This window comes from Arachis ipaensis, chromosome B4, assembly GCF_059453495.1.
Source record: "Arachis ipaensis isolate K30076 ecotype BB chromosome B4, ASM5945349v1, whole genome shotgun sequence".
Classification (NCBI taxonomy): domain Eukaryota; kingdom Viridiplantae; phylum Streptophyta; class Magnoliopsida; order Fabales; family Fabaceae; genus Arachis; species Arachis ipaensis.
In genome coordinates, this window is record NC_142439.1 from 140,029,712 (window position 1) to 140,098,468 (window position 68,757).

The following is a 68,757-nucleotide window of genomic DNA, read 5'->3' on the forward strand; positions in this document are numbered from 1 at the left end:
AATTCTACCAATCTCACCTGAATGCTATCTGTAATCAATAAAATACAACAACAAATCAAAGTAGCATCTAATAGGGAGTAAATCACCTAAATCTCTTAAGAAATCAACAAATTACCATATAAATCATATATAAAAGATATGAATGATGCTCACGCATCATAAATATGACAGTACTCAACATTTTTCTTGTAGTGATTTTTTTTGGGTCTTGGTACGTTTGTGGCTTTTTATCAAGGTTTTGAATCCTAGTTAATGAAAAGGTAGAGAAATTGATTGTCTGATTCAGAGAGATTTAATGGTTATTGCACACAGATGTTGAAGTAGGTGAAAAGATAAAGGAAGAATGAAGAATGGATTGAAAGTATCTGGCTTCAAAAACTGTATTGTATGCCTAGAAAAATGACGTCATTTTTTCCCCTCAGCACAGGAACTTATTTGTCTTCCTTGCGATACGTGGACACTTAACGGACCACATGTGCTAGTTAATGCTCCATGTCAGCATTTACCATTAGTGACTAACGGAATAACTTGGTCGGGGACTGATTTGACTGACAGAATTAAGTTTTAGGAATATTTTTTTGTGTATTTTAAAATCTAAATGACTAAAGTGTTCGATTTTAAAAACTTCAGAGACCGATTTGGATAATTACTATAAATATATTAATAGCATTGAACTCGAGAAGTATTGCTGCTGCGACAAATGAGATTGCCTCTTAAACAGGCTGCTCCAAGTTTAAATCCCAACTAAGACTGGAAAGAGGTTTAAAAAAAATCCTCAAAGTGTGGGTGTGTGGATGTGTGAGTAGTGTAATGATAAAATAAATAAATAAATAAAAGAAGTGATTTTCAGGAGAAGCTGAAAAAGCACTGGTGTCAAAAGCATAAACAAGTGGCTGGAAAAGCAGTAAGATGTTAGTTTTCAGCACATAATAAGAAAAGGCAACACATGTGCAGACTAATTGGCTAAAGAAAGCTTAAAGATGAAACTAGGATATAACTTTGTTGATCTCCTTCCCCCTAGCTTTGAAAATTTACTTAGACAATGATGTCAGAAAGATTATCTTATCTCGTATAGTTAACATCTTGTAATTGTATCTGTTTTCTTGGGATTTAGCCCCTTTATATTAAAAAAAAAACATTGTTTTTCTGAGTTTGGTTGCAAAATTTTCAATTCTAATCCACAATTCCAGACAATCCAAATAAAAATAAAGAAGAAAAAGTTTGAGTCTACATTCCACACAATATGAAATGATCAAGTCTCGGACCAAACAATAAATTTGTTGGCTTACTTGCAGCCGCATTCGAGTTCAAAATATGGGTTTAACCTCACTACAAGAAAAATGTTTTAGCGACGAATTTTTAGTGACAATAACATAATAGCCACTAATTCTTTAATTTATGTTATGTTTTTACGGTAATTATATATTTGCTATTATTGTATTACTGTATGTTATAGTAGCCATAGTTACTATTATCAGAAAATTATTATCTTTTTTTTTTACTTTCAATTTTAATTTTTTAAAATTATTATAGTGGTCATTGCCGCTAAACTTTTGTTATCACTTTTTTTTATCTTTAACTCCTAAATCAAATTGAAAAACGGAAAGAGAGAGAAAACTGAAAAAGAAAATAATATCGTCACTAGGTTAATTCGCGTAATCCCTCTATCGCCGATCACCACTGCCGTAATCGTTGCCATCGCCGACGGCCGCCGTCCATCATCCTACTCTTTGGACCTCGTTTCCATCTGATCCGCCTCAAATCCGCATCGTTGTCATCGTTTGTTCGTCTCAGATCTATGTCACCAAGGTCTTCCAGCTACCGTTGCTGCTCTTGTCGCAACACCACACCTCTGCTGCTTGCACCGCCGCCATTCTTTCCCGTAGACGCACAAGATTGTCACCGTGGGTAGGTCTTCTCCCTTTATTTTTTTGATTATGATTTGAATATTTAAAAGCCTGTGATTCTCTCTCTGTGTTATTACTTTTGCTCTGTTTGCTTGCTTGATCCTAATGAATCTGGCAGATCAAACTGAAATCGAAGTATTTTCTTAGTAATAAATCTTATTTGGATTTTGGTTTAAGATTATGTGGTTTTTAGAATATCATCACTGCTAGTTTCATTGTCTTTAAATTACTCAACTATCTTGGAAGAAAATATGTTCATGGATTCAGATTATGAACTGCATTTTTAATTAGTAGAAGATTATGAATTGTATTTTCAATTTTCATGGTTAAATTTGAGGCTAAAACCTGTTTAATCAAACATAAGTGAATATAACAAAAAAAACAATGTCATGATTTCATGTCGTGTTATACATTTTTCTCGCTCTCTCTGTTTTATTTCAATAATGGAGTTGGGAAGCATACTCTATACTTCCTTGAGGATTAGACCATTCTCATCGCTGGAGCCACTGGCTTCCTTGCCAAAAGTACATATATTATTCTCTCTTTCAATATATAATTCATTCATATTATTAAATGTATTTTTGTATTTGGTTTTGTAACATAAAAACAGTTCTGGTGGAGAAAATATTGAGGGTTCAACCAAATGTTAAGAAGCTATTTCCTCTTTTAAGAGCTGACGATGCTAAGTTTGTTACTTATTGCTTGCAAAATGAGGTACTATTAATACTTAGTCTCTCACACTTGCTTGCTTTTCTAACTAATACTATTAATGTTGCAAATCATAGGCAATGACTTGTTTAGACTGTTAAAGGAAAACTTAGGTCCAAACTTCAATTTTTTCAGGTTGCGTTTGTTTTTAAGAATAGGATAAAATAATATACTAAGAACAAGACATAAAGGACAGAAACATAAAACTGAAAATAAGACATAATTTCTATGTTCCTATCTCAATGTCTCGTTCCTAAAACCGAACGCATCCTAGCACAAAAGTTGACACTCATTCAAGAAGATATTTCTTGCTAAGATTTGGGTTTGGACTCTCATTCGATTCTCAAGCAACAAATTTACGACCAAACACATGTTATTATTAATTTAGTTTCAACTACCAACTTTGATGAAAGGTACATAGTACATACATATATATTCTGATGATCTTTTTTATTTTCTTTTAATATAAAATTAATAAATTAATATTATATTACAGATATGATATATCGTTGGGCCTAAATACCTTTGGAGTTAAGCACGTCATAAACTTGTCCAAAAAATGCACTAAACTCAAAGGTGCTTGTACATATATCAACAGGTTTGTATACATCTATATATCAAGTTACTTGATGATTAGCTACTAAGCTGGTTATTAAAATGAGACAAAAAGTGATGTCATGCTCCAAGATTTGTATCAAGTATTTTATTTTATTTTTTGCTTGAAAAGAAAAATTGACTATTGTGGATATCCAAGGAACCAAGAGTGATGCCATGCTCCAAGATTTGTTTATTGCTAGTAGTAATATTTTAGTAGGTTGTAAATCTTTGTCATGCCATAAGCTGCAGTAGTATAGTACTTCTAGGAGATTTCACTACAACAATATAGATTATTTTTTAGGGTTATAATGTGTAAAAGAAAATTAAAATTTGTCAAAAAAATAAATTTTGACACTATTTTAACTATGAAAATATGTTAATAAAAGTTTTGTCAAAAATAGTATTTTTAACGTATAAGTGATTGTGAAAAAAATTTAAATTTTATTTTGATAAATATTGACTGTCAAAAATAATTTGTTAGAAAATTTTGAGAACATATTTTTTGTGATACTTATTAATTGTCAAAAATACTATTTATTTTGACACTTATTGACTATAAAATATTCTCAACAAAAAATTTTAACAAAGAATGAGATGAGATCTTGAAACTAAAGAATAACTTGAGATTTTGAAGATAAAAAATGAGTAGTATAATCCTAAACTGAGAGCAGTGTGATGTCAAAATTAACAGAGCCAAAGAAGAAGAAAAATACTGGAGTAAATTAAAAACAAATGAGTGTCAAAATTGATGAGTAATTTTCTACGGTCAAATTATTCATCAAGAAAACATAGAAAATTTGACATTTATGATATTTGTCAAAAATATATATTAATTTTGACATTTAATTATGGTGTTAAAAAATAAAATGTTAAAATAACTCTATTTTCTTGTAGTATTTATTTTGGGTCAAAGTAACAAAATATTTAAGCATTATTTGAAAATTTAATTAAAATTTTTGAACTTATTCCTACAAGCTTGATTATGATATCTTCTAGTGTTCTTCATAGAGGGGCCACCACTGCCTTCTTTTTTCGCACCGTCATGCGCCATATCAAACGTGCCAAAAAATTGGTACTCTTCTGTTTCTCTTGAGATTTAATTCTAATTCTATATGCAATTAGTGTTTGTATTGTACTGTTTATGTTCTATTATCTTAAAATTATAAAGAGAACTACATTGATATGTTACTATCCAAACTTGTATATATTGATTATAATTTAATATGTACAAAACACTAAAATAAATGCTAGATTTTTATCATAGGCACATCATTATCTTTGTAGTATTCAAAAAAAAATTTTGGAAACAGTTTTAGGTCTTTGAAAATGTTTAATTGACTGAAACTTGTGACTAATCTAGTGGAGTTAGAAGTGTTAACTGTTTGGTGATGCATCAATTGAGCAAAGTTATATATGTGAGATGGAAGAAGTGATGTAATGTTAATAATGTCTATATATTAAAAAAAGTATTAAAGTTTTAGTAGTAATAATAATGACAACTAAAAGTGAATAACAGAAATTTAGAGTTATTTTTAATGGCCATATATATTGTTTATAAAACAGCAATAGTAATGGCAACTAAAAATGAATAATTTTATCATTTTAAAATTATTTTTAGTGGCCATAAAAATTGTCAAGAAAATAGCCACTAAAAGTTATAATTTTTAGCGGTCATTAAAAGATCTTTATTGATAATTGCCGTTAAAACTTTTTAGCGACAAAACATAAGATGGCTAATGTCTAATTGCCGATAAATATATTGACTACCAAAAATAATTTTTCTAATAGTGCCATACAGTGGAATATAAGAATCCATAGTGGGTGTGTGAATAAGTGTGTGATTTTGTGATGTAATACCTAAAATTAACGACGGTCAAATTCATCTGAAGAAAAAATTGATTAAATCTATGGTAAAGAAAAAAAATGATAAAAAGATAAAGATTCACTTTCATAAATAATTAGATATTTATCTAAAAGAATGTGTCATTTTAATTTTATTAATTTTTTAAAACAAATTTATACACTTTTCTTAGTTCTTTTAACACAAAAGCCTCTTCATCATAGAATTATTCTAAAAAATTTTAGGAGTTGATTGTTGTCGAAATTCCACAATGAATAATTCCTAAGATTCCACTTTGGATTAAAAATAGATAGTGTATTTGAAAAAGTCTAATTTTTTTTTTTAAGAATTGAATTTTTTTCTTTGTTTTGGAATATAAACAATACATAGATTTAAACTCTCTTCAGAATTCTAACTCTCATTTTCAAGTAAAAAATTCAAGTCTGATTTACAAATCCATTCTCATGAGATTTGTATTTAAAGGTAAAATATTTAAATTAATCATTCTATAATTTGATATTTCAAGTATACTATTTTTCTTTCACCTTTTCCCTTCCTTCTTTCCTCTTTCCTTTTCTTTGAGCCATCTTCATTCTTCATCCTTTACTTTTTCTTTTCACATCTTCTCTCCACCATCATCTATTATTATATCACATATTCTCTCTTCTCTTTTCCTGTCTTTTTCTATTAAAAGTTTCTATAAGTAGTTTTTTTGTTAAAGGTAAAATAATAATGTTAAATATATTTTTTTTTCTTCCAAATCTAAGAACTAGCGTGAGAATTGAATTAAAAATCTATTCTCTAAAAAATTTAATTCAATTCTATCTTATTAAAGTTTTTAAATACATAGAGAGACTTCAATCATACATGATAAATAAGAATACGTTTGGTTCTAAAAATAGAATAAAAAATAACACTGAGAATAAAATATAAATGATAGAGACATAAAAATTAATATTTGTGTATTTTGTTAATGATAAACTAAATATAAAAAAAAAAATTTAAAGTCTAATTTATTCTATTTTTTATATAAATTTTTTAAAAAATATATAATAATAAAAAATATAATTGTTGAACCATGCAATGCATGAGGCGTATGGCTTTGATTTTGCTATGTATTTTTTAACTATGGATTCTTTAAATTCATCAACTTCAAAAGCAAATTAAAATTTGAATGAAATAATATTATTTGTACACCAAAATCAGCTATTAAAGTTAGTTATTAGTATAAAATATATGTTAAAATATAAATATATATTAAAAATAAATTAAACCACATATGTATTTATACATAAATATATTGGTGGTTGATTTTAGTATACAAATAATATTTTTTATTTAAAGAGTAGTTGGAGCAAGAGATGAAGTGGATAGGTGGGTTGCAAGTGGTGAAGATTTTGGCTCTATAAATAGCTATTGAAGCTGCCATTGAAGAGCATCAAACACACAACACATCAGAAGTAATTAAAGCAAGCTAATATTTTGTGGAGTCTCATGTCAATGTGTCAGTGAGATATTTTGTAGTAAGGGTAATATTGTAGATTATATAATATAAAATTAGAGTGTTGTGAGAAATATATGCTGAATTTTAGGTAGATTATCCAAAACTTATTAGTTATTACAAATTATAATAGAAAATGTCTATTGTCATTACACTATATAATTATCATTAAATATTATGGATATTTTTAGGGCTCATTTTTTTGGATATAATAACTCTGTGTGTGTTGTGCGTCATTATAGAGAATAGGAGTGTTTGACATGAATGTGGGGTAGCTTTTTTTTTTTAAATAATGAGATGAAAAAATTGGACTATCTGATTTTTTTGTTAAAAAAATTATACACACAAATCGAACGCTCCGATTTGTGTCGGAGGAAAATTTTAAATTTTAGTGTATCTAATCGGACCATCTAATTTTAATATGAATTTAATTTTTTTATTTCGGGACAATCAAATCGGACCGTCCGATTTGATTATTATATATTTTATTTTAATGCATCAATACAAATCGGTCGGTCTGATTTGTTTGCAGATCTCCTTTCTTTTTTCTTCTTCTTCTTCTTTCAGTTCCTCCACCAAGATCTATCTCTATCATTTCGTATGAGTTAAAAAAAATTGACAATGAAATTCATATTCATGTGAGTGAGAAAAATGGATGATAGAGTCCTATTAAAAGTATATTATTTTGGTAAAATTTTTCTAAAGGAGTAAATTTTATTTATGAAAATTCGTTAGATATTGTTATTCCATTCACAATTTCATTTGAAGAACTAAAAAGTGTGATTTGTGAGAAGATAGATTCTGAAATGTCAAAGAAAAATATCATGTATTTTATATAGGTATCATATACCGGTATTTGGTGGATTCGTTCAATTTCAAACCAAATATATAACTGATGAAGCGAGTATGCAAGAGATATTTTCAATGTACATTGAAAGTCGCGCTCAGATGTCGTTCATTGAATTGTATATTGAATTCGAACCATCTGAAGCCGACCAAAATATTGAACGGGAAGATTACAATAGTGATAGTGAAGAAGAGTTTAAAAGTAATAACGAAGTTGTTGGTCCAGACGGAGACAAAGATCAAGGTGACGGAACTATGGAGGCAAATGTGACAGACGTGATAAATGCACTAGCAAACGGACATCCGTTTGAGGAGCCATCTTTCATGCGAGTTTTGGATTTGGAAGCTATGCATGCTCCGGAGTTTCCGGAACATATGAATACAGGTACGTAATTGCCTATATATTTATACGAAGGATTAGAATTTTTTAATAATTTATATTGATTGAGAGACCAAATAGTTACGTGACTTATGAAAATATACTTAATTATCATTTGTTTATGTGTTTATTTAGGTAAATTTAAGATAATAATTTTTTTAGTTAGTTAATGATTTAGTTAAAATATTAATTAGTATTTATTTATGTGTTTATGTTTTTATTTGGTTAAAATTGAGATAATAACTTGATGTAAAGTTTATTGGATATGTCTAAAATGAGCACAACAATTATGTGCTTATTGAATGTGCCACATTTATATAGACCGTTAGATTTTATTAGATGAAAATCAAAGACTAATATAAAAGAAGAATATTGATGAATTCTAATAAATACAGAATATTCTAGTATATAAATAAATACTTTAAATGACAATACTTTAATACACAATACTTTAAATAGTAACAAAATCTTTTATTCTTAATAATTAAATATAAAACATATAAATACAAAAAAATATGAATATTCTTTATTCATTAAGATTAATTATCATGTGAAATTTTTTATAATATTAAAAATTATATTAAAATAATATTTTAAACTGTAACATAAAAATATAAAATATTAAAATTTTATTTTATATTACTTGATAAATAATTAAATTATTATATTCAAAATTTATTAACTAACTATTTTTGTTAAAAATATTATAATATAATATAATTTTTCATCAAAATATTTTAAAAATATAATTTATTTAAAATATTATATATAATACATGAAAATATTAATTTTTCATTTTTATTTTTTAGAAAAATAAAATAAATAATATAATTCTAAATACATGTCTAGTACATTATATACTTACTTATGTTAGTAAGACCTAAACTAATCAAACTTACACAATTAAAAATATTAAAACTGTAAATAAAATCAGGCTATTGCAGAAATATAATCACATAAATACATTGTTTCCTTTTATACCTTTCTTAAAATAATATGTATACTATATATTATCTAAATTAAAATGTAGATCAGTTATCATATGTAATTACACCTATATATATATATATATATATATATGGATTTGTCTAAAAAAATTAGAAAAAATAAATTATATTATTTATTTAGTTTTTTCAAAAAATTTAAAAAAACTAAAAAAATATATATTTTCATGTATTATATATAATTTTTTATTATACCTTTCTTAAAATAATATGTATACTATATATTATCTAAATTAAAATGTAGATCAGTTATCATATGTAATTACACCTATATATATATATATGGATTTGTCTAAAAAAATTAGAAAAAATAAATTATATTATTTATTTAGTTTTTTCAAAAAATTTAAAAAAACTAAAACAATATATATTTTCATGTATTATATATAATTTTTTAAATAAATTTTATTTTTATAAATATTTTGATAAAAAATTATATTATATAATAATATATTTAACAAAGTAATTAGTCAATAAATTTTAGATATAAGAATCTAATTATTTGTCAAGTAATATAAAATATTATTTTAGTATAATTTATTAATATTATAATTTTTTTTGCATAATAATTAATCAAAATGTATATATTTTTTAATATATTTTTTTATATTTATCTATTTTATATTCTTTTTGGAACAAAAAATTTTTACCTTTATATAATGAAATATATAATAATCTTCTTAATATATATATATTATTTTTTTATATATTAAATAATTATAATAATATAATAAGATTAAAATAAGCTAACATATTAAAATTGTTACATTAAAACTAAAAAATTATATATTTTAATCTTGAATTTAACAAAATATATTTGTAATAAATTATATATGATAAAAAATATTTTGTAAAAGAAATTTGTACACCAATCAATATATATATATATATATATATATATAAAGTTGGGTCGACTTAGAGAATAAAAAATTTAACTAAAAAAATAATTTTTTTTTAAAATAATTAAATTAAAAAGGATTTTATTATAAATATATAATTATAAATATTATATATGAAACTATAAATGTTAAATTTAAAAAATAATTTTAAATTATTATCTACTTAATATTACTACAAAATTAATATTAATAAAAAAGATTAGAAAAACTATGAGGTGACATATATATTAGAGAGTTTAAAGAATAAAAGAATATATACCAATTTTATATCAGTCACTATTACGTACAAACATATATATATATATATATATATATATATATATTCAGTTTTTTAAATAATAATTTTTAAAAAAGAATATTTTTATGTATTGTATATAATATTTTAAATAAACTATATTTTGACAAATATTTGATAAAAAATTATATTATATAATAATATTTTTAACCAAAGTAGTTATTGAATATAATAATCTAATTATTTATCAAGTAATATAAAATAAAATTTAATTATTTTATATTTTTATGTTGTAGTTTAAAATATTATTTTAATTTAATTTTTTAATATTATAAAAAAAATTTTGCATAAAAATTAATTTTAATAAATAAAAAATATTTTTTGTATTTATATATTTATATTTTTAATTACGTAAATTTGATTAGTTTAGATCTTACTAATATAAGTAAATATATAATGTGATAGACATGTATTTAAAATTATATTATTTATTCTATTTGTCTTAAAAAAATAAAAAATAAAAAAGTTAATATTTTCATATATTATATATAATATTTTAAATAAATTATATTTTTAAAATATTTTGATGAAAAATTATATTATATAATAATATTTTTAACAAAAGTATTTAGTTACTAAATTTTGAATATAATAATTTAATTATTTATCAAATAATATAAGATAATATTTTAATTATTTTATATTTTTATGTTACAGTTTAAAATATTACTTTAATATAATATTTTAATATTATAAAAATATTTTGCATAATAATTAATCTTAATTAATAAAGAATATTCATATTTTTTGTATTTATATATTTTATATTTAATTATTAAGAATAAAAGATTTTATTGCCATTTAAAGTATTGTGTATTAAAGTATTATCATTTAAAATATTTATTTATATACTAGAATATTCTGTATTTATTAGAATCCATCAATGTTCTTCTTTTATATTAGTCTTTGATTTTCATTTAATAAAATCTAATGGTCTATATAAATGTGGCTCATCCAATAAGCACATAATTGTTGTGCTCATTTTAGACATACCCAAGTTTATTTATATTAATATTGATGTAGTGAGTATTGATTTTTTACATTGAAACACGTCGTGGGTTTTGGCTATTAATAATTTCTCGACCACCCTCACTCCTACTAGAGTCTCCAGATACTAACCCTCCAGAAGTATCTGAGGAAGTGCGGCATGGATGCCTCGCGTCCAAAGAATATCTACCTGTCATCATATCAGGCTGATGGCTAGATTGTGATTGGCCTGGATCTGCAGTCATGAATCCAAGTAACTGGCTAAATGAAATTCCGTCTCTTGTATCAAATTGTGGAGTACTCTAATACTGCTGATGTAATAGGTATGACGGAGTAAATTGTGTTTGAGGTACATATGGGATCAAAGACTGTGGTTGTTCTTGTGGAGGTGGAGGTAGCGGTGGTTATGGCTCCTGCTCTTGATTGTCATCATCCCTAACTGGATTACCCTCATCATTTTCTTGCACCACAAGATCCAACAAGTTCAAGTAGTTGTCATATTTTGAACGATACCAATACACGTAAATCTCTAAGGGATGCTGTGGAGACATGGGAAGCTCAGTAGGAACGTGATTATATCTGTTTGTCCGCTGCATCACCCAAAATGAATGAGTCGTGGCTGTGGTCCCATCAAGATTTTTAAGACCTGTTAGGACTTCCCCGTGTGCCTTGTCTAGACTCCGTTCTTGATGAGAAACTCCCCTGAATGAAACCAAACTGTCGACTAAACCTATCGGTTGCATGTCACTCAATGCATTTAAATGATACCAATGGTACCGTAACACTCCACACAACTGAGTGCATGTAGATGTTTGCAGGAATTATGTCTGGTTCAATGCGATCAACACCATAGGCCATTAGGCCTCCCATACAAACTGCACACAATAAAAGAAACAGATGATTACAAGCCAAATAATAATAATACTAAACCCGAAACAAATACTTCTTTGATGAAAACATACTTGACCTTCCTGAAGATCATCCAATGACTTCCTAAAGTGAGCAAGACTAAGATATCTATAGCGTCAGTCTCCACGCTCCCACTTACGCCACCTAATATGATTTATTTTATTAACACAATTGGATTCTAAATATGAAGATACGATGTAAGTCGATAATGTTACCTGTTTGCAAGCGGAAAACTGCGGGGTTCCCTAGGAACTGGCGCAATATATGATAGACGGATCTAAGCCCACGCTAGCAGAAGTGTTAGTGCACCATCGATTTTCTTGCAGTCAAAACAAGATGCCTTGCATAGCGCCCTGTACAGGTGTGTTAGGCATGTTGATCCCCAACTATACTGTCCGATACTGACAAAATCACGAAGCAAAGGCAGAAACTTCCAGTGCACAGCTGCTCCAAACTTGTCTCCAAACAAGATTGTACTAAATAACAACATAATGTGGCGCTTCATGTACCTCTAAATACTGTTTTCGTCAATCAACTCTAAACGTTCTTTTAAATTCCGAAGCCACGTCAATTTTATGAAGCTTCCTCTACGGTCTGACTTTCTCGGTGCAATACCAAATTGGTGCAAACACTCAGCCTCTAAAGCTTCGTGACTATTCATAGTCACTCCTGTCACTGAAAGACTGTTTGTTGGAAGACCAAGAATAACAGTTGCATCTTCTAGTGTCACATCACACTCACCAACCGAAAAGTGAAATGTGTGTGTGTCTGGGTGCTATCTCTCGACTAAAGCATTTACAAGTGCTTTCTGACATTGACGTATTCTAATTTAAAAAATATGATAAAAATCAATAAACTGTAAATGCTCCTCCACATTATGATTGTACCGATTCGAAAACAATAGATGGTTACATGTCAAATTTTGTAAACTCTATAAAAACATAACAAATTATTAGTCAAATCATTAATAATTACTCATTTACTATTAAAAATTAATAATTTTTTAATAATAATAACTAATTTATTAAACTAATACTAAATTTACTATTAATTAGCTAATTTAGTAACTAGCATGCATACATACAACTAACGTACCAATGATTTAGCTATCATTATTAAAAATTTTCCAAATTTAACTACATAAAATATATTAATTAAATATCTAACAATAATAATTAATTATTGAAAATACCAAAAAAAATTAATTTTACTAAATCTAATTTACTAAACTCCAAAATAATAATAATAATTTAACTTCTAAATTTTATTAATAATACTAGAAATTATTTCGAATAGTTTTTAATTTTTAAAAATTATGATATTATTATTCATATTAAATATTTTAGTCAACTATTTCCTAAATTTTTATTGAATTGTTTTTTACATAATTATTTTTTTATTTATTCATAAATAATTTACCGGATAATAATTTCTATTTCACTAATAATAAATACTAACTTATTACAATTAATAATAATTAATAAATAAATCTAATTTTTATTTAACTAATAATGTTCCACTTTATTAAAACCTCAACTACAATAATACAATTATGCCAATTAAATATCTAATAATAAATAAATAATTTTTACCGGAACAAAAATATATTATTTTACAAAACTTAATTATTAATCATAATTTCCAAAATTATTACAAAAAATTATACAATAACTCTAATAATAATAATTAATTATAATTCCTCAAAATTGTTACAAAAAATTCTAAACATATATTTTTTATTAATCAATCATATTAATCTAATTCAAATATTATCATTGATTAAAATGTTCACTAACTAAATTTAAATATATATATTTTTAACTATTATTTGAACATATATTTCTAAATTTCTAACAATAATAATAATTCTGTAACATATATTCTTAAATTTCTAACAATAATAATAATAATAATTCTGTAACATATATCATTTAAACATATATTCCTAAATTTCTAACAATAATAATAATAATTCTGAAATATAAAAAATTTTATAAAACAAACTTACATAATCAAAATGACAGAGATAATTGATAATATAAAATTCAGGATGATTAACATCTTTATATTTTTGTTTTTTTGGCATTGTAATTTTTTTAATTGAAGAAGAAGTTAAAACGATGATGAAGAAGAAGAGGAAAGAAAATGTTGGCCAGTTGGATTCAAGAAAGGGACTTCGAAGAAAGAGAGTGAGTTCAGAAAATGGGGCATGTTAGTATAAGGAACACCTCGCTGGAGCATAACGCATGCACGACACGTGGTTGAGAGGACGCAAATTAGACGGTTCGATTTATGCCTCTTAAATTAGACCGTCCGATTACCTATTTTTAAATCGATTCGGATGATTTCTTTAATTTTGATACTATATTTGCATAAAATATTTATGCACTTCATAACTGCGTCCTACACTATTTTTTCTTCATATCTAAATTAAAAAGTGTATTTTTAGAGTTTGGCGTGTGGTTTTTTTTTTTTTTTTTTCATTTCAGAGTTTTTCGCGTTAAATGGACGGTATTATATATATGTACTTATGTATTTTACTATTCACTATACGGTACAGTACTGTTGATATGTAGGATTGCTATTAGCCTATATAGTTACTGGTTATTTGTACGGTATTACAAGAGGCGCACAATTTTATTTTTTGTATTTACCGATTATACTCTGCATCAATTTTAGTGTGTTTCTGCTTATGCTCATAGTTTTAATATGCTAGAAGTGTGTCCGATTATCCCTAACAATAATTATGAACAATAGAAAAGAAATTAAAAAATAATTGTCTTTTATTATATTTTTGTGGTTTTTTTTGGTTAAATAAAATATAAAATATATTAATTCATGTATCTATGTCTATGTCTATTCTATCAAAAAAGACATAAAATATACAAATTTAATATCATAAAAATATGGGATAAGTATTATTTTGATCTCTAACGTTGAGGGTCAGAATCGAAACCGTCCCCAATGTAATTTTGAATTTAAAATCATCCTTAACGTGTTTTTTTTTTATTAAAATCGTCTTTTTTAATAAAATTTTTAATTTTAAAAAAAGAAAAGAACGCGTTTTGGGGGGGGAAGGAAACGCGTTTTGGGGGTGGGGGCGAAAGGAAACGCGACGGGGGGAGGGGAGGGAGAGGGGAAAGGGGAAAGGAAGAGGGGAAAGGGGAAGGGGGGAGGGGACGGCGCCGGCGAAGCTTGGAGCTGCCGTCGCCGTCGCCGTCGCCGTCGCCGGAAGAAAGAAGAAAGGAGAGGGGCTTCGACGGAGGAGAAGAGAAGAGGGGAAAGAGAGAGGGAGCGCCGGTGGATGGGAGGACCGTTCATGCATGCTTCTGCCGCCGTGGAGTGCGTCGCCGGGAAGAGGAGCCCGACGCGAGGAGGGCGGCGCGCGAAGGAGAGAGAGAGGGATCCGAGGCTGAGCTGGTCCGCGCACGCTCCGTCGCCGGTCCGCGGGTGATGGGTGGCCGAGGAGAGAGAGGGATCCGAGGGTGGAGTGCGTCGCCGGTCCTCGCACGCTCCATCGCCGCTGCTGGTGATGGGTGGCCAAGTGCCGGTGGTTTTGCATATGCTTCTTCTTCTGCTGCATCTGCATCTTCTTCTTCTGCATCTGCTTCTACTTGAGTTTCTGTTTCTGATTCTATGACTGCCTCTGCCTCTGCTTCTGTTTCTGTGACTGCCTCTGTTTTTTATTTTGATTTAGTTGTTGAATTTGGGTTGATTTGTTGAATTTCTGATTTCTAGATTTGTTGAATTTGGGTTGATTTGTTGAATTTCTGATTTCTGAATTTGTTGAATTTGTGTTGATTTTATTGATGTTTTTTTTTTGTGGTGGAGGTAAAGGTGCTGGTGGTGGTGGGAGTAAAGGTGCTGGTGGTGGTGGAGGTAAAGGTGCTGTCGGTAGTTGAGGGCATTTTTGTCCAAAAAAATTAAAAGAACGATTTTAATACGAAAAAATACATTAATGATGATTTTAAATCCAAAATTACGTTGGAGACAGTTTCGATTCTGACCCTCAACGTTAGGAACCAAAACAATACTTATCCCTAAAAATATCTATATCTATATTTTATAGACCAAATATAATTTTGTATTTTTCTATTTTAACGTCCTAAAAACAAAGGCTAAAAGAACACGTTCGTGGCCCAAAAATATCTGTGTTTATATCTCATTTTTATTTTGTTATCACGTCTTTCGTTATTTATTCCTTAGTGTAGACTTCTTCTGTTTGTTTTTTGTTTTTTTTTTCTTTTTCTTTTGGCATATATAGCACCATCCAATCACAACATTATTTTCACTAATCTTATATTTATTAAAAAATATAACTAATGTAAAAATAAGGCAAAAAAATTTATATATGGTTGATAAATTTTATTTTGGAGCATCCAATAATGAACTATATCGATAATATCTAAAATATGAGTGGGAATCTAGCTAGAACAATTTATCCCACTGAACTGTAAAATAAAAAAAAAATTGTGCAAATTCTATTTTTAATTTTTATTTTTGTAAAAAAGAATTTACAGCAATTATATTGCCATCAACTTTTTAATGTTGAGAATGATGAATCATATTCACTATCTTGAGCCAAGATAGCTTCTGGTTTTGTAAACCTCACACAGCGAATAGAGAAGAGGTAATAGAGTTTTTCAAGTAGAAAGAAATTAATAGTAATCGGTAAAGAATGAAGGATGGTATTTCCCACCAGAACGTGCGTGGAACAACTTCTCTTCTTCAACCGGAACTATAGTGTATGAGACCTTTTTTTTTCTTCTGTTGATTTGAAGCTCTCCCCTCCCCTCTCATCGCGCTAAAATTCACCAACACTTTCCCCTACAACCTTCCACCGCTGCGATTTCCTACTACTGCAGGATCCACAAAATTATTGTTTTTTTGACAGGTCGAAAATCTTATATTAATTTAAATCTACATGTTGGACATTCTTCTAACCAAATAGAGCTAGTTTGATTACATGCAAGTTTAATTTACTAACTTATGAGCTGCTTTATTACGTTTCTGGCTTGCATGTGTAGTATGTGAATTGGCAAGTACTTGTGGGTGTTATTGTTGATAATATTAAACATAAAAAAAAAAGTTCATTAATGAATGCTAAATAAGGCAAGTTATAGTTGTTTTTTGTTGATTTTCTTTGGTTACCAAACATTTTCGGCTAAAAAATTGTTAAAAATTTAATAGTGATGATTGTTAAAAAGAAAAGAGAAAGTATTGGAACCAATATTAATTGTGTACAATGTATACAATGAATTAAAAAAAAGGTAAAATTAAAAATAAAAATTAGATCATTAATTAATTATTTAATTTCAAATTTTAAAATTTGAATATTAAGATTAGTATTTAAATCCATTCACACTATATACGATTATTTCTAATCTTACCGTAACTTTCAATACACGTCCAAAACTCACCGTCATCTTCTCCGATTCTCACCTCGCGTCACTGAATTTCTCGTTGGCCATACCGAGCCTGCCACATCCTCCCACCGACACTATCCTCACCTCCACCGGTCAACCCGATGCGCCTCGCCCTCCGACGCTCAGCCTAACGTTGCTGCCGCTGTTTTCGTGCATCTCTTCCAAATTGGCTTCGCTTTCTCCCATTCCTTCAAGCGTCTTCTCACCGATGATACTACCATACTCTTCTTCTTCTTCGGATCCAAGCATGGTTAGCTTCTTTCATGATTTGAATCCTATACTTCACAACAGTGCCGCTTTTGTCATGACTAGTCCTTCAAAATTATGTTTCACCACAATAATAGTTTCTTCTGTTTATTCATCTTCTTCTATTTTAATGGTCAATTTAGGATGGTCATTTTAGTAGGTATGCGGATGGTTATTTTATTTTTATATAGATAATTATTTTGATTGAATTGAGTTTAGTTATATATAATTAAAATATGTTAGTTGTTCAATTCATTAGGTATGTGGATGATTATTTTTATCCTTAAGTGGATGGTTATTTTTATTAAGGGTGAGTGGCGTGGCAAGCTAAGTAGCGACGGTGAAATGGATGATTATTGATGAAGGTGAGGTGGCCGCCGGTTGAAAAAAAAAAGAGTATTGGAGGATTTCAGATGATTATTTTTTTGAAATAACTAACTGAATTTTTTTAAAATTTAAAATTTGAAATTGGAGAATTTGAAATTTAAAATTTGATGTGAAATAAAAGTTCTTAAATTTATTATTTCGTGGGTAATTTTTATTTTTAACTCATATTGTGTTAAATAAACAACCTATTGTACACATTGTATAAATACCCCATTGGCTGTCTAGCGGGACTCAAAACGAAAAGATCAAATATGCTCATTTTTCATTTGAGCACCGCTAGGGAGACAATGAAATATGTATACAATGTATACAATGGGCTGTTTATTAGGCCCAATTAATATTAATAGAGAGAATTATCCCATCAATAACCCTAATTCTATTATGGCTGTTTAGTTTAACACACCACTCAATTTTTCATATTTTCACTTTTTCCCCAAATCACCCAACCCTTTTGTTTTCCCGTCCCCCTCCCCCCAATACCCAAACCCTCCCAATCTTTGCACACACTCGTGACGGCGTAAAACCCTGAGCTCCGCAACTTGCAACCGAGGAAGGTCACCCCTGAACGCAATACTCCTCATCATTGGCATCAAGGACGGCGCCCTCTCTCTGCTGAACATCCCGCCGTCTTTGCAACCGAGCCGCTGGGTGCGACGCCGCCGACCAAGAACGCAACCAAGGAGCCCTCACCGATGAACCGAACAGCAGCAGAGTTCTCCTCGTGCGGGCGCTTTCCTCTCCATAGCAGCGGAGCAGCCGACCCGAGGAAAACAGCCGTCTGATGGTCAATAGTTTACCGGAAACACAATGAACATCATCTCTGAAAGAATCCTAACCATCCAATGTAAGTGGGTTTAGTTGTTAATTTTTCAATTGGTAATCGCTGTTGCATGTTTGAATGTAGATAGATTTTGTTGATTAAATCCGTGATTACCCATGGTGAAGAAGCTGTTGTTGCTATTTTATTATCGCAGAGCCTGTGGAGTATGTAGTTAGTTTAGGTTGTTGATATTCATGGTGATTTAACTTTGGCGTGGGAAAGGTCGAAAATGTTTGGGATCGAGTTTATATAGTGGTTAAATTTAAATTTTTTTGTCCCTTTCCCTATGGACCATGTGCATGCAACGTGACGTAAACTGGCTGACAAGATATATGCTTTTTTTTTCTTTACATCTTTTTCTGACGAGATAAACTCATTCATATGCACTGTTTGCTGCAGTGGTTATTTCCTTATTGTCGGGGGGGGGGGGGAGTCATTGGTGGGTATATGCATTTGAGGTGAATGCAAAGCGAATAGCTATACTCGACAGTTTGTATTCTGCACCAGTAGATGATGAACGAGATAAACTCGATGCATATGTGGTAAGATACTATACTTCTTTTATTTAGTATACAACTCTGTTATCTAATACGATAGCTTGTTATTCGAATTTGTTCGTTCCATGATTTTCAGGAGAGACTGTGTGAGGATATGGCAAGCATTGCTATTCCTGCCTTCGTTTGGAGTACGTACGGCCCAGCTCGTTCCTACGCCAAGGTTCCAATGCAACCGAACAAGTGAGATGAAATTATAACCCAATTTCGAGGATTTTTAAGTTTTCTTTCAATAATGTGGCGTAGCACGTTACAAGTTTTTGACATGCTAATTGCAATAGTATTTTATTTTCTTGTAGCTTTGACTGTGGCATGTGCGTTATTAAGTTAATGGAAAGTTGGACAGAAGATCGTGAACTCTACGAATGGGACGAGGTTTGTTTAGTAAACATCTGCCCGAATGTCATTATTCATGTTGTATGAATATCACTGTAACGGTTCTTAATATCAAATCGCCTGATAAATGTTCTCTCAGGATTCACTCAGATCATACAGAATGGAGTTGATGCTGGACATTATTTGTGGCCCACATAATACATTGGTCCACCAGCTTATTTCATTATTGAAGGACACGGTTAAACCTGTTCGGCGCAATGCACCTCGGAACAAGAAGAAGGACGTTAGTTCACCATACACTGCACCTAGCACGAGGTCATTGATTGAACGTGCGGAAGGATTGCTGAAGGGGGCAATGCACAAAGGGAGGAAGAAGTTGCTTACTTAGGTTTAGCTCCAGTGAATTGAACTACCATATTATAATTATTTTAGTTGTTGATGATATGCTTACGGATTTATTTATGTCACATTAGAATTACATGATTCCAGGAGGAATTTTTTTGGTTCGACATTAAAAGGATTCGTTGGTTATGTTACCGTATAAGGATCTTTGTTTTTTTTTTTTTTTTTTTTTTTTTGCAGCTTAGATTCCCGGAGTTATCAAAGCTGTATAGTAAAGTAGTCATAGTTGTGCATATTGGACTAGGGAAACAATAACCATCCAAAGATATATCTAAACTAAACATCCTATAACGCACTATAATGAACATCCAATGTAACTTGGTCAAAATTAAAACATAACAAATCGCGACATACACAAATACTCACGGATAAACATCCATGCGTAGAGTGAAAATGAACATCCAGGATATGCTGCTGATATGCCTAGGGATTTCTCATATTTTCACTTTTTCCCCATCAATATGTATACAGCTACCATACTATAATTATGTAACTTGCTGCTGATATGCTTAGCGATTTAGTTATGCCACATTAAAATGACATGCTGATATGCCTAGGGATTTATTTATGTCACTTTAGACTGACTTCAGGAGGAATTTTGTTGTTGTACAGTAGAAGAATTTATTGGTTATGTTACCATAAGATGGTCTATCTTTTTTTTTTTTTGCAACTTAGATTCAATGACCATCCACAAATTCAATTAAACTAAACATCTTATACTATACTGTAATGAACATCCAGTGTAACTTGGTCAAAATTAATCAAAACAACCAATCGCTGCACACAGAAATACCCACGGATACCCATCCATGCTTAGGGTGAATAACCTTACTCCGAAGTAAAAGAATAACCATCATGTATACTTATTATGCATTCAATTCATTGGAATAAAATAACGCAAAAGGGTTCACTTGGGTGACATTGAAATACTTCCTGTAAATTATCCAATCTTATTCTTTGATCAAATGCATAGAAACTTAAATCCTATATGTTTACCCCATGAAACCAGCCTCTTCCAGTAATCTTGAAAAAAAATGAATGCACTGTATAACAAATCTTAACTTTTGCTAAAGGAGCTTAACAATGACATGAAGCCACCAACTTGTTCGGGATCAGCCTGGCCTACAACACCACCGAATCTCACATCTTGAGTTGACTCCGGACAAACCACCTGGTGTACAAAACAAAAGGTCAACAGTTAACTTCTTCCATAGTACTAAACCAAATAAAGATGCTGGGTCGAGGTTGATACACACATGCACCGGGGGGTCATGCTTGTTTTTCCTCCGAGCAGATTTTTTAAATGACTTCTCCAGGGCAGCGCCTAGCCTCTTACTCTTTGGCCGGCCCTTTGTGTTGACCTTCGATGGGGCTTGGATGTCCATCACACCGACAAGTTCGAACTTTGTGAGCTAATATTGTTGTGGGAGTCCGCCACACTCTCAGACCTCTTCTTGGCACGGTGAGCAGTCAGCTTAGCTCTTGTTTCTTCCAGTGCAGCATGAAGCAAGGCTGTTTCTTCGTCGTCGTTTACAAAATCCTGAGCAATATTGTAGAAGTGTGAACATAGTCCCTTGAATGCAACATGACTCTCATCTGACCGACTGACGTCGTGACTACTCTTGACATAAGTATGCTTGCGCTTTATGTTCTTTCTCCAACGAGGGAGAACATATCGATTAGGTACTTTATACACCTTGTAAGAATGGAAGACTTCAAGATAATGACAGCATAACACGCCTGAACTCTCAAATAGATTGCACTCACAACGAACCTCCTGTGTGGATCGATCGAAGTGGACGTCGTACGGAACACAAAGAATAGTATCATTCACTAGTTTTTCCTCTTCAACCTTCATGCATACCACTGGACCCTCTTCCGCAACAACAGAGACCCTGCAATTAGCCTTTTTGACAAACTCAATTTGAACATTCCTAAACATGCAGGTAGTGTACTCCTGCTGAAATTATCTCTCCATAGGTGAGGTCGTTGCACAAGGGATGACCCCCCTCGAGTCTGCTGCATCATCCTCCAATTCCCTTTGCTCCTTAATTCCAAGCACATTGTCATATTCGTGAACAAATTAGACCAAGCTAGTCCGTCTGTGTAAGAAATTTCCGTAGAATGAGTGCATGCTCTCACTCCTTTGCGTGCTCCTCATGGCATCCCAAAATTCACCTATGAAGTATATTGGGACCCACATGCGTCGATCATCAAAGAGGTCTACATAAAGAAAAAGAAACTTCTTATTAAATCATATAAAGCCACCTACCAAAAGGATTTCAATTAATGAGCAAAAAGTAATTGTACACTAACAGACCTGACAGCCATGTGTTGTTATGTAAGTTATGATCGTCTATGAATTCAGACCAGTTATCCTCAAATGACTTTTCGGTCCGAGAGTTCCACACAATGTCATTGAAGTCATCATACAACTCTCTGTACCGGCGGTAACCTCCAAGCTTGTGCGGTAACTTCTTCGTAATGTGTCAGATGCACCACCGGTGGCGTGTATCGGGTAACACATTTTTTATTGCACGAAAAATCAATTTGCATTGATCGATAATGATCCGCTGTGGAGCAGTTCCCATGAACTTCACCCATTGGCTGAAAATCCACTCATAACTTGGGATTTTCTCATTTTCAAGAAGAGCACAACCAAGGATGGTCGACTTACCATGGTGGTTAACACCGACGAACGACGCAAACGGTAATCCATGCCTACACGCAAAAACAGCAACAAAAACCAAATATCAGTCACGACCAAACTACGAAAAAAAAAGAAAAATAACACCAACGCAACTACTCCATACTTGTTTGTGCTATATGTGCTATCAAGTGACACAACATCTCCATAATATTCGTACGACGCCCTACACCTTGCATCCACCCATACTGCACTTCGAAATTTACACTCAGCATCCAACTTCACCGCGTAGAAGAAGTTTGGATTGGTGTCCTTCATTCTCATGAAATAGTTCATCATCTCTCTAACATCCACATTGACGTTGCTAGTTTGGAGCCTGGCTGTAATATAGTTTCGTAAATCCTTTTCTGAGTATCCCAGGTTAGATGGGCCCCCAGACTCATTTGCCAAAGCTAGAAAAGTCTTGTTTGGTTGAATCCCAGCCTCATCATTATCCTCGATCACGCACTTCGCATGCATGGTAAGCTTTCTATACTCATGGTAGTGCACCGCCTTTCTCGCTGAACATGGGTGCGAGTGACTCAACTCCACCTTAAAGAAAACCCAGTCTTAAGTCTCCTTGTCAAACTTCACGTATATCCTTGCCTTGCACCCAGCGACTGAGATCCTGTTCTTCTGCGTTGACGCTTTGACAAGAGACCCGCGGTAACCATCCCTGTTACAGTGAATAGCTTGGTTAATGGGTTGATTTGTGATCTTATCACAGGTTGTCATCCGTATCTTAGTCGCAAACCCGACTTTCTTTGCGTATGTCACAAGAATTCATGAGCCATTTACAATTGCTCAAACCGCATACCAACACTTGGTATTTCGTCTTCCCAAAGGCCATCATGATCCAGTACCTAAGTATCATATTAAAAAAAAAACCAAAACCGTTAACGTTCAAATCAACCATGCAGTTCAGGACTACCAAAAATTAAACTTGGGTCCAAACTTGGTGACCAGGATCCATCTCTTCACTTCCAACCTGCGAAAGATCCAAAAGCGGCATGGCCTACAATCGCAAAATAAACGAACAAATGTAAAATTAGAAAGCATAATTGGAGAAATACTTAGAAAATATCATGGAAATAGACCCTCACTAAACACCACAGAAAAGCAAGACAAATATGAATTTTTATTCCTCGGGCTTCTTTCCTTTTTGTTATTATTGTTCAGCAATGAAACACATTATCTTAAACCTATTAAAAATTCTATAATGTACAATACATTTATACATGGTCATGGAGTGACGTGACCTGTTCACCACACTTCAGTACATTATAAACAACTTTTTTTTTATCCTTAGATCATAAATCAATTAAAACTAGTTGCTTTAGTTTTAGAAATATGGATTATTTTGACTTTTTGAAGAATTAAATGTGCACGGGAGGATGGTTACTATCCCAAGCATTAGAATACAGGATGAAACTAGAATCCAAACCTCGTAACCAAGATCCATTTCTTCACTTCCAACCTCAGTAACATCCAATAGTGGCAAGGCCTATAATCACGAAATAAACACCGAAATCAAATTCATGAACACTATTTAGATAATCAACTAGTAAATGAGATGCACAAAAATCCTCTCCAAACTCCATAAATAAGGATACAAAAATATAACTGGACCACATCATCCTACCCATATTAATTTGAAAAAAAAATGCATTTCTCTAACCTATTGATAGAAACTAAATTACTTATTTTATTTAACCTATTATATAAGCATTTTAACCTATTGATAGAAACTAAATTACTTATTTTATTTAACCTATTACATACAACCACCATGCACTTATTTTATTACTGAGTTTTAGAATCTAATGTCACTACAGCAGCATTTTTAATGCATAGGCCTTCTATCATGTAGACTTAATACATATATTCCGAATCTAAGCATGCATGCCTCTTATTATTCTATTTAGCTTACATTTTCAGGAAAACTCTTAACAATAACAATGTAGTTAGTTTTATTTTATATTATTTAACAATATACTATACTAATAATATTATTCTCTTGGGATCAAGCATATCATGGGTGATTACTTCTAAACTAGCTACCTATCCAGTGTACCAATTACATTGCTTATACATGCTGGTTTAAATTTGCATATTTAAATTGATATATCTACATAGGATACTCCACAGAAGAAATATTTTTATCGCAGGTAAATTTCACATTCTATGACTAATTAACGCACTCATATCCTCCATACATAGATGCGCACCATGAATTTAAAACCACCACAAATATGGTTAATTGAAGCATAAACATGATTCATGAAGTAAGCAATTAACATAGAATAATGGAAATAGTACACTTGCACTAACGGTGAACATCTAAAACTTATATAAATAAGCATCCATGGTGAACAAGTCAACTAACCATTCTCACCTTATTAGACTGCTGACCGTCGGCGACAAAATGGTCGGGAGCGTCTTCAAGTGGTTTCGATGAATTGTGATCAGGAATGGATGATGGAACATGACACGGAGACTGCACGACATTGCACACCATTTATGAACTACTACGCGGTGATGGACGTATCAAAGGAGAGACACTATTGACTCTTTTATCTTGTACCGTCAATAAACATAATAGACCACATGCCGGCTGGGCAGGTGGACTTGATGCAGTGCTGCCAGAAGGAGCCACACGCTCGGAATTCGCTTCTGGGCGTTCACCGGTGCGGACCTCGACGTCTCCGGGAGCGATTTCCGGTGATAACACGAGCCAGGGAGAAGATGAGATACCACTGTCGGCGAGAGGGTTTGCGTTCTTGGTTGTGTCCGCGCCGTTCATAGAGAGATGATCGTGGTTTATGGTTTCGTTTAACTGAATCCTAATTTTTTAAACAATTCAAATTAGCAAATCTTCATAATTAATGATTGTTACCATAATTCAGTTTTAATTTCAAACCCCCATTACCCATAATTTAATTTTGAATAAGTATAGGGAGCCAATGACCTAAGCGTATAATGTGTACAATGGAGGTTTAGGAAGTATTAGAGATATGACCATTAGTTTTACATTGTCCTGTTAGGTTATGCTTTTGAGATGAGTAGTTTTATGGTATGGTATTAGAGTTATAGATCTAAAAGGTCAAGAGTTCAATCCTTGGTGAACCCCAAAATTAGCTTAAGTTTTTGGGATGAGTAGTTTTATGACATGAGATGTTTATTATCCCTGGTATTCGGATCGTTATTCTAGATAGTATGGGTGATGTTCATTTTATTCATGAACAAAAAATTTTAGCCCATTATACACATTGTACACTTAGGCCATTAACTTCTTAGCAGTACTCTTTAATTTTAATTTCAATTAAATTCTATTATATGCATTGTACAATAAAAACATTGGTTCCTTATACTTTTCCTTTTCATTTTTGTTATAGGAGAGTTGGAGAGTTAAGACCGATGCAAACATGAAACAAAGTAAATTTAAATTCTAACTTAAAGTGTGTTTAGATGTAAGATTTTCTTTTCAATGAAAATAAAAAAAAAAGTATAAGAAAACAATTTTAAAATGGGTAGTGTTATACGTATAATTTTTTTTTATCAAATAAGTCTAATTGAATTAGTCTAATATCAACAAAAATTATTTTATATCACTCTCACTCTCCTATTCACTAAAATTTTATTGTTCAACATATATAGTTGGACTTAGTTCACAATAAAACTTGTACGTCTAATTTTTTTTTAAATTTAGGTTTATAATTTATAATTTAAAATCTAAATTTAAGATAAATAAAATAATTTTAAAAAAATTGGTTGATATTGACAAAAAAAAATAATTATCTAATATTACTCAAATAAAAATACTAGAAAAATCAAATATCATGTTTTCCTAGAAGTTATAACTTTTATCCTTTTTAAATAAAAAAATCTTTTTTACTTAAAAAAATATTTAAAATTTTAACACAACTAAAAGACAAATAATATTTTCATATTATTATATTAAAACATAATTGATTAAAAAAAGTTTTAAAAATATTAAAGAGTTATCAAAATTTTTTAATTTTGATCATTAGTTAGTCATCAATATTTAAAAGTATAGACTAAAAAAATTAAATAATAATTAAAAATAAATTTTTATGATCTAACCTTTCTTTAAATAATTGTTTAATAATATTTGGCAATCACCAAGTAAAAGTCCCCTTCACTCCTTCAGTGTGAACTCGGTCCATAGACTTTTCTTACCTTTCCTCTCTAATATTTGGAAAGACACACTTTCGCAGAAAGTGAACGTGATTTGAGAGTTGTGAATTGTGATAGAGGAGAGGAGACTATATTAAAGAGCTAGACTATCAATAGCGCACTCATGTCTCTGTCAATAACCATAATCATTCATTCCAAAAACTCACTATATATATTCAAACCCACACAAGTTGTATCATCACCACCCCATACAAGAATACCTCTTGCCATATATCTCTGAAGAAGAAATGAATTTCATAGCATGCAGGTGCAGGGGGATCATCATCCTCTTCATATTCCTGTGTGTCCTAGTAAAACTCTCTTCAACTGACACCATGGAAGCAAATGCACTCTTGAAGTGGAAAGCCAGCCTTGACAACCAAAGCAAACTCACCTTGTCATCTTGGAAGAACGGGACCAGTCCATGCAGATGGAAGGGGATTCATTGTGATAAATCCAGGTCCATCACAACCATGAGTCTTGAAAATTTTGGACTCCAAGGTACACTCCACACTCTCAACTTCTCCTCATTCCCCAACCTCCTCACCATAAATATCTACAACAATTTCTTTTATGGAACCATCCCCCCTCAAATTGGTAATATGTCCAGAGTCAATAGATTGAACTTTTCTTTAAATTCTTTTGAGGGTTCCATCCCTAAAGAGATGTGGACTTTGAGGAGTTTACAAATGCTTGATCTTTCACAATGTTCCAGTCTAAGTGGACCAATCCCAGGTTCCATTGCAAATTTGACCAACTTAACATATCTAGACTTAGGAAGCAACAATTTTTCTGGTAGCATTCCTCATGAGATTGGAAAATTGGTCAACCTTAATTATCTTGCTGTCAGCGGAAACCACTTCGCTGGTTTCATTCCACAAGAAATTGGAACACTGACGAACCTTACCGTACTTGATTTATCAGATAACACTCTCTCTGGTACTATCCCTTCTGTACTTGCTAACCTGAGCTACTTGAATTTTCTTCTTCTTCATAATAACACCCTTTCTGGCCCAATCCCACCCTCCCTGTGGAACATGTCTCACTTGAACAATCTTTTTCTTGGTGGCAATCGACTTTCTGGATCAATCCCTGATTCCATCGGAAACTTGGCCAATTTGGAAGCCCTTACACTTAATTCCAACCACCTTTCTGGGCCCATTCCTTCTACCATTGGGAATATGACATCACTCATCTACTTATTCCTTGGCAACAATAATTTCTTTGGACAAATTCCTGCTTCTGTTGGTAACCTGATCAATTTGGTTAAACTTGAACTTGAAGACAACAGTCTCTCTGGATCTATTCCTGACACAATTGGAAACCTGAAACAGCTTACCGCACTAGATTTGTCCTTTAACAATTTTAGTAGCAAAGCTCCACAAACCTTGAATAACCTTACCATTTTGGAGTCCTTTCTAGTAGCCGAAAATAATCTTACTGGCCTTTTGCCAACTCAAATCTGCTTAGGTGGCTCATTAGTATACTTAGATGCTTTACACAACCACTTTACTGGTCCAGTTCCAACAAGCTTGAAGAATTGCTCCAGTATTGTCAGGATCACATTACAAGGAAACCAAATAGAGGGAGACATAACAAAAGCTTTTGGCATATATCCAAATCTGAAACATATTGATCTAAGTGATAATAAATTTTATGGCCAAATTTCTCCAGACTGGGGGAAGAGCCATAGTCTCTTGAACTTGATCATGTCCAACAATAATATTTCTGGCCATATACCAAAGCAAATTGCTGAGGCTGCTAAGCTAGGCAGGCTTCACCTTTCTTCAAACCAATTAACAGGACAGGTTCCAAAAGAGTTAGGGAGGTTGAAAAACCTGCTTGAACTCCAGATCAGTAACAACCAACTTTCAGGGAATATTCCATCAGAAATAGGATCACTGCAGAATCTTGAACGCTTGCATCTAGCAGGAAATGAGTTGAGTGGGAACATACCAACAGAAGTTGTTAAGTTACCCAACTTGTTGGAATTGAACTTGAGCAACAACAAGCTAGAGGGAAGCATCCCCGAGTTTCACATGACCCAACTTTTGAATTCTCTCGATCTTAGTGGGAATATGTTGCACGGACCAATACCAACAGTGCTTGGAGAGTTGAAACAATTGCAATTGTTGGACCTTTCTCACAATAATCTTTCTGGCACCATTCCATCAAGTTTTGATAGCATGTCGAGCTTGGATTATGTCAACATATCATACAACCAGTTAGAAGGACCACTACCAAATAATAAAGCCTTTCATAATGCTTCAATTGAATCATTGAAAAATAACAAAGGCTTGTGTGGTAATGTCACTGGCTTGGTGCCATGCCCAAGAATCAGTCCTATCAGCAAAAATCACAAGGTCGTGTTATTAGTATTACTTCTTGTCTTTGGAGTACTAATAATTGTACTTTGTGTGGTGGCTGTTTCAATGTATATTATTTGTCGAAGAGCCAGAATGAAAGAAGACCCGGCTAAGGAAGCAAAAGCAGAAGAACACTTTTCCATATGGAGCCATGATGGAAAAATGGCGTTCGAAACTATCATTGAAGCCACCAATAATTTTGATGACAAGTATCTCATTGGAATTGGAGGCCAAGGATCCGTATACAAAGCTGAGTTGCCTTCAGGTATGGTTGTTGCTGTGAAGAAACTTCACATGGAATCAGATGCGGAGGAAAAGTTCAATTCGAAGGCATTTGAAAATGAGATCAAAGCATTGACAGAAATCAAGCACCGAAACATCATAAAGCTGTATGGTTTTTGCCAGCATTCACGATTCCCATTTTTGGTGTACAAGTACTTGGATGGTGGCAGTTTGGACCATGTACAAAGTGATGAAAAGCAAGCAACTGCATTCGACTGGGAAAGGCGGGTGAATGTGGTTAAAGGAGTTGCAAATGCTTTGTCATATATGCATCATGATTGCGAACCCCCTATAGTTCACCGCGACATATCAAGCAAGAATGTCCTTTTGGATTCAGAATATGAAGCTCATGTCTCTGATTTTGGGACAGTTAAGTTTCTACAGCCTGGTTCAAATTGGACCACACCTGCAGGAGTCACCTATGGCTATGGAGCTCCAGGTAAGTCCTTTTTCCCTTGCTTTTATACTTAATCAAGAACCATATATATGTTGCTTTATGAATAACTTCAAAATTATAATTTGTATGTAGAGCTTGTTCAAACTATGCAAGTGACTGAAAAATGTGATGTATATAGTTTTGGAGTGCTTTGTTTTGAAATCCTTCTGGGAAAGCATCCGGCAGATCTGATCAATTCATTGTTGTCACCATCAACCGCATCAATAACATACAATTTGCTGTTGGTTGATGTAATTGATCAAAGGCCTCCCCATCCTGAGAAGTCAGTTGCTGGGGAAATCATGTTGATCACAAAGTGGGCGCTTGAGTGTTTGAGCCAAAGTCCACAATTTCGGCCAACCATGCATCAAGTGTCTAAAGAACTCATGATGGGAAAATCATCTTTCTCTGACGACCACTTTCCCATGATCAGACTTGGACAACTCAATGAAGAGTTTTTGGAATCTCCACTCGTGTGATTAATGATTAATCTCACCCGTTTCTTATGAATTATTGTGATCTAATAATGGGGGTTCATGTAACGCAACTGTATCATAGGCGTGTTTAATTTGTGAGTGTGTATAACATTTTTTTTTTTTTTGCTTCTTATGAGTGTGTATAACATGTATGTATGAGTTACTTCAAAATGGAAATGGGCAAGAACATGTGTGATATGGGCAACTGTATCATAGGCTTGTTTAATTATTTTGCGTACTGGTTACTTGGATATGCTAATCCAATTCCCTCTTTTATTTTTTATTTTTTTTTGAACTCAATCCTTAATTTGGGTGCAAAGGAAGGATGAGACGATAAACTAGAAAAAAGAATGTAGCATATGTACATGTCAAAAAAAGATGGACAACACAACACAGACCCTAAGTTGGAACCCATTATTAATTTCTGATAGACTTGTAAACACTTCAATAATGAGATAGTTAACCTAAAGTTTAAGAGGAAAAATGAACCTTAAATGAACTCATGTAGTGTATGTAAGTGTGTTGTATGGGTGTATAATACATGAGTAATGTCTAGGATTAAGGGTTGTCTAATCCTTCTGACCAAAAAAAAAAAAAAAAAAAAAACTAAAAGTTTTAAAATATTACTTTACCAAACCACTAAGATTCAATTAAATTGGTTAAGTTTTGATTATTGAGAGACTCTTCTTCAATCGCTTAGTATAATAATAAATTATTATATTTTTTTTTTAGTTACTATTACTCTCTTGCCATTTAATCTAAAGGATTTTATTACTTATTACTATTATATGTTGTTAAACACTTTTTTTTTTTAAAGTAACATAGTGCCGTCAAGGTAATAATGCTCTGCTAGGGTTTTTATTCTTAACAGAGTTTCTGTGCCGTCAAGGTCAACTTTTCAAAAAATTTTCTCACGTCAATCATCCACAAGTCTCTACCACATCAACAATTCAATACATTCTACAAGTCTACGTTCTTCTATCACACAGGAGCATGGAGGATAGGAGGAGAAATAGCCAGGAAAGGTTACTGGAGAATGAAGATGATGGTGAGGGTTTGATACAATTGGAGGAAGAAGATATAAGGAGAGGAATTTCAAACTGTATTAACAATCTAATTGGCAAATTGTTCGCTCATAAACAATTCTCTACGGGGACAATGGAGGGAGCGCTACGGGCAATATGGGGGCATCCTTATGGTTTTAGAGTTACAGAGATAAGACACAACCAATTTCACTTCTTCTTCGATAGAAAATGGGATGCGATGAGAATAGAGAAGGGTTCACCGTGGTTATTCAAGGATTACACTACAAAAAAACTTGGTAATTACGGCGGTTTTTTAGGGTTATTACGGCGGTTTGAACCGCCATTATTACCTTAAACGGCGCTCAAGAAAAACCGCCATAATTTGAAGCGCCATTTGGTTATTACAGCGGTTTTAGAAAAACCGCCACAATTACCTGGTTAAAATGGCGGTTTTTGAGTTGGGTTAAAACGGTGGTTCAAACCGCCGTTATTTCCAAATAAAACGACATTTTTTGTTGGTTAAAACGGCGGTTTCAAACCGCCACAATCACCTGGTCAAAACGGCGGTTTTTGAGTTGGGTTAAAACGGCGGTTTGAACCGCCGTTATTTTCAGATAAAATGGCATTTTTGGTTGGTTAAAACGGCAGTTTCAAACCGCCACAATTACCTGGTTAAAACGGCGGTTTTTGAGTTGGGTTAAAATGGCAGTTCAAACCGCCGTTATTTCCAAATAAAACAGCATCTTTTTGTTGGTTAAAATGGCATTTCGTTGTTTAAAACGGCAATATTTATTGTTTAAAAATGGTAGTTTAAAACCACCATTTTTTCCAAGTTAAAATGCATTTTAATTGTTTAAAATGGCAGTTACAAGCCGTCGTTTTTACCGGATAAAAGTAACATTTTTTATCTTTTAAATTAGCATACACTTTTATCTGCACATGAGTTTTAACCGTCGGTTTTACTACGTTAAACAAATAATTTTGTTTAAAATTTCACAATAACAAGAAATCATAACTTATAAACAAAATATTACGTAACTCAAATAAAGTATTAAACATAATATATAATATTTTAGTATTGAAAATCAAAAGTAATAACTCCTATAACTCCTATACAAATAAAGTATCAAATATAACATGATTTTTTAATTCTTAACATAACATGTAGCTAAAGATAAATCAAATCTCTATCATAAAACTCATGAATTATTGAATTATGATGGCTCCACCTAATATATAGTACCCTTCGAATTCGTAGGCTTCTCTAGCAGGACCTAACTTCGCTGTTTCCTTTACCTTGTAGCCTGAAACCAAACTACCAAAACTTATTATAAGAGACTGGAGGAGATACCTGAAACAAATGAGAAAGAATACCTGCAATGATGGCATGACAAAATCTATAAATAAAAAAAAAGGAATTGTTGCCAATATTTTGATATGTGCAAAAATAACATGGTCCATTTAGAAATCCCTCAATAAAATTAGGTAACAAGTTGACTATAGATATTTGAGAAACATACATTGTAGTATTGTTGTCAATCCTCCTGCTGAACATCCTGAAAGAATAGCCTGTACTTACAATTTTCAATTAGTGAACCCCAATCATTTGGAACATAAATAAATAATGTTGCTTACATTTTGAGTATTTCTCATTTCTTTTGCCAGCAAGTCTTCAATGAAAGCAACGAAAATTCTTCCTCCTCTGTAGTGTAAATTGGTTTTCTAATTTATTTATCATGTTGTGCAAATCTCATCAGAATGGAAATTACAAAATAACAAATCTTATCTCTTAGAACAGAATTTTCAATGTTACAATACTTACAGGATCCACTGCTTCGATGTCACCAGTAAACAATGAACCATCACAATATTTAACCTTGATTCTATTCCAATTGTAGAAATCTGAAATATGCAACACTTGTTAAGATCCATAAAATTAAAAAATGTTTGTGTTGATGAGGAGAAAGAATAAAAATTGTGACTAGATAGTGAAGAATATACCTGGGTTAAATTTTTGCTTGTTGCTTAAATATCCAGAAAAGGAAGCTGTTTGATCTATTTCTTAGATGAACCTAAGCGAGTGTCCCTGCGATCGAGGCAAACAGAGGCATGGTTGCGCCAACCTCTTCCTGGCAAGAAAATGTCTCTTGCACCAACCTAAAGTACATCCAAGAAAGATGAATATGATAGCTATACTTATTTATTTGGATAGTCAAGCCGAGGTTTCATTAATATATGTTCTTAACGAGAATAAATTTATCCTTGCAAGTTAAGTTCTTAACGAGAATAATTATTAACACTAGGTCACAAGCTAAGCACTCATTATTAATTAATTATTAAAAATTAATTTAGTAATTAAAATTTATTAAAAATTAAAATTAAATTAAAATATTAAAAAAAATCTTGAAAATCGATTTAGAATATATTACTCAAAAAATATGTAATTTATAAAGAAGATATCTGTGCTAACGACAATTCCTTGTTAAATTATTCACATTTATAAGTACTTGAGTAATGCAGTTGACTTATTATTAATTAAAATGATAACTTACTAATTAAATAATATTATTTGAATATCCAATAACTAATATTATTGAAGTACTGATTTAAGAACAAAAAATGTGGTAGGTTCCTTACCAAGATAAATGTGTGGCCCTTGCAATCATCAACCTCCAATATGGAAGCCATGTTCCCACATCGGTAACAGTAGTTGGGTGCACTGAAAGTCGTAACCACCTTTTGTTCCTATTTCCACAAAACAATGCACAGCTGAAACTTATCCAATAATTCTAGAGCAAGAAAATGAAGATCATTCAACGAGAATGAAAATTACATGAGCCCAGTTAAATTCATCCATAACCAGCTGATGAGCTCTAGCAATCAGCTTCAGACTTGGACTAATGTCTAATGATCATTTCTGCAATTGGTGTGTGAATTACCAGTGAAACGTGTATTAATGCTTCATCAAGTGGAGCAGAGAAGTCACCAAACCGATTAATACCCTTCCTATCACCAAGAGCCTGTAGCAAAGCCTGAAGATGGAGTAATAGACAACACTTAGATTAAACATAATAGTTAAATGCAAATATCATTTTTTTTTAAAGAAAAAAGTGCATAATTATAAATCTAACTATTATAAATCTAATTATAAATCTAACAAAAATTTTGCTCTGATGGAATTCTTGAAAAAATTATAGAAAGCAGTATATAATTACAAAAAGACTATATAAATCCAAAAAAGCATTCACATATATTACCGGCAATACTAATAAACCACAAATATTTTCTCTTTTCTCAAAGTAGAAGGATAATATCAAGGTCCTTATGCATCCATCTGGATTGCTGAAAGGCTTTATATATGTTGCAAAATTGGTAAATAAGTTTATAAGTGTTGTATACCTTTGTGGGGCTTGGGATAAGACTTCTCAGGATTTTGTATTTGCCATTCAGTTGCTCTCTTCTTTGTTTCTCAGTTGCAAAATGTTTCTCAGTTGCAAAGTTTAACTGAGACAATTCAACATACAATTTAAACTTACATATAAGAGAGCTGAACCACAAAATTTAGAATTTAAACTTACAATGATTTATAGAGTGCCACACTTTTGACTATATTTGAGTAGAAAGATACTAATATACCTCTCTTAGAAAACCCCCTTTTGTAGTGATTGGTGATAGAAGGATCAACTTGATTCACACTTATAGAACTCAAGGTTTGGTTACAAGATCTGAAGCTATAATCTAAAACATTTTGAATGAGTTAGGATTTGGTTACAAGCTATAGAGTTTGTACACGTGCTACAAAAATAACCAAATGCTACCTTATCTCACATCTCACAACCAGTACAAGAATTGGGAAAGCAAACTACTGAATACATTATAAAATATAGTGATATATCTAAAAGGTAATAACAGTTCAGAGAAAAATATTAGTACTACCTGCATAGCACCAGCCCCGAGCCAATACATAGCAATTCTAGGATGGCCATGTTCAAGCTTGATTTGCTTCCCAGGAATGCAGATCCTGTTTAAAGCTCCAAGAGAAGCTTTGGCAGCTCGCACATCATAGAACTCGATGAATTTCACATGATTCACTTCAAGAGATTCATAGATCTGCCATTACACAATAATTACTAATGCCAAAATAATTCTTGGTAAGACACATGATGCAAAAAAGGTGAAAAACCAGAATTAAAACTTACTTCTTTAATTTCTCCATATAATCCAAAAATATGCTTAAGTTAGTCATTTGAAACAGATGAATCAAGACCAGATATCATCACACCACCATGACCAAATATCCTTTTCTGGAGCATTGTCTAAAATGCCATCAAGTAAAGATGAAACTATAAGCAAAGCAAAAGAACTTGGAACACAAAGAAACTGACAAGGGAAGAATATAGCAGTAACTACCTTTGGAATTGAATAATGTATGTCAAGCTATTGAGATCTCAACTTATCAAAAAGCTTCTTGAGAGCAGAACCAATCTACAGAGACCAAGATTCCAATTTTATTTTATTTTTATTTTCAAAGCAAGAAGTTTACTAGCAAACATTAACAAACACATCGAGCACTTCACTTTACCAAAGATAAACAAATTCACCAGCTAACATAAGCAAAAATTAAGAATAAGTCAAAAATCTATAAATAATAGAACATATGCAAGTAAGAGGTAAGATCATAAATTCATAATCATTCAGTAAACTAATGATTATTAACTCTATTTGATTGTCGTAAGATGAAGCACAATCGATATGTATGTATCCAACCTGACATGTCAAACACAATAATTATAATCAAAATTAATAATCATCCACCTCTAGGGTTAGCTCTTCTACTTATAATACAATAACCAAAACTGTAAAATTGTAATGGTTTAACAAAACTATAAAAATAGAAAAACAAATGTGAGTGTACCTTGATAGCGGTGGTAACTGCTTTGGCCAAGGCTCCAGGATTTTCAGCCTGAAAAGTTCCTAATCCCACAGAAGGTATCTTGGCACCTGTGTTCAACTCGAAGAATCTAATGTCCTCTGCCATAATTTCTTTAATTAATTAATTAAATAATTAATTCTCTTCAACGTTCACTTGCGTAATCACTTTGGTGTTTAGTTATTCGTAAGGTAATCATCAATTAATTACACATTAATCATGTAATTTAAATTAGTTAACGCTATTTTAATCGTATGGAGGAGGAAAATCAAAAAAAGAAGATGAAGTAGATTACTGTGAATTGATATGGATGGTAGAACCAAATCATACAAGCTTAGTTGGAGGCAGCAACAATAGCTTCACAGCTAGAGAACCAGATTGAATCTGCAAATTGAAGCCAAAGGACTAGATCTCAGAAGCTCCGCCAGAGAGAGAAACAACGGCATCGCTTGCGGCAGCGAGGAGATGATGAATGGTTGTGAACAGAAAGCAAACCCTCAAATCAAAGCAAAAAATTAGATTGCAGAAGCTCCACCGAAGGCAACATCAACGTTGTTGCTTGCGGCGGTGAGGAGATGAACGGCGACGAGCAGATGAACGGCAGTGAGGAGATGAACGGCGGCAATAAAACCTCAAATCGAAGCCAGAGAAGCAAATCTAGAACCTCCGCCAAAGGCAGCAACAACGATAACATTGCTTACGGCAACTTGGAGCTGAGCGATGCCGAGCAAATGAATGGCGGCGGAGATGAACGACGACGATAAAACCTCAAATCGAAGCCAGAGAAGCAGATCTAGAACCTCCGCCAAGGGCAACAACAATGATAACGTTGCTTACGGCAACTTGGAGCTGAGCGGTGGTTAGAAGATGAACGGTGGCAGAAAATTAGGGTTAGGTTCGTCACACTCATTCTCTCATTCGCAACATTACTTTTATTCTCATCCTCTCCTATGCACAACAACATCACTTCTAAGTCTTTAAGAAAGACTAAAGATAATGGCAGTTTTAAACCACCGTATTCTACAAAAACCGCCACCAATCACCGGAATAATATGGCAGACCTTAATTTCTGCCGAAATTAACAAAAATTATGGCGTTACATACAACCGCCATAATATAAGCGTCATTTTAACCAATATTTTTTGTAGTGAATTACGCGCTTCACGTCTGGCAACGGGGCGGGTTTTTGCTCTACCCGACCCCGCCTCGCCGTACAACAACCCGCATAGAACCCGCCCCACTTCTACCTGCGGGTAGTAAAACGTTGAACCCTAACCCGCCCCTGCGGGTACCCGCCTCGCCCCTACCCGCCCCTATTATTATTAAAATCCAATAAATAAAATTAAATTTCAAAATTTATATAACCATCATCACATACATAACATAAATTAAAGTAAAAATTTAAATATGATACAATATTATTAATCATTTACTAATTATTTTACATATATTATACATATTATATATTAAAATTATATATATTATATATATAGCGGGGCGGGTAGGGGCGGGTATTACCTAAACCCGACCCTGCCCCGCCCCTCCCAAGAACCCGCCCCGCTAAAACCCTCTCCGGTGCGAGACGGGTAATTACCCGCCCCGCCCCGAGCGGGGCGGGGCGGGGCGAGGTGGGTACCCGCGGGTTCGAGTGGTATTGCCATCCCTACGTCCAACGGTGGAAGGAGGGGGCGAAAGTTGATGAACAGAGAATTAGTATCATCCCAATATGGGCCCAATTTTGGAGCGTTCCTGAAACTTTTAAAACCTTAGAAGTGGCTCATAAACTGGGAGGAGGATTGGGTAAAGTGATAGATGCAGGATTTTTTGATGTTAAAGGGCGAGAAACCAGAATACTCAAGGCCAAAGTTGAAATAAGAGGAGAGCAAACTATCAGAGACAGCCTCGGCGTGATTGGTCCATGATGAGTTTGGAAAACTCTAAATTAATATTTGTGATGACTAAACATTATTAAATATAATTAAATAAATTGATTCTAATTCTTACTTGTTAAATTAATAATTTTGTGATGCAGGTTTTTAATTGAGCCGAAAATAAAAAGAATTTTGGTGCAAACCCAGATTAAAATTAACAATCAGCATTGCTATAAATTCTTAATCACTATAGCTGAATTGATTTGGGTCGAAAGGAAAGAAAATTGGAAAGCCCAAATGTATTACTTGTAGCTCAGCCTTGGAACAAATTGTCTTAATTTATTTGGCTGAAACAAGTTGTTTTTGGGCCAAATTGAACTATTACTGATACAAGCCCAAATTGTTCCTCATGCATGATCCGAAACTAATGGAGAAGGAAAGCAAATGTTCTTATTACCTTATGTCTCCAACGGATCTCATACTTCACCATGTGATGGAATTCAAATTTCATTTAAGTAAAGTTAATAAATGCATGGAAAATATGAGAGAGATTATACAATTGATTTGATGGCTCCTGTTCATACCCTGGGTCGAGCTGTCCGACCCGGGATGTTTAGCGACATGGCGACCGACCCCTTCAGGTCCGACTATCCGAACTCTTCTCAAAGAGATCGGCCAAATCAACAGGAAGGTCCAATAAAGGGCCTAAATAGAGGAACACAACCCAAATCTAAAGGCAATCCAAGCCTATAGAGATAAAGGCGGTTCCCTTGAAGATAAGCTGACTTCACCCAAAACAGGATAAGATAAGATAAGATAACTAACTTATCTTATCAGAAAGGTTAGCCCACACTATTATAAATACACTGGATCACCCAGGTATAACTCATACTCTGATTCTACATAAAAACCTGCTTAATACCCGTGCTAACTTAAGCATCGGAGTCTCTTGCAGGTACCCCCCACCCTTCGGTGACCAAGGATCAGCAGTGCTATAAGTCCAACAAGTCGGATACAACAGCTCTGGCCGCCATCTGCCAGCCGAACACGCTATCTCCAACCAGTACAGAAGATCTCGTCCGAGATCGACCTCCAGTTTCAGGTAACCCTCGGAACATTGGTGCCGTTGCCGGGGAACCTGGAAGTCATCCCAACACCATGGCGGACGGCCATGACAACGACCACGACTCAGATCTAGAAAACAGGACACCGCACAAGAACGTGGACACTACATTGAAGGATGCTCCAGAATCCAACGGAGACAAAAACTCACCAAATCTGGGAGCAATAGAAGCGCTTCAAGATCGCTTAAAGCAACTTGAGAAAGAAACCCAACAACAACGGGAGATCGGAAAGGATCTGCAAAGAGAGGCACGACGACGTCGAGAGTTGGAAGAAAAACTACAGCAATTAGAAGCCGATCTCAAATCAAAAGCTCCTCGGACCACTCCTGAGGAAAATTCACGCAAAGAACAAGATCCATTCACCAGGGAAATCATGAAAACCAAAATTCCAAAAGACTTCAAGCTCCCGGATATGATTTTGTATGATGGCACCACAGATCCCAACCATCATCTCAGTAATTTCAGAAGCAGAATGTACCTTACCGACGCCTCAGATGTCGTTCGCTGCAAAGCTTTTCCAACAACTCTCACGAAGACAACAATCAGATGGTTCGACAACTTACCTCCAAAGTCCATCTCAAACTTTGACGACCTGGCCAAAAAGTTCCTGGCCAGATTCTCCATCCAGAAAGATAAGGTCAAGCACGCCCCCAGTTTACTAGGGATCAAGCAGGGAGAACGGGAGAGCCTCCGCAACTACATAGAGAGATTCAACAAAACATGCATGGACATTCAAAGCTTACCAACAGAGGCCGCCATCATGGGACTCATCAACGGCCTACGAGAGGGACCTTTTAGCCAATCTATATCAAAGAAGTACCCTACCTCCTTAGACGAAGTACAGGAGCGAGCAGAAAAATACATCAACATGGAAGAAAACGCTTGGTTGGGAGAAACCTCCAAATCTGGGGTCCTCTACCGAGATAAAGACAAGGAATCCAAAAGGAAAGAAGATCGGCAAGGGGAGAAAATAAAAAAAATACCACAATTACACTCCTCTCAAAGTATCCCTAGTTGATGTATACAAAGAAGTCTGTCACACGGAGAAAATACCCCCAGCTCGGCCACTCAAAGGCAAAAGAGGGGGAGGAAATTGGAATGAGTATTGTGAATACCATCGAGTGCGAGGTCACTCCACCAATGAGTGCTTCGATTTAAAGAACATCATAGAAAAGTTGGTGAGGGAAGGAAAACTAGATCGGTTTCTAGCAACCCGAGATGATGATCAAAGGAAGAGACGAAGGGACGAAGATATCGGACGAACCGCGCGATCACCTCGTACACCAGAAAGACACGTTCATATGATACATGGCAGATTCGCAGGGGGAGGAATCTCCAAATCATCTCGTAAAAGATATCTCAAAGAAGTATATCATGTCAAAGGAAAGGAGGAAGCACCCGACATCCCTGCAATCACGTTCACTAAAGAGGATGTATCTGAAATCATCTCGGGACACGACGACCCCATGGTCATTACCATCATACTGGCAAACGCCAATCTCCATCGCACACTAATAGATCAAGGAAGCTCCGCCGACATCTTATTCAAAACAGCTTTTGACAAACTCGGCTTAGAAGACAAGGAGCTTAAAGCATACCCGAACAGTCTGTTCGAACTGGGAGATACCCCGGTACAACCATTATGATACATATCACTACATACAACCTTCGAAAAAGGGAACCAATTCAGGACCCTCAAAATAGACTACATTGTGGTCGATGTAAGTTCAGCTTACAATGCTCTAATAGGTCGAACAACACTCAATCAACTCGGCGCAATAGTCTCGACCCCACATCTATGCATGAAATTCCCAACTACGGAAGGGATAGCTACAATAAAAGCAGATCAAAAGATGGCGCGCCGCTGTTATAACGAAAGTCTAAACCTCAGAGGTAGAGGAGAAGAGTTTCATACAATTGAGTTTGGCGGAGTGCAGCGACGAGAGGAACTCCGTCCGCAGCCAGAAGGTGAGATAGAGAAGGTTCAGATCGGAGACACCTCGAACAAAACAACTAATATCGGAACAATCCTAAGAGGAGACTCAAAAGAATTACTGATACAGTTCTTGCACGATAATGTCGATCTATTCGCATGGAAAGCCGCAGACATGCCAGGCATAGATCCCAAGCTAATGTGCCACAAGTTGGCGGTCTATCCAGGATCTCAGCCGGTGCAGCAGAGACGAAGAAAACTTGGGCCAGAGCGATCCCAAGCTGTGGAATAGCAGGTACAGGCACTACTGGAGGCAGGATTCATAAGAGAAGTCAAGTATCCACTATAGCTAGCCAACGTTGTCTTGGTGAAAAAATCAAATGGGAAGTGGCGAATGTGTACTGATTACACCGATCTTAACAAAGCCTGCCCAAAAGATCCTTACCCACTCCCAAGTATCGACGCTCTGGTAGATGCTTCCTCCGGATATAGATACCTCTCGTTTATGGACGCATACTCGGGATACAACCAAATCCCCATGTATCCACCAGATCAAGAAAAGACCTCGTTTTTAACGCCGAAAGCAAATTACTGCTATATCGTGATGCCCTTCGGTCTCAAGAACGCGAGTGCTACTTATCAAAGGCTGATGAACAAAGTCTTCTCAGACCACATCAAAAAAATCATGGAAGTCTATATGGACGACATGTTGATAAAGACACAAAGCGAAGACACATTACTGTCCGACCTGACTCAAGTGTTCAACACTATAAGGAAGCACGACATGCGACTCAATCATGCAAAATGCACCTTTGCGGTAGAAGAGCCCCACCTGTGTCAAAGAAGTGCAGCAACTCAATGGGAGATTGGCCGCCCTATCCAGATTCTTAGCAGGGGCAGCGATAAGATCTCTCCCCTTCTATGCTACTTTAAGAAAGGGAAAGCAGTTCGAATGGACGACAGAATGTGAATAAGCCTTCCAAGACTTCAAAGAGTTCTTAGGACGGCCGCCTATCTTAGCTCGACCACGAGAAGGAGAACCGCTCATATTATATCTCGCAGTAGGAAGCCGGGAAATAGCCTCAACACTAGTCAGAGAAGACGAAAGTGGGCAACAACCCGTCTACTTCATTAGCAAAGCGCTACAGGGATCCGAGCTGAACTACCAGAAGATAGAAAAGTTTGCCTATGCTCTTATCCTAACATCTCGACGACTTCGCCCGTACTTCCAGGCTCACACCATTAAGGTTCGAACTAACCAGCCCATAAAAGGAATATTGCAAAAAACGGATTTAGCAGGCAGAATTTTACAATGGGCAGTCGAGTTATCAGAATTCGACCTCCAATATGAAGCACGGACGGCCATTAAATCACAGCATCTGGCCGATTTTATCGCAGAATCCACAGACGCCTCGGAAACTCCCACAGAATGGAATCTCTACGTGGACGGTTCTTCAAATAAGACTGGAAGCGGCGCAGGCGTGATAATAGAAAGCAACCAAGGAACCCAAGTTGAGCTCTCCCTCAAGTTCGGGTTCCCGGCCTCAAACAACCAGGCGGAATATGAAGCATTATTAGCCGATTTGAAGCTGGCTACAGAGGTTGGAGCTTGAAAACTCAACATTTACAGTGATTCACAAATAGTCACCTCGCAGATAACAGGGAGCTATCAAGCCAAAGATCCCACCATGAAAAAGTATTTGGATAAAACCAAGGAACAGCTCGGACAACTTGGGGAATATAAGATCTGCCACATACCCCGCGAACAAAACGCCCGAGCTGACGCACTCTCAAAACTAGCCAGCACCAAACCAGGGGGCAACAATAAAAGCCTCATCCAGGAAATGCTACAGAACCCGTCAATTTCGGAAGAGGAAAAAATCCTAGCCATAACAGGTCAGGACCAAGGATGGATGACCCCTATAATTAACTACCTCAAAGCAGAGACGCTCCCCACGGAGGAAAAAGAGGCGAAAAGATTAAAAAGGGAGGCACAGTACTACACTATTATAAACAACATCCTGTACAAAAGAGGGATCTCAATACCGCTACTAAAATGTGTGCCGACCAACAACACAAAAGAAGTGCTAGAAGAAGTACACGGCGGCATGTGCGGCAACCATCTCGGAGCACGAGCTCTTGCCAAAAAAGTACTCCGAGCCGAATTTTATTGGCCAACCCTACAGAAAGAAGCTATAGAATTTGTAAAGACATGTCCACCATGTCAGAAACATGCCAACTTCCACATCGCCCCGCCAGAAGAGCTCATCAGTGTAACCTCGCCCTAGCCATTTGCAAAATGGGGACTTGATCTTCTCGGACCCTTTCCCCAGGGATCAGGACAAGTGAAATTCCTCATAGTCGGAGTAGACTATTTTACAAAATGAATTGAGGCAGAGCCCTTAGCCAACGCCACCGCTCAAAGAAGCCGAAAATTCCTATATTGGAATATTATCACGAGATTCGGGGTTCCATACTCCATCACCACAGACAATGGCACTCAATTCACAGACGCAGGCTTCAGGAGACTAGTAGCCAACTTGAATATAAAGCACTAGTTCACCTTCGTCGAACACCCTCAAGCCAATGGACAGGCCGAAGCTGCCAACAAAGTCATATTGGCGGGGTTAAAACAGAGACTACAAGATGCAAAGGGAGCTTGGGCTGAAGAACTTTCGCAAGTCCTATGGGCATATCGAACAACAACACACTCCAAGACAAATGAATCACCCTTTCGACTAGCATACGGAGTGGAGGCAATGATCCCAGTAGAGATCGAGGAAGGGTCATCCAGAGTAGTCCACTACAATGAAGAGGCCAACTCTCAACTTCAGAAGGAAGAACTCGACCTACTACCTGAAATCCAGGAAAGAGCTCGGATTAGGGAAGAAGCACTAAAACGTCGAATGGCTTCCAGATATAATCAAAAGGTAATGCCAAGAAGTTTCACGGAGAACGATCTCTTCCTAATCGGAAATGATATTGGAACAACTCGACCAGGAGAAGGAAAGTTGGCAGCAAACTGGAAAGGACCCTACCGAGTTTTAAAAGTACTTGGGAAGGGCTACTACAGACTGTCCGAACTCGATGGACGAGAGCTTCCCAGATCATGGCACGCCTGCAACCTAAGAAGGTACTACAGCTAGAAAAGTAAAAGATCTCACTATTGGATGCACTCTTTTTCCTGAAAAGGTTTTTTAATGAGGCACCAAGTTGAGACTCAAACACTATTCGACATAAAGGGATGAAAAATTCCCACATGTATATACTTGCACTTTCCTTTGAATAAAATATATATTTTAGATATTCTACAAGTATTCAAGACGCATTAATCTGAAGCATTCATCGTCTGATTATAAAGCAACAGATCGGCAGAAAGTGAATAACAATTTCACTGCACGATCACGATAAAGACAATCGTCCGATAAAGGTGAAAACGCGATTTACCCAAAAGACGATCTAAAGATAGCAACCACCTTCTACAAATCGGCAAAAGATGAACACAGAATGATGTAAGAAGTTATCGAAAGTGATTCGAAAAAGAACCTGACGAGGTCTTATGGATTGCTAAATAATAATTTAAAGACTGGCCGATGTTAAGAAGTCGGACCACGTCAACCCAAGTTATAAGTAAACCCTGGAAAGAGGTCTGGCCAACCCTATTAAAGAGGATTACTTTAACTTAGAAGGGCCCGACATGACAAAGTCAGCCCAAAATGAAAAGTTATAAGAAGTAGTCCCTGAAAGAGACCTGACAAAGGTCCAAGAAAGAGGATTACAAAAAATAACTTAGAAGAGACCGACATAACAAAGTTGGACTCCTACTACTAAAAAGTTATAAGAAGTAGTCCCTGAAAGAGACCTGACAAAGGTCCAAGAAAGAGGATTACAAAAAAAAACTTAGAAGAGACTGACATAATGAAGTCGGACTCCTACTACTAAAAAGTTATAAAAGTAATCCCTGAAAGAGATCTAATAAAAGATCCAAGAAAGAGGATTACAAAAATAACTTAGAAGAGACCGACATAACGAAGTCGGACTCATACTACTAAAAAGTTATAAAAGTAATCCCTGAAAGAGATCTGACAAAGATCTAAGAAAGAGGATTACAACAATAACTTAGAAAGGACGACGTAAAGAAGTCGACCTACTACAAAGCAAGTTACAAAGGTAACCCCTGAGAGAGACCGGACAAAGGACTACCAAGATAACTTGAAGGACCAACTTGAAGAGATCGGTTATAAATACAAGCAAGAGCGAGAAAACCGAAAAACAAGTTGGACCCACAAAACCATAACCTCAAAGGATCCAAGCTACAAACAATAAAGCAAATCCGAAGAGGACGAGTGGCAGGGTTCCAACATCCTCAGAAAACAAAAAGACACCAAGTTAAGGGCAAAAACATGATATAATCTACAAAGTTATAAAGCTTCAGAGGCCACCAAAATCTGCCTCAAAAGCTAGAAAGTACTTTTGTTTGTCAAAACAAAAAGTTGCTAGGCAAGCAACGAGAAAGTATCTGCAGTTAACAAAACATAAAGAGTTTAAAAAGCCCACAAGCCGGGCCAACTACATAAATATCCAGAATAAATGGGCTAAGGGTCAGCAGACTTTTTAGCAGCATCAGTCCGAGGAGACGGAGGGCGAGTCTGGAGAGGAACAGCATACATAGTACTGTCATCCCGGTTTAAGATCTGGCAGTCAGGATCAGAAGCGGGAGAGCCGACCTCGGTAGGGATAGCAGGAGTTGACACTTTGGCAGAGGACACAGGGGGAGGTTCAACATCATCATCATCCTCGTCATCAGGGACAATCTTGTCATCCCTGACAACGTTATCTAGGCTAAAGAGGGTCAGGTCGGCCTCGGGCGCAATAACCCGAACTTGTTCCTTCAGACTCTCATAGGCAGCAGTTACACTACCAACAAGATGACTTTGGAGCTCGAAATAATCAGCTCGGGCATTCTCCAACTCCTCCCTCAGGCGCAACACCTCCCGGTAAGATGTCACATAACTATCCTTATGTCTCATAGCCGTGTCCTCGGCCAGCCTCACAGAAGCCGCCAGAGAGATGGAACTCGCCTTCTCATTCTCCAAATCTTTTTCCAACTTGGCCACCTTCACTTCAAGCTCCTCCTTCAAACCTTTCATCCGATCAAACTCCTGTTTGGCCTCCTCTATAAAAGCTTTAGTGGCATGGAGAGAAAGACTTTGAGCAGTTCGATACAGGGCCGCTCCCATGTGTGCCATCTTGATACTACTCCGAGTTATATAATCAAAATGATGAAGAAGCGACACGTCATCCATAGGGAGGACACCATAAGGACCGATTTGTTGGTCTACAAACTCGACCGCATCAAAGTTAGGAGCATCAAGGTTGAAAGGCTCAATCATTTTTTGCTTTTTACTAGGAGGAGCACCAGAAGCTGCAGCAGAAGATTGGGGGGATCCACCGGACGAACCCGAGGAGTGGGGATCACCTTCCTCGGACCAGGAGAACTCGGCACGGGCGGCTTCATTGAAACTTGCGAAGATCCCTCCCCAGCCGCCTTGGCCGAGATGTTCCGAGCAGCAGTTTCCTTTTTTGCCCTTTTGAATGCCTTCATGGAATCATTATTTTTTGACATCTCTGCAAAACCAGCCACAGCAAAGGGTCACAATTACAAGAAGAGGAAGCAAAGCCAATAAAACAAGTATAGAAACAAGTCTGACAAATACCCAAAACAGTCTGAACCAGAGACAGATCGTTTAAAAATCTTTTTGTATCAAGATGAGGAGGCGCCCCCATAAATCCTCAAGAACAACAACAAAAGCACGTTCGACATCGTCAAGCATCTCCCAAGTATAGCGAGACACTCTCACATCCTTCTGCCACCATAGAGGGAAAGAGAGCTCATCGTTTTCATCAAGAAAAAAGGGGGGGGCGCCCTCGACGGCACGAACTTTAAAGAAATAATTCTTGAAGTCCTTAAAGGACTCATCATACATAGCAAAAACTTTGTGGCCCTGGGCAGACATGAAGGAAACCCAGGAAGTTTTCTTTTTTGAAGAACCACCAGGCTTGGCAGATACAAACAAGTACAGGAAGAGAGTCAGGGAAGGTGTTACACCTAATTCTCGGCAGAGTAATTGAAAAATCTTAACAAAACCCCAGGAATTTGGGTGAAGCTGGGAGGGCGCAATATTACACGACCACAACAAGTCGGTCTCGAAGGCAGTAAAAGGAAAAGTAACGTTCAACTGACTGAAGAAGTATTCATAGGCGTAAAAGAAGGGATGCTCCCCCCTGACGGAAGTCAGAAAACAAACTCTCTCATCAGAATCAGGAGCAACAAACTCATAATCTCCCTCCTGGGCACTATTACCACAAATCCTATGGTGCTTCCTCAGCTCTATGCAAAATTCAGCATCCACAATAGAAACACACAACAAGACAAGGGAGTCCAGCCAATCGAACATCCCCTCAGGAACTCGGGAAGACATCTCTACAATGTTATTGCGAGAAGACATGAGGCCAACTAACCCTACAATAAAGAAAAGAAGATGGGGTTACTAAAAACATATCGGACAAGGGAGAAAATGACTCGATTAATACGATACAGGTAAAGAAACAGAAAAGGAAAACCCCAAAACTCAAGCCGACATCCTGGGGCATCCTTTGGAGGCAGTAACAAAGCAAGGTTTCCAGGAAAATCTACAGCATCTCTCAAACAAGATAAAGACTTCAAACAGCAAGCATTCTCCACCAAAGTAAAACACAAAAATCACTACAGTCTACCAGCAAAAACATTCCCAAAAATCAAGTAGGCTAAGAAGAAACCATCAAAGGTGCAAACTTTTTCAGAATCAGGCAAAGCAACCGTCAAATAAAGCAAGGAACAGATGCGGATTCTTCTGGAAAAATGGTATCCGAACAGAAACAACAAAGAACATGTAAAGCCCTCAAGGCATTGAGCAAAAGCAAGAAAGGATCATGCAGAAGAAGAAGAAACTCCCAGAAATGCACATTTCAATAGCAACAGGGCACAATGAAAACAGAAAGATCCCAACTTTCTCTAAAGGAGGATCAAAATCAAAACTCCATCACAAAGACAAAAACAAAAAGAAAGCACGAAACGGGACTAACCTGGTGGCGAAAGAAGCTTTGAGGAGAAAAATGGAGGCGCAGAAACGAAAGCTGCCTAGAAAATTGCCAAACAAACGCCACAACACAAGAAAGCAGAAGCGCAAGCGAAAGAGAGAGAACGATGAGAGCAGAGAAAGAAGTTACAAAAAGAGCGAAGGAGAGAAACCATTTCTAGGATTTCAAAATCAAAATAAAGAGCCAAAAGGAAACGGGGCAATTAATGCTAAAATTAATAAGGGCATTAAACCCTCGCATGTTTCCAAAGCGCCGATATAAAAGAGCGCGCTCTTAGAGAAAAACGTTCTACATTCAAAAAGCTCTACAAAGAAAGGAATCGACAAAAGTGCTCGAGTTCGGCTTCGCTATAAAAGTTCGAAGTCAAAAAACTCGACCTCAAATCAGAAGACCGAGCTCAAGCAGGGGCACTGTTCATACCCTGGGTCGAGCTGTCCGACCCGGGATGTTTAGCGACATGGCGACCGACCCCTTCAGGTCCGACTATCCGATCTCTTCTCAAAGAGATCGGCCAAATCAACAGGAAGGTCCAATAAAGGGCCCAAATAGAGGAACACGACCCAAATCCAAAGGTAATCCAAGCCTATAGAGATAAAGGCGGTTCCCTTGAAGATAAGCTGACTTCACCCAAAACAGGATAAGATAAGATAAGATAACTAACTTATCTTATCTGAAAGGTCAGCCCACACTACTATAAATACACTGGATCACCCAGGTATAACTCATACTCTGATTCTACATAAAAACCTGCTTAATACACGTGCTAACTTAAGCATCGGAGTCTCTTGCAGGTACCCCCCACCCTTCGGTGACCGAGGATCAGCAGTGCTGTAAGTCCAACAAGTCGGATACAACAGCTCCGGCCGCCATCAGCCAGCCGGACATGCTATCTCCGACCAGTACAGAAGATCTCGTCCGAGATCGACCTCCAGTTTCAGGTAACCCTCAGAACAGCTCCTTTACTGCTACACGCCACTGAGAAACAAAGGGAAGTGAACATTTAATTTACTTTGTAAAAATCCATTAGTTAATGTTCAAATTTCTCTTTCCTCTCTCTCTTAACTTTCTTCATCTCTTTCGGTCATTACACAGCCAACCATGGAAGCTATAGCAAGCTACCACAGAGAAGAAGAAGCACGCCCAAAGACCATCACAATGATGGCAAGAAAAAGCAAACGAAAAGTATGCTGTGGCTAAGATCTCGGCCAACAGAGAAGAAGAATCTTGGGAGGATGGCTTATCTCTGTTTCTGCTCAACTATCATAGGAGGTAGCTAGAGTGGCTACGTGATGGAAGAGGCAGAGATTGGAGCAGATGAAGCTATCATCATCATGAAGCATCAAGGGCCAGAAGTTCATCTTGGAGAGCAAGGCAAGGATGAAGGGCTCAGATTTATGAAGATTGGTGACCAAGGAAGGACTAGAGGTAATTGCATGTTGGGTTTTTCATGTTTTATCTCTTCTCTCTCTCTGGCCGAACCGGTTCTGTTTGAAGAAGAAGAAGATTGGCTTGGTTTGTTTGGTTTCAACCTTGGAGGGTTCTTCCTATAAGTAAGGGTGAACAGTTAGGGTTGATTCAAGGAGTGAGAGTGCAAAAGCACAGGGTTCTCATAGCTCTCTAAGCTGGCAGAATTTCTTCTCCTTCAATGTTCTCATTTTATAATTTTTTTTGTTTAATTTTATCATGTCTTGAGTCTCATGGAAAAAGCAAACAGTGAGGTTTGTATGAAAAAGCCATAGAGTGGAAAAAGGCAGAGAGTGCAAAATTAAAAGAAAAAGCCATAGATGTCCTTAGAGTTCCTTTGTACATCTGTGTTGTGTTTCATGATTCTGTGGGAATTCCCTTGTAAGTTGGGTTAGCACTTTACAGTTGAAAGCTTGGCAGTGACCAAGTCAAGTTCATTTTAGGTTTAGATTCTGGACTTGTCCCGGATAGGAAGGGTAGTTCCTAGGGAGAATTGGTGTTTGTAATCAAGGATGATTATAGTGAAATTCCATCAAAATGCTATTTAATGTTTTTGAACTTCCAACGTTATCTTCTGTTTGTCTAACTAATCCTATCAAATGCTATTGTTGTTTAATCCATCAATCCTCGTGGGATCGACCCTTACTCACGTAAGGTATTACTTGGTACGACCCGGTGCACTTGCCGGTAAGTTAGTGGGTTACAAATACCGCATCAAGTTTTTGGCGCCGTTGCCGGGGATTGACTGTGATTAACAACTATTAGTTGTTTGATTGTTTAGATTAGGCGTTTTAAATATTGTTTTATTATTTTTCAAAAAAAATTTTTTTCCTTGTTTTTTTTCCATTTGCAAACCCCCTGCCCCCGTTTTATTTATTTTTTTCCGTTTAAAAATATTTTTTTTAAAAAAAATCTCGTTGATTTTTTTTGTTTTATTTTATTACTCTTTTTATTTTCATTTTTTTTTCTTTTTTGTTTTACTTTGTTTAATTTTTTAACTTTTTATATTCTATTAGTTTTATTTTATTTTTATTTAAAAAAATAATAAAATAAAATAAAATAACAATAAATCCTTTTTTTAATTTCTGAAATTAAGTTTGGTGTTTCCTAGTTAGTTTTATTTTAATTTTTCTTATTTTAATTTTTAGAATTCTATTATTTCTTCTTTGCTTTCCTGTTTACCACATGGTGCGTTTAATTCTGTTTGGTGTGTTGTGCTAAGAAAAAATAATGGAGAGAGATCACATGGGTTACTACTCCCACCCAAGTAGTAATTCATATGATTGTGGATGGAGGAACTACCCGAATTTTGGTTGGGAAAGTCAAAACCAAAGAAACTTCAATGCTTCATGTTCCAACTATCAAGAACCATCATCTCCATATCCATACCAAGAACCACCATCTCTCTATCCATATCAAGAGCCACCATATCCATCTTCATACCAAGAGCCATCCTCTTTTTACACTTATCAAGAACCATCACCTCCTCCTTATTCATTTCAAATACCATCAGATATTGAGCTTCTCATGAAAGAATTCTTACAGGATATAAAGATGAGTGTCAAAAATATAGAGAAGCATGTGCAGTCAATTATCAAGTCACAGGAAGAGGAGCAAGCAAATTCCTTCCCAAGAGATATAATGCAAGATCCTATAGAAGAAAGTGAGGAAATCAATCAAAGGAGTTCATACTCCAGTGAATTAGAGAACTTTCCATCCTCACACATGGAAGAAGGGGAAGATGCACAACCTCCCATGCCCTTGGTAAGCAATAAAGAAGAGATTGAATTAGAAGAGAGCTACCAAGAAGAAGAGGTTGAAATTGAGGAAGCTTGCAAAGAGGTGGTAGAATTCAGAGAAGAACACAAGGGAGTGGAGCTTGCAAGACCTCTCCCAAGGCCATTACCATCCAATACAACATTCAAGAGGGTAAAATTCCTATCCTTAACCTTTACTTTCCCACTTGAATATGGGCTACTGGAGACGGATGGTCAACTTAGAGCTTTTTGTGGCATCAAGAGTAAGAGGAAGATGGTTAGTGGTAAGAGTTGTCAAGCAAGGTTCAATATGGTTGCATGCTCTGAATTGAAGTGCAAGAATTGGTGTAGAGCTAATTTGAATGGGTCTAGAAGGTTGTTTGGATGTCTCTGTGAGAATTCAGATTGCTTGCCACCTGGTGGGAACAATGGTGATACACAAGAAGACGGGTGTAAAAGCAAGGTTTGGGACCCTAAAATTCATTCCCACAATCAACACTCTTGGGACTTTGTCACTTGCTTCAACTTGCTCAAAGGCGTTATGCGCCTAGTTTGGGATCCCAGTAGCCATTGGAATTACAAACATTGGTGGAGATTCTTGGATCAGTACAAGCACAAGCCACCATGACAAGAAGCTCACAACATGTCCAACTTAAGGACTTTAACTAAAAGTGCTTGGTGGGAGACAACTCACCGTGGTATGATCGTTCCTTTTCATTCTTAGTTGTTTTTCATAGTAGTAGTTTTCTTACTTATTTGATTTTTATTAAGTTCTTACTAATTTTCTGATCATGCAGCTATTTTATAATAGGAACCGAACACCTCAAGCTATATTCCAAAAAAAAAAAGAAAGAAAAGCACACAACGCGCACGCGTCGCTGATGCGTACACGTCAGTCAGTTCTTCTTTGCTTGAGGACAAGCAAACCTTTAAGTTTGGTGTTGACGCTTCGCTTAGAAGTTTTCTGTTTATTCCTATGGCACCAAAAGGGAGGCGAATCATCTTCACTGAGGAGCACAACCTGAAGAATAAACGACTGCTAGAATGACTAAGGTGGTTGAGTTCCTTTCATTTTTTATTCCTCCCCTCTTTGTCTATGTTATGTTCCGGTCTTCTGCTATTTTTCTTTGTTTGTTGCATGATCCTTTATTAGTTAGAATCCTAGGACTAGTTTAGTTCTCCCTATTGCTTTAATTCTGAAAAGATGTCTCATGTATTACTCACTGTGCTTAAATTCAAATAAAAAATACAGGAGTGATATATTGCATGAGAAAGTGAGTCTATATTGAAGAATAGTCTTATTTACTTAAATGTGGTGGTATTTTCTGTGATTCTGAATGCATGACATGAATAGTGCATATTTTTGATAGTGAAGTTTATGAATGTTAAAATTGTTGGTTTTTGAAAGAATGATGAAAAAGAGAAATGTTATTGATAATCTGAAAAATTATAAAATTGATTCTTGAAGCAAGAAAAAGCAGTGAAAAACACAAAGCTTACGAAAAAAAATATATAAAAAAAAAGCAAGCAGAAAAAGCCAATAACCCTTTAAACTAAAAGGCAAGGGTAAAAAGGATCCAAGGCTTTGAGCATTAATGGATAGGAGGGCCCAAAGGAATAAAATCCTGGCCTAAGCGGCTAAATCAAGTTGTCCCTAACCATGTGCTTGTGGCGTGAAAGTGTCAAGTGAAAAGCTTGAGACTGAGCAGTTAAAGTCGTGGTCCAAAGCAAAAAAAAAAAGTGTGCTTAAGAACTCTGGGCACCTCTAACTGGGGACTCTAGCAAAGCTGAGTCACAATCTGAAAAGGTTCACCCAGTTATGTGTCTATGGCATTTATGTATCCGGTGGTAATACTGGAAAACAAAATGCTTAGGGTCACAGCCAAGACTCATAAAGTAGCTGTGTTCAAGAATCAACATACTAAACTAGGAGAGTCAATAACACTATCTGAATTCTGAGTTCTTATGGATGCCAATCATTCTGAACTTCAAAGGATAAAGTGAGATGCCAAAACTGTTCAAGATTGCAGTTGTAAATCCCACTATAAGAAGAGACATGGGTTTAATCGAACTCTCATTCTTATGCAAATTCACATCCTAAGCTTATATTAGTTTTGGTTGCTTGAGGACAAGCAACAGTTTAAGTTTGATGTTATGATGCGTGAGCATCTTTCCTATCTTTTTCTAGTGAATTTGCATCTAATTTGTTGAGTTTAATTAAGAATTAATTATATTTTAGCCAATATGGATGCTATTTTGAGTTTTGTGCAATTTTATTTATTTTAGGTAGCATTCGGATGGATTTGATGAAGTTTCTGCAGAGAAAGAGAAGAAACCAAGGAGATGACCAGTGAATACCGACGCGGACGCAAGGCTCACGCGACCGCGCGGAATGGAGGAGATCGCAATGACGCGATCGCGTGCCTAACGCGAACGCGTGGACTGGAATCTGTAAAAATGACGCGAACACGTGGACGATGCAGACGCGTCACATGCGCCACGTGCAGAAAACGCAGAAAAACGCTGGGGGCGATTTCTGGGCTGTTTTAACTCAATTTTCAGCCCAGAAAATACAGATTAGAAGCTGCAGAATGGACAGAACAAGTGGTCCCCACCCATCAACTGAAGATCTGTTAATTAATTCAAATTTAAATTCAAATCTTAAATTGGGAAAAGATATTATTTTAATTTTTAGTTTTAGATATTAGATTTTTAAATTTATTAGGATTAGTTATAAAAGGAGGAAGCTTTCCTTCCTTTGTAGAGGTCTTGGGGAGGATCCCATTCTATCCCAATTTACAATCCTAGTTTTCTACTCTAAACTATGAGCAACTAATCCTCCACTGTTAAGGTTAGGAGCTCTGTCTATTTCTATGGATTAATTTTATTGTTTTTTCTATTTTAATTTATGTATGGATTTATAATTTAAGAATTGTTTTCGCTCTTTATTTTATGAATTTGGGTGGAACGGAAGTATGACCCTTTTTTTCTATTTGAGTTCTTGTAAAACTTGGAAAAGCTCTCTACTTGAACAACAACTTGAAAATATATTCTCCTAAATTTTAATTATCTGGATTTAACGGGATACGTGACATATAATCCTTTTATTTTTGGGTAATTAGAGTTTTTGTGGCATATAAACTGGAAATTGATCATCACCCTCTAATTGGAATTAATTGACCAAGGAATTGGCTGTTGATGAATTTTAGAGGAGACTATAAAGGTCTAAAGAATTAGGGTCTAGTCACATATAGTTGCCATAAATTAAATCCTACATGTTTAAAATAGTTAGTAAGAAAAGTTAATCCGAAAAAATAGATAACTCTGAAGCCTTAACTATTTTCTCCATATTTTATTCCCAACTTATTTACTTGCCTGTCTTTAAACTTTGAATTTACTTTTTAATGTTTTTGAACTTCCAACGCTATCTTCTGTTTGTCTAACTAATCCTATCAAATGCTATTGTTGCTTAATCCATCAATTCTCGTGGGATCGACCCTTACTCACGTAAGGTATTACTTGGTACGACCCGGTGCACTTGCCGGTAAGTTAGTGGGTACAAATACCGCATCAGGCATGCACTAATATCCTAGATCTACTCTATGACTACGAAACAATCAGCGAACAAAAGGTTAATTTAAATAAATCTGCAATTTTCTTCAGCTAGAACACTCCTAATACTCTGAGACAGCATTTGGCAGAGGTGATTAACATTAAATATGTAGGAGCTCAGGATAAATACCTTGGTCTACCATCAGTGATACAAAGATCCAAGAAAGCCACTTTTGGTGCAGTTATAGACAAGATCCGCCAAAGAGCCCAGACATGGAAGAGGTAACTATTATCAGCTGGGGGACGACATGTCCGAATCAAGGCAGTTGGAGAAGCTATTCCTGTGTACACCCTTTCCTGTTTTCGACTACCAGACTCACTCATAGATGATATCCACAGGATATTATTACAATTTTGGTGGGGTCAGCATGGTTCAGAGAGAAAGATGGCCTGGATCAGCTGGGACCATATGACGAGACCAAAAAAGTAAGGAGACTTGGGATTTAAGGACTTAAATGCTCAGAATATGGCACTGCTAGGCAAATAATTATGATGTATTACTATTAATCCTAACTCATTGCTAGCTTGCATACTGAAAGGGAGATACTATAGATACTCAAACACATTACAAGCTGTAAAAGGTTACCAACCGTCCTGGGGATGGCAGAGCTTATTAGAGGGGAGAAAGGTGGTGGAAAAAGGTTTGTGTTGAAGCATTGGCACAGGAGAGAATATTCGCATATGGCACGACCCTTGGCTACTCCCTTACCGAGACGCAAAGATGGAACCAGGATTTGATCACCGAGTTGTTTCCTTCAGTAGTCAGGAACCGTATTCTCTCCCTCAGCATTAATGCAGATAGTAGAGACAAAATCCAGTGGATCGGGAATAAGAGGAAGCAGTACGATTCAGCGTCGGGCTATCTTGTTGCTTACAATTTTTTCCATGACCCAGTGGAGCAAATCCCAGCTGTAATGAAGAATCCTGTAATCCGGAAAGCCATTAGGGGGTTAAAAATCCCATCGAAAATACAAGTATTTTTATGGAAAGCTTGCCACGGAAAGTTACCTGTGCTGGAACTTCTTCACCATCGATTTCCAACAACTTCCTCACTGACTCACTGTGCTCAAGATGTGGAACGGAGCAGGAATCAATCGTGCACTGTTTGCGACACTGTGGTCCAGCAAAGGAAATCTGGAGCTCTTTTCCCGTTGTACCGGCGATTACCCAACAGGATCCTGTCGATTTTGCAATCTGGTGGCTCACGGTAGTGAGATGCAGCCAAGGAAGTGAATCCTCCCTCACAGCCTTTACATGTATATGCTGGTCCTTATGGAAAGTCCGAATCCCATAAATTTTTGAAGCTAAGAGAACATCAGCGTCAAGCATAATGGAAATGGCCTTCCGATTGCAAAGAAAAATTCTTCAGAAAAGATAAAGCGTTTCATGTGTCTCTTTACTTTCTAAAGAAATACAATTTATCTATCTTCGAAAAAAAAAAAAAAAACTCTTTTTCTTTTAATAAACAGGTATTTTTTTTGTGAATTTTACCCAAATCTCTCTATTATTTTTTCTCAGGCCACATATTTATTAATCATTTCTAACAAAAAAAATTCAAAAGATATAAAAATAAATATAAAAATTTAAGAGACATTAAAATTTTCTAAAACACTATATCTTGATAATTCTCTCTTGCTTCCTTTATATTTTTTTAAAAAATTTTTCATATATAATATATTTGATAGTTACTAAAAAAATCTTCCATTACAATAAAGTTTGTTTTCAATTATAGTTCAATTAGAGCCATGTTGAATGAATTTATTGAATAAATAAATTGAGATATATATAAGCATGTAAAATTATAAAAAAAATTTGAGATAATAACACATTTTATAAAATAAATCTCCTTAATTTCATTCAATTGAATTTAAATTTCGAATTACGTGCAGATTGCATAGTTCTTTATCTCCTAATTTTTTCTTCTGTTGTCAACAACTCCGAATTTAATCTTTTTTTTTTCAAATTATCTTCATCTCTATACAAAAATGTTCTTGTATGAAAAATGATTTTTTAAATACAAAGAAAGTAAGATAGAATTATCAACCGATAGCATTATGAGAATAATTTTTTTATGTATTTTGAATTTTTTTATCTATTCATTTTATTTTTTGAAATTTTTTTGGTTAAAAATAATTAATAAATATGTAGTTTGAAAAAAAATATAAAATAAAAATTTTTTAATGATTTTTATAAATTATATAAAGAATTATACTATAATTGATTGATTAAGTTATCAAATTTTAAATTAGATAAATAATTAAATTTAATTATAATAAATTAACATATTCTAATCAATAATACTGTAATATATAACAAAAAAATAACTTACCTTTTAAAATAAAAAGGATTAAATAGAATTCACCTATGAAATCAGTTTTAGTTTGATGTTCTATTGATAAAAGTGTGTTTTGAATGCAATGTGACTTCTCTACCAATCATGGATATGCTAATATGCTTATTTGAATTATAACAAAAATAAAAATAATAACCTATTATAAAAAAATTACAAATAAATTACATGATTATTGTGAAAGAAAAATATTTGTGAAATTAAAGTTGTTATTGGAGAGGGTAGTTGGATATGGAAGATATTTATTCGTTTTAAGTGAGGATTATTTCAATTCGTTTTAAGTATGAAATATTTTTTGTAACCACAATGACATATATATTTTTTATAATTTTTATAAGTTTTTTTTTTTAACTACAGGATAATATTAAGAGGACTTTATCATATAAAAGTATAAAAAAAATACTATTCATACACCAAACAATTTTAATATTCATAAAAAACTAAGGTTGTTACTAATTTTTTTATTGTGTATTTAAATTATTTTTTAATTCACAAAACAAAAAAAATGTGTATTTAGTTGTTAAAAAATGATTGGTATCGAAATAATATTTATTATAAAAAGTGTAAATATAGCGAAATTGTAAAGATATAAATATAAATCATATTATATTGAGGGTTTTTACTGACACAGCAAACTACTATTCATTTCTAGTTTTGCTGATGATATACCGCTCAGAGATTATATTATTTTAGAAACATAAGAAATATATTGTTAGAAACCTAATATCAATAAAAAAGGTGAAAGTTCACGTACATTATTTATTTTTGTATAAAATTAATAATTAAAAATTATTAAATGATAATTTAGTTATATATGTTAAATTATTTAATAATTTTTAATTATCAACTTTACATAAAGACAATTATATATCAATCTTTATTATAAATCAAAATTTAACCCTATTGATATTATTGCATATAACTGAATCGTTTCATATAAAATATGGCATCACACGGATTTCTCACTAATGTATGATGAAAGAAAGAGTCTAGTTTTATTGATGGTATTGTAAAATATTTTAGATAATCAAAAATACATTCAAATTTTTAAATAATTATTTATATAGTTAAAATAAAAAATAATTATTTATATTAATAAAATATAAATGCATTATTCATAGTTTATCCTGACATTAAAATTAAATTCCTAAAAAAAAAACAAAATACTTTACAATTATTATAGGAAAGCTTTAACCATTCATAGGGGTATTCAAAGGTCGAATTGGTTTAAATTTGGAATGAAATGAGAATCGAACCAATTGAATTTTAATTAGTTTAAATTGGTTCGATTTTACGTTTTTTTGTATATGTATTCGAACCAAATTAAATCGATTAAAAATAAATTGGTTCGGTTTAAATAATTAGATACCCAATAAAACAAAAATTCAAAAAAAATTGAAAAAACAAAAATTTTATTTTAAAAATTCTATAAATACAGTAAACACATAACATATAGGGTTAATTTCCCTATTTTTGAAGTTGCGAAACACATACCAAAACCATCAACAACTCAAAATTTTTAATTTTTTATATATTTTACAAAAATTCAGAAATTTTGACAAACATGATTTCCAACAAGAACTCAAAATTTAGAATTTCAACCAAAAAAAAATAAATAGTAAAAATTGAACAAAAAAAAATAATATTTAACAAAAAATAACACTTAACCTAAAAAAATCAGATCCTTACCTGATTGGAGAAGACGACCGCCATAGACGGAGGAGACAATGTTGTTGACGAGTAGACGATGTTGCCGGCGAAGACGACGCTGTTGGAGAAAAGACAACACCGACAGATGACGGTGTTGCTGGTGCTCTGCAGATTGCCGTCAACCTTCTGCCGCCATCGTGAGGAAGCCCTCGTCGATTTGCTAGGGTGAGTAACGGTAAAAAAGCTCTGCTAGGATTTCTTTGAGGAGAAAAATACGATAGATTTGGATAGGGAGGCTGCAATAATTTTTGGATTAGGTTAATGATCTCACTAAAAGTTTTATATATATATTGAATTTATATATCTTTTAATTTAATTAATAAAAAATTTAGATTTACGGATTGGTTTGAGTTTCACACTCCTATTCATTATTCGAACCAATTAATGGAGAGTGTTGTCGATTCGGTTCGGATTCTATTCGATTATTCATTAGTTTCAGAATCAATTTAATTAGTTCGGTTTGAATTCAGTCCCGCTAATTGTCTTTTGTGAAAAATCCATTAGAACATACATAAACTACTACTATATTTTAAACATTTAGTAATATTTATCTCTTAACATTTACTAAAGTGTTAGTAATTATTATAAAATTGTATATAAAGTAACATTTATAATGAAATGTTAGTAAAAATACATGTAATTTTTTTAAAAAAACTTAAAAAGTGTTACCTATTCCTATGGACAAGAAAATAAATGAACATCCCCTTCTTTGAAAATCAAAATTGGAGATCTAACCTAACGGCTGAGACAGAAAAAAGATTGGGAAACCTGCTAGCACAGAGAACCAATGCGCCAAAGCTATCAGCGTGATCTCACTCCAAATCTTGCTCTCCTTCGCACTCTCGCTCTTAATTTCACTGGCGTTATTGATCTCGATCTCGATCGTGCCTTCAATCTTGCTCGCACTCCGCCCCTTGAATCTCTCTCTTGTTTCAACAAACTCTATTTTTCTCTCTCGATCATATCTAGGGTTTTTTATCTCTGTTTTGAGGTGAGTCTAACGGATAAGGAGAAGAAAAATCTCCTTTCGTGTTCTTTCTTCTCTAATTTTCACTGCTTCATTATTATTCTTGCAATCTTCTTAAGTATTTTGTATATATTTGTTAAGATCTGTTGGCCATGAATTGATTGAATTCTTAATGTTAAGATCTGCTCAATTCAAGCCCGGGAGTCTCGAACAAGACACTGATGATTCCAGAATTGCATCTCCAGCTGCTAAGGTACTCCTTTTTCTTTTTTCGCTTCATTTACCAAATTCATTTAGTTATCATAGCAATTTTTTGCACTAGAAAGTAAAGTGTTAGTAGTTAGTAACTAGAACAAAGAAGTATCACTTGGATATAATGTGACATGTTACGACTATTGCGTGCACCGGGAGTTACAGGCTGAAATTTTTGTCAATTTTGTGTATAATTGGATTTGGTTCAGTTATAGCAGCAGATTTGTCTTGTTCTACAAATATAGAGTAGGTTGATTAGCAAAATTTGGTAACAATATTATTACTATTTCAATAGAATTATTTGATTCATCAATTATTCATTATTTTTAATACCTTAATGCAAAGATCCTTAAAGAGATTTTTAGTCTTGTTGCTTCTGTACTTATGCAAAAATTCAATCAATTGTACATTTTTACCAAATTAACTTATTAGAAAAAGAATGATTTGCAGTCATGATTCACGCCTGATTGAGTTATTTTGTTATTGCTAGTAAAAAAGAGCTTCCAATTTTATGATAAAAAAAGCGCTAAGAAGTCATTGTTCATTGTATTGTACATTGTTCAACATTACTTTGATTTTACTGTTAAGAACCCCTTTATTGTTAATCAAACAATGATAGAGGAAATTTTGATCTGTAAATTGTATTGTTACTTGTTAGTATAGAAGAGGTTGAGAATTGGTGTTAGTAACCCTTTCCTTATCCTCATACAAATATAGTATAATGATTCTATTGTTGCTGTTGTTGGCTATACAAATATTGTAAGTGGTTTAAGTTTATTTGTTTTTGCTATTTGTTGCATTTAAAAGTTAGAACCATTACTAAATGCTTTTATTACATACTTGTCAGGGGAAATTTACACTAGTTAGTGAGCTATCAAACAGTAATCTCTACATTGTTTGTCGATAAATATAGTAACCATTTCTTTATCTCATTGCAAGATTTTTATTTTATTGTGTGTGTGTTATGTAAATAGAAAAATTTATAATATAAATTTAAATTGAACCTACTAACTAAACTAAGCTTTAGTACCTTTGATCCTCTTACTTGAAAGTTGAACTAAAGGGTAATGTGAACTAGTTCAATCTCAACTGATAATAGTTATCAATTTTAGAAAGCCAATTTATGAAAATGATCCATTCGTGTTTGCAACTCATCAAGTGAGACAAATTTATTCCACAGAAGATCCAAGCGATACTTGACATGTTGTTACCAACACCATTCCAAGAGATTTCTTTGATATATAGATGACTTAGATAATGATGACATGAAAAAGTTCAAGAATGGTCCTCAAATAACAAGTTCTATGCTTTATCAATCTACAAGTATTGAAGATGATGTTAATTTGATTAGGGATGATATACCTGGAACAACAATTGATACATGCATCTTAGATAATCAACCAATGGGAGAAGAGTCTCAAGATAATCTTGATTTTAGTCATAGAGATATGTCAACTCTATGATTTTCTAGGTGATTTCATGCTCTCAATCCCTTTTATTAATAATTATTTTGTTAAATTATGAGAATTCTATAACAGTTTTTTAACACAACTTATTATATTCTTTTTGTAATGGAGTGCTTTATTATCAGCTGAGTTGATATTTTTAAGTTAAAAATATTTTGATTTAAAAATAGTCAATTGCCCACTTTATACCTGTGGTTGTCAAAACAAAACAAAACCTGGAAGCTGTGTAGAGTAAGTTCTTACTTACCTTTATTGGTTTAAAAGAAATGAAAATCTTTAGACTTTCTTCTTCTAATGTATCCTTTACGATTTGTTTTTGCAGTCCAAAGTCTCTGCATTTAGCTTCATCGTTTCACCACCAAGCAGGGCTTTGAATCCACCTCTAGTTCAGTATACAAGCCATATGTGTCTGATTTGAGCTCACTGGCACATCAAGCTCCAATACAAAGAGTACCGGAGGATCAAGATCAGTCACAAATTTCAATTACAGAATGAACTATTCACAATGGAACCTTATTGTTCAGCATCCTAATTTTGATAACGTGACACAGGTTTTCAACTTTAACTACAAGCCATTGACACCTTATGAAGGCTTAAGTAAGTTTTTCTCTCTCACATGATCATAGTCCTAATCCCCTAGATGGTTTCTCGAACTTGTATCGGGTTCTTTCTTGGTACTTGTCAGTTTTAACTCTAAAAATTATTATCAGCTGTACAAGATGGTGGTGAAGTCCGAAGATGGCAGAGAACTGTGCTCCTTTACTTTCAAATAAGAGGATCAAAAGTACCCAGGCTGGATTCAAAAATTCCAAACTTTCTTAATTTACCTTTTGGTGGCTTAGTTTATACTATAAGTTTTTGTATTTTTCAAATGGTTAAAGAAGGGGTATGCTGCAGCCAAGAGGTGCGAGCTGTGGAAAGGCGAGTACTTTTGGAAACTTTAGCTGGCCAGCTCCCCTAGGATGTGATTCAGTTTTCTTCAAAGCTAGCAATGATCGAATCAAATCCAGATGGAAAAACTTTGTTAAAACTTGCATATGGGTCTAAGCTTTTTGCAAAGGTTAGTAGTGCATATTTTGGTTTAATTAGCTTAGCTCAATTCGTCTTAGCTATTCATATATATTGATCTAAGAATGCAACAAAAAGTAGCAATAACAACAAAATGAGCAATTAGTTATGTGATTGAAATATGATGGTGAATTATGATTCTCTCTAATAAATTAATCTCATGAATAATTAGATTTTGATAAGTTGTGATGGGATTCGATCACCAATAGCAAAAATGGATGGGATTTCGTAAGACAAATTACGTTGATCATTGTGCTTTCCATGGACTTGCTTCTTATTCAGAAGGACAACCTTATGGACTAAGAGTAAATTATATCTATGATAGAGGGGTGCGTGCGGGATATGTTTCTATTTCTCTAACAAAAATTTACTGGTTCATCTGCTTCAACAGTTCATCCCTAGGTCCTAAATGATAGCTCCATACATAATTAGATTATCAATATAGATATATTATACATAATTTTGTATTTAATCATGTAAGTATATTGAAGAAATAGAAAAATTAACTTATTGGACCAATTTTAATGTTTAAATATCTTGGATTTAATTTGTAAAGTGGTGTAGAATATGTAATTGAAGAAAAAGATTTTAATTTAATATTTTGTGCATTTTAAATATTACTAAAGATCTATTGTAATATTTTTTTATTGTTAGCAAAGTAAATCTTTTGTCCATGACGTACTTCCGCTGATAAATGTGAATTCCAGAGTTAGAGCGTGCTACTTCCATTCCCAAGAATCACCAAGATCCTTTATTTTGAATTTGTCATCCAAAATTTGCTTGATGGTATTGATTTCACCAATGTCAATCCCAATTAAAACTAAGTCATCAACATATACTAGAATGACAGTGAAGCTTTCGGATTGTTTCTTGATAAAGAGTGAATGATCATAAAAAAACTGCTTATAACCATCATCCACAAGAGTCTGAGTGAGCTTAATGTTCCATCGCTTGCTTGCTTGCTTAAGCCCATATAGAGACTTTTGCAATTTACAAACCAAACCTGATTGTGACACAGCCAGATCAGGTGATATTTTCATATAAACTTCCTTGTCCAAATCTCCATGAAGGAAGACAGTATTGACGTCCACCTGTTTCAAATGTCATTTCTTTGCCGCTGCTAATGCTAACATTACTTGTAGGATAGTCATTTTGACAACTGGACTAAAAGAATCACCATAATCTACTCCTTACACTTGAGTGAATCCTTTTGCAACTAGCCTCGCTTTGTGCCTCTCTATGGTGCCATCGGGATTGAATTTTACCCGAAAAATCCATTTGCAACCCATAGCCTTGTTTCTTTTTGGGAGTTCAGTGAAACACCAAGTTCTGTTCTGATCTAGAGCTGTCAATTTATCTTTTATTGCCTTTCTCCAATATTCATGTGCAGCCGCTTCTTCATAAGTGCTAGGTTCTGGATTTGAGGTGATGGCTAGAAAAAAGTGACTTATATTTTGGGGTTAGTTTATCATATGACAAGTGTTGTGAGATAGGATATAAAGAGTTAGAGTTGGAAAAGTTGCTAGAGTGAGTTGCATGGGTTATCATACAATGATAGTCCTTCAAATAAGCAGACAGTTTCTTAACTCTTTCAGATTTTCTAGTGATGCAGTCATGTGATGTCGTAGTTTTGTGATGTAGGTGCATTGTTGGTGTGTGGTGTGGTAATGGGTGAAATGGTGTGTGAGAAAATTGATGAGTGCATGAAACTTGACAAATGTTCATTTGAATCTGTGAGTGTGGTAGGTGTGGGTGATTGCAAATGATGTGTGGATGGTGTATCATATTGAAAAAGATCAACGCATTGTGAAGTACGAGTGGGTATCGCATGAATGTCAGTGCTAGTGAAATGTGAAAATGAAAAATGAGTTTTATAGAAAGTTACATTTCTAGATATGAAAATTTTCTTTAATTTTAAATCAATAAGTCAAAAACCCTTTGTTCCTAATTTAAAACCGAGAAAAACTATTTTTCTTGCTCTTTGGTCTAATTTTGTTCTTGAATTTGTTAATGTGGAGGCATATGCAAGAGAACCAAGCACTCTTAAATGTGAAAGTCAGGTAAATTATCATACAAAAGCTTATAAGGACTAGCATTATCCAGTTTAGTGCTGAGCGCCCTATTAATTAGATGAATAGCGTGAGCAACTGCGTATTGCCAAAAATAATGTGGAATTTCTTATTGAAATAACATTGCTCTAGCAACACCTAAAATGTACTGATGTTTTCACTCTACAATCCCATTTTATTTTGGTGTTTCTACACAAGGGGTTTGGTGTAAAATGCTAGTTGATGCAAAAAAAGATTTTAGAGTGAATTCTGTCCCATTGTCAGTCCTTATACACTTAACTTGTTTTTCAAATTGTACTCTAACAAAATTTACAAAATTAATAACCAATTGTGATGCCTCAGATTTAGTTTTCATAAAAAAATCCAAGTGAATCTGCCTTTGCCATCCACCACAGTAAAAAAATACCTATGTCCTTCATTGGAAGGGATAGAAATAGGACTCCAGATATCCATATGAACTAAGTCAAAACAGTCTTTTATTTCAGTGGTACTAAGATCAAAAGATAATTTCTTTTGTTTTGCAAAATGACATGAGTCACAAGAAAATTTTGAAGCAATACAATCTATAAAAGGATAATACTTCTTCAGTAAAATCAATTTATACATGGGTATGTGTCCTAATCTAAGATACCAAATGTTGTTGTGCTCATTGTGTGAAGGTGTTGTGGGATGAGTAGTAGTTGCAGTTACCGCCAATGAAGCTTGCTTTGTTGGAAGAGGAGAAAAGTGAGAGAATTCTGGTCCTCTACTCATTGTATATAACCCTTCTATACACTCAGCAATGCCAATCATCTTTGATGTGGATCGATCTTGTATCTCACAACACTTATCATTGATTAACAGTTGACAATATAAGTTTGAGATTAATTTTGACACAGAGATCAGTTTAAAATCAAAATAAGGAATGTATAAAATATTTTAGAGAAAAATTTGTTTAGAGAATGTGATTGTGTCAATGATGGTGCTAACAGTTTTGGTCTCATTTGGCAATATCACATTGATTGGAGCAATATTTGGAAAGCTTGCAAAATTTTTTAAGTCAAAAGTCACATGATCTATTGCACCGGAATCAATGACCTATAGTGCAGATTTTGGAGTGATAATACAAATAATTCTCGCATTAAAATGTAATGCAATGGTTTTACCTGAAGTGAAAGTCTGAATGGAATTAGTTAAATTTTGATTTGCATTATGAGGTTGTTGCTGCACACTTTTGTCTTTGATCAACTCTAACAAGGCAAATCTTTGCTCTGGAGTGAACCCAAATCTTGATATTCTAGTGTTCTATTAAAGACAATTGAGCTGGGACTCACTGAGTATATCATCATGCCCTCAGTGATCATGTAATTGATGGTGGTGTTATGTTGCTGTCGTTTATAGAAATGGGAGGAATACCCATATTTCTTATAGCACACATCTTCTGTGCGGCCTTTCTTGTTACAATGAGAGCATGCCAATGTAACTCCAAGACCTCTACTACCTAGATTTTCTCTAGGGGAAGAAAATAGGGGTTTGATTGATATTGAATCAGACTTGTGGTGTTCTTCAAAATTTGAGATTGAAGATTTGTGAGTTGATGGAGGAGATTGGCATTGCTCTGGTTGTCAAAATCACCACTCGAGGATCTGTTTACCATATTCGCCATTTTGAGAAATCAAATCACAGAGTAATAAGAATTCAAATCTTCTTCCTTCCAACTCTTTGATCAGAATAGTTTTGTTCACCGAAAAAGAATCTTGCGAAATAGCCTCTCATCAAACTCTATTGAATGAGTTTGAAGGAAGATGTAAGAAAAGGGGAAAAGAAATGTGCAAAGAAAAATTAGAAAAAGAAAGAAAATGGCAAAATTGGCAATAATTGAATCTCAATTTACAATTTTTTTCAATTTGATTTATAACTTTGTCGTTCTCCACCCTCATCGCACCATGAAGAAAATCTCATATCCTAAACTGTTTAACCTGTGATCTTGATGGTTTGATGAACAAGTTATTCTCATTGTTGAAGATAATAAAAAATCTCCTTAAAAATATTTGTTGAGTTATTACTCTTTATATACTATGTACTACTTATGTACTCCTACTAAAAAAATTATAAAAAATAAGCCTATATCAACTATTGATAAAAAAATAATCTAGGTAATAATATTTTTTGTAACATTTTTATTAAATGTTATTAAATTTTTAGAAGAATGTTAGCAAAACTTTTTTGTAACATAGAATATATTTAATATTTATTAAAATGTTACTAATATATATAGATAACATTTTAATATAATTTGATAATATTTTTTAGAGAAAATTTCACTCCCCCTACGAGATGCTAAAATGACACCTCCCTCCTCCCTATTTATAAAATGTACATTTTCCTCCCTTGTAACTTTTAGAAAACTTTATCTTTAATCTATTTTAAATTTTTGTGTTAACTAATGTTAACTTTATCAAAAAAAAAAATTATTTTTTATAAAAATACCCTTTAGTAAAAATTTATTTTTTTGTTATTAATTTTTTTTACCAAAATACTCTTTAATAAATTATTTTTTTATTGATTAAATTATATTTTTAAAAAAATTTAATAATTAAATTATTTTTTTCTAAGATATCCTTCCATAATTTTTTAATTATTAAATTATAATTTTATCAAAATTTTTGTTAATATATTTTTATATTTTATTATTAATTTTTTGATATCAATGTATATTATTTTAATATTAAATAAAAAAATCTTACTATCGTTAATATATATTATAATTCATATATATTGATATTAATATTGAAAAATAATCTTACTAAGATTTTTTTAATATTAAAATAATATATATTGATATCAAAAAATTAATAGTAAAATATAAAAAAAATATTAACAAAAATTTTGGTAAAATCATAATTTAATAATTAAAAAATTATTGAAGGGTATCTTATAAAAAAATAATTTAATTATTAAATTTTTTTAAAATATTTTGATAAAAATACAATTTAATAAATAAAAAATAATTTATTAAAGGGTATTTTGGTAAGTAAAATTTAATGACAAAAAAATAAAATTTTTGCTAAAGAGTATTTTTGTAAAAAATAATTTTTTTTTTGAAAATGGATAAAGTTAACATTAGTTAACACAAAAAATTTAAAATGGATTAAGAAAAAATTTTTTAAAAGTTATAAGGGAGAAAAATGTATATTTTATAAATAGAAAAAAGAGAAGTGTCATTTTAGCATCTCGCAAGGGATGAAATTAGAATGTTTTCTTTTAAATGATAGTAAAAGTCAAGTCAAATATGCAGTAGTGAAATATCTATATATACATATCTACCACAATAGACATGTGGAAATTTGGAATTTTGGATGCCTAAAGAGGTGTATACTTTTTATCTTGTCTGTTCTCTCCTTTTTTTTGCTTTTTTGAAATGCATTGAGCCATACTTTCTCTTTATTTCTTTAATTTTTCTTATTCTTCTCAAGACTTTTCATTTTCTAGGTCTATATATATGACTTTTCTTTTAGTGCTCTTTACTTTATCTTTTAAAACTGACTTGTAAA

General features: G+C 34.1%; 3 protein-coding genes and 1 pseudogene across 10 annotated transcripts; 2 read left to right on the forward strand and 2 right to left on the reverse strand.

Annotated features, from left to right (window-relative positions):
• Positions 1 to 2,304: 2,304 nt before the first annotated feature.
• Positions 2,305 to 3,245, forward strand: LOC110271617 (fatty acyl-CoA reductase 1-like; annotated as a pseudogene).
• A 19,287-nt stretch (positions 3,246 to 22,532) lies between these two features.
• Positions 22,533 to 23,209, reverse strand: LOC148569458 (protein FAR1-RELATED SEQUENCE 5-like). The gene is made up of 2 exons (XM_088485057.1): positions 22,857 to 23,209; positions 22,533 to 22,764 (listed from the first exon to the last, which is right to left on the reverse strand). The coding sequence occupies exons 1-2, from the start codon at positions 23,207 to 23,209 to the stop codon at positions 22,533 to 22,535; spliced, it is 585 nt and encodes a 194-aa protein (XP_088341183.1).
• Positions 23,210 to 26,952: 3,743 nt separating this feature from the next.
• Positions 26,953 to 30,712, forward strand: LOC107635249 (uncharacterized). The gene is made up of 2 exons (XM_021121954.2): positions 26,953 to 30,013; positions 30,104 to 30,712. The coding sequence occupies exons 1-2, from the start codon at positions 27,175 to 27,177 to the stop codon at positions 30,487 to 30,489; spliced, it is 3,225 nt and encodes a 1,074-aa protein (XP_020977613.1). The 5' UTR covers positions 26,953 to 27,174; the 3' UTR covers positions 30,490 to 30,712.
• Positions 30,713 to 32,523: 1,811 nt separating this feature from the next.
• LOC107635253 (uncharacterized) lies at positions 32,524 to 37,393 on the reverse strand. 8 transcript variants are annotated; one of them, XM_088485232.1, is made up of 13 exons: positions 36,737 to 37,393; positions 36,427 to 36,512; positions 35,922 to 35,996; positions 35,711 to 35,827; positions 35,448 to 35,621; positions 34,911 to 35,015; positions 34,451 to 34,543; positions 34,149 to 34,256; positions 33,513 to 33,668; positions 33,334 to 33,413; positions 33,147 to 33,233; positions 33,032 to 33,080; positions 32,623 to 32,826 (listed from the first exon to the last, which is right to left on the reverse strand). In XM_088485232.1, the coding sequence occupies exons 5-9, from the start codon at positions 35,475 to 35,477 to the stop codon at positions 33,567 to 33,569; spliced, it is 438 nt and encodes a 145-aa protein (XP_088341358.1). In that variant the 5' UTR covers positions 35,478 to 35,621; positions 35,711 to 35,827; positions 35,922 to 35,996; positions 36,427 to 36,512; positions 36,737 to 37,393; the 3' UTR covers positions 32,623 to 32,826; positions 33,032 to 33,080; positions 33,147 to 33,233; positions 33,334 to 33,413; positions 33,513 to 33,566. The 8 variants fall into 8 exon arrangements, with proteins under 8 accessions (XP_088341357.1, XP_088341358.1, XP_088341356.1 ...); XM_088485230.1 differs by having other exon boundaries at positions 32,623 to 32,815; positions 33,147 to 33,213; positions 36,427 to 36,542; positions 36,737 to 37,363; XM_088485229.1 differs by having other exon boundaries at positions 33,147 to 33,213; positions 36,427 to 36,542; positions 36,737 to 37,363.
• Positions 37,394 to 68,757: the final 31,364 nt, after the last annotated feature.

Bases quoted from the DNA above. Each gene is read 5' to 3' on its own strand.
- LOC107635249 (XM_021121954.2), top strand. From the start codon at position 27,175: ATGAATTTCATAGCATGCAGGTGCAGGGGGATCATCATCCTCTTCATA. The intron at 30,014-30,103 runs GTAAGTCCTTTT...ATTTGTATGTAG, and splicing joins CTATGGCTATGGAGCTCCAG to AGCTTGTTCAAACTATGCAA.
- LOC148569458 (XM_088485057.1), bottom strand. From the start codon at position 23,209: ATGCATGCGAAGTGCGTGATCGAGGATAATGATGAGGCTGGGATTCAA. The intron at 22,765-22,856 runs GTATGGAGTAGT...TTTTGCGTGTAG, and splicing joins AGCACATATAGCACAAACAA to GCATGGATTACCGTTTGCGT.
- LOC107635253 (XM_088485231.1), bottom strand. From the start codon at position 35,477: ATGTATTGGCTCGGGGCTGGTGCTATGCAG. The intron at 35,016-35,447 runs GTAGTACTAATA...GAATTGTCTCAG, and splicing joins TCGGGGCTGGTGCTATGCAG to TTAAACTTTGCAACTGAGAA. The intron at 34,257-34,450 runs GTAATTCACACA...TTGTGGAAATAG, and splicing joins CATTAATACACGTTTCACTG to GAACAAAAGGTGGTTACGAC.